The sequence below is a fragment of the Podarcis bocagei genome (genome assembly GCF_964188305.1).
Source record: "Podarcis bocagei genome assembly, chromosome: 1".
Taxonomy (NCBI): Eukaryota; Metazoa; Chordata; class Lepidosauria; order Squamata; family Lacertidae; genus Podarcis; species Podarcis bocagei.
In genome coordinates, this window is record NC_138125.1 from 85,137,140 (window position 1) to 85,195,315 (window position 58,176).

General features: G+C 46.8%; 2 protein-coding genes and 2 long non-coding RNA genes across 7 annotated transcripts; 2 read left to right on the top strand and 2 right to left on the bottom strand.

Moving 5' to 3' along the window:
* Nucleotides 1–2,325: 2,325 nt before the first annotated feature.
* Nucleotides 2,326–8,641, top strand: TIMM10 (translocase of inner mitochondrial membrane 10). Of its 4 annotated transcripts, none has more exons than XM_081171307.1 (3): nt 2,326–2,469; nt 3,153–3,253; nt 8,304–8,641. In XM_081171307.1, exons 2-3 carry the CDS (start codon nt 3,183–3,185, stop codon nt 8,503–8,505), a joined length of 273 nt encoding a protein of 90 aa, XP_081027433.1. In that variant the 5' UTR covers nt 2,326–2,469; nt 3,153–3,182; the 3' UTR covers nt 8,506–8,641. The 4 variants fall into 4 exon arrangements, with proteins under 4 accessions (XP_081027433.1, XP_081027435.1, XP_081027434.1 ...); XM_081171309.1 differs by having other exon boundaries at nt 2,330–2,469; nt 3,156–3,253; XM_081171308.1 differs by having other exon boundaries at nt 2,469–2,603; nt 3,156–3,253.
* A 5,004-nt stretch (nt 8,642–13,645) lies between these two features.
* On the bottom strand, nt 13,646–17,884 carry LOC308597771. The gene is made up of 3 exons (XR_014013130.1): nt 17,349–17,884; nt 16,666–16,785; nt 13,646–14,558 (listed from the first exon to the last, which is right to left on the bottom strand). It is a non-coding gene; the product is annotated as an uncharacterized lncRNA (long non-coding RNA).
* A 261-nt stretch (nt 17,885–18,145) lies between these two features.
* SLC43A1 (solute carrier family 43 member 1) lies at nt 18,146–44,769 on the top strand. Its single transcript, XM_081213850.1, has 16 exons — nt 18,146–18,304; nt 22,403–22,530; nt 24,149–24,326; nt 26,510–26,693; nt 27,904–27,959; nt 28,386–28,462; nt 35,251–35,343; nt 36,143–36,276; nt 37,065–37,234; nt 38,870–39,016; nt 39,264–39,299; nt 40,605–40,743; nt 40,868–41,009; nt 41,132–41,205; nt 42,327–42,450; nt 43,360–44,769. The coding sequence occupies exons 3-16, from the start codon at nt 24,173–24,175 to the stop codon at nt 43,552–43,554; spliced, it is 1,725 nt and encodes a 574-aa protein (XP_081069976.1). The 5' UTR covers nt 18,146–18,304; nt 22,403–22,530; nt 24,149–24,172; the 3' UTR covers nt 43,555–44,769.
* LOC308597765 lies at nt 28,476–35,244 on the bottom strand. The gene is made up of 3 exons (XR_014013129.1): nt 33,403–35,244; nt 32,227–32,401; nt 28,476–29,063 (listed from the first exon to the last, which is right to left on the bottom strand). It is a non-coding gene; the product is annotated as an uncharacterized lncRNA (long non-coding RNA).
* Nucleotides 44,770–58,176: the final 13,407 nt, after the last annotated feature.

Consider the following 58,176-nt stretch of genomic DNA (forward strand, 5'->3'; position numbering starts at 1 on the left):
ACAGCTTCTGTCTGTGCCCACCTCATTTCCCATTGCAGAAATAAATCAGCCACAAGTCAAGTCAAATTTCATCCAGCAATGACCGACAGCAAACTCGGAATATGGAGAAGCACCTAGCCTCAGAAAGTAATTGTGCAGACAGTCTGTCCTCTCTAGGCTGTCTCGTTACAGGTTCAGAAAAGCACAGCAAGGGCTCTTCATAAAAGGATGAATCTGCAGAGAGCTCCAGCTCAGTTAAGCAGCAGGGCATAAGCTACATCAGAGCCAGGAGTCCAGGGTAAAGTTTTAAAGTCTCAAAATTAATAGCATTTCCTCAGACATTATGACTCATATTTTCAGATTTCAAAGCCCTGGATTCGTTTTTCATGCAGACAAGTCATTAGGTTTGCACTAGGCCTGAGGTGGCAGTGTCCAACCAGAACTTTGAGGTATAGGTGGTACATTAGAGTTGGAATATAGATTTTCCTGATTTTCTTCAAAGTCATATGTTCTGTTTCTGCTTTAATATGGCTGCTGATCTTTTTCTTCCTTCTAACACTATCAGGACAGAATACTGTACATAAAAGGCTGATAAACAAATAACCTTTTATGACTGTACTGGCTTGCTCCTTTTTGGCCCAGTATCACCAAGTATCTGAGCATTTTCTTGTCGTGCCTTCAGTGACTTAATACCTGCCACACTCCTTCTGTTCTTTTTCAGGGGATTGTCACACAGATGCCCCCAGGGATTTTTGTTAGGCAATCATGAATTTTGGGCATGCTTCCAGAAATCTGTAGGAGAGTAAGAACGTCTACTTGCACTTGATAAAAGAAATGGAAAGGTTTAGGATTGTTATGTTTCCAAAGGTGTCAGCTTATGAATATACCGTATTTTCCGCCCCATAGGACACACTTTTCCCCCTCCAAAAATGAAAGGGAAATGTGTGTGCATCCTATGGGGCGAATGCAGGCTTTCACTGAAGCCTGGAGAGCGAGAGGCATTGGTGCGCACTGACCCCTTTCGCTCTCCAGGCTTCAGGAAGCTATCCACAAGCCTTGCAAGCCTGGCGGGAGTTCCTGCGGGCTCACAAGGCTTGCGGGCAGCAGCCTGCAGCCCCGGCGAGTGTCCGCAAGCCTTGCGCGCCCGGCAGGAGGGCTCCCCATGCTTCGGGCGAGTGTCTGCAAGCCTCGCGCACCCCGCTTGGGGCGGCAGCCTGCAGCCCGAAGCACGCGGAGCCCTCTGGAGGGTGCCCCGTGCTTCGGGCAGGTGTGCGCAAGGCTTGGGGCAGCAGCCGCGGCGGGGGGGGGGATAATTTTTTTTTATTCATTCCCCCCCCCCAAAAAAACGAGGTGCGTCCTATGGGCCGGTGCGCCCTATAGGACGAAAAATACGGTAGCTTTTTCTTTAAGCCTGCATATAAGATCAGTGAAACTATGTGACTGATTCCTTGATTGTTCAGGTCAGATATTATAAGCTTGCTTCTGGAGCTGACCAAACAAAAAACAAACAAAAGCATGTCTAACTGTTACATGTTATATAACCTATTATAAATGTTTGCCTTCTGAGAAGTCTTGTTCAATGTAGTAGGCAGCACACAGCACAAGCCTGTGCATATTTACTCAGAAGCAAGACTACTAAATCTAAAGGGCCATAATCAAATAAATGTTCATACAATCACAGCCTTTAAAGCTCCTGGAATATGAAAAGATAGAAATAAACATGCAATTCCTTTTTAGAAAGTAATCTGTTGAAAATCCATTTGTACTCACAACTGCCCAAGAGTCTATTATTATTTTCCAGCTAGGTAAACAACAGCAAGTTCGGTGGGTCTACTCTAAGTAAAACTGAGTACCACCCATGGAGTATTTAAATATGCAAATCAAACTGTTTCCCCTCTCCTTTTGATCAGTTATCAAACAAATGTTTGAAAGGCAGCATATTTAATTCAGCTTATAATTCGTTGCTGTAATGAATTATGAAATTGTGTGTGTGTGTGTGTGTGTGTGTGTGTGTGTTGCACCTTTCAGCTTTTGCTGGATTTCATAAAAATAAACACATAAGTGGAGGGAAAAGCCCTCCTGTGAACTGCTGCGTCTTTGTGTTGCTTTGCAATCCTCCATGCATTTTTATTTACAACCCCTCTCCCCTTCGGCCTGCGTTTCCAGACAAAGGCAGACAAGAAACGCACTAAATAATACACAAGGTAAATAATGCAGGCATGAGGCAAGAAGCCCCTCCGCGGTGGGCGATGACGTAGCCGCTTCTCATCCCTTGACAGCGCAACTGAGGAAATCCCGCCTCCTTCCCAACGTCCATCACCCCCTCCTGAACTCTATGGCAACACGGGCCATGGTCCCTCGCTGGGGAAAAGGAAAAACAGGCCGCCTAGAAAGGCATTATACATGCCAGGAAGTCTCTATGGTTTCCCTGAAAGGCGCGCTGCGGAAGCGCCTGTTCCTCGTGCTTCCGGTTGATATTTGCGGCTGGAGGTGAGCGTTGCTCGTGGTGAGGTAGATATGCTGTCCAACTGGCGGGAGTTGATGGGCAGAGCAGCCCAGGCGGGGGGACGAGGAGAGAGGACGGGAGCTGCCGCCTGGGGGCTCTTCGCTCCCTCCGTGCGCGTGTACGAGAGGAGGGGGGTTCACACGGGCTGTGAGGAATGAGGGCGGTGCGAGGGTCAGGTTGGGAAGCAGTGAGCCGGCGGGATGGACGTTGCCCGTTTTAATTTTGAAAAGCAAACAGAGCAGCAGCTGTGCTGTCTTTTTGGGTCCATATTTCCACATTTCCTCACCCCAAGCAGTGGTCTTCTGCATTCAGGTCAGACATCCCCTAATGCAGGGAACCTCTGGCCCTCCAGATGTTGCTGCACAGTAGCTTCCATCATCTCTGGCTATGGACTGACTATCTGAAGGGCTCCCTGTCCCTGCTCTAGTGGGTCAGCAGAGGGTCAGTGTCTGCTCTTGTCACAGCACTGATCTGTTAGGTGGGGCGTAAACCAGCTCACACTTATCTGATCTGCCCTTTTACTGCCAGGACTGCAGATGGACCTGACCACCGAAAAACTGAGCAGCAATCTAAAATACAGACTAAGTGACAACCTTGTTGATAGTGTTTGAGTGTGTGTGTGTGTGTGTACTAGAGTCCTTGGGTTCTGATCATTTGTGTTCTCCAGCAGTGTCAAGGACAAATACTTGAATGTGTGATGGATCCTGTGAGGGCTCAGCAGCTGGCGGCTGAGTTGGAAGTGGAGATGATGGCTGATATGTACAACAGGTACCAACTAACCACAAGTGTGAAGGCACTCCTCAGTGGTGCTCATTTAAAAGAGCTATGAAAACAATAGAGCTATGAAAACAATACGGGCACTGTATGCTGTGACTTGTGTTTTGCTTCTCTAAGTACCCTAGACTTTCCAAGATTATTCTCCCACAAAAATGTACTATTTTAGGACCTATACCTTACTAGACATTGTACAGAACATATTATTAATGTATACCACCCTTCATCCAAAGATCACAGGGTGGTTCACAAAATAGAAACAGGATAACATCATAGAATTGCCTTTTTAAAAAATCTGATCAAGGTTTCACGTGGTTGAATTGGGAAGCTTACAGGTAGGACATACAGGCAAAGCATCCTTCCCTGTTTTCTGTCTAGCAGCTGGTGCTCGCGGGGGTACTGTAGTTGAACATAGAAGTTTTATTTAACCATAGTCATTGACAGATCTAGGTGTCATAACCTGGTGTCCATCATTGCATCTTATGTCTGAGAATTCCTTATTGGGTAAAATATTTACTTTTGTCTATCCTGAACCTACTGTATGTTAGTTTCATTGGGTAACACTGAATTTCAGTATAATTCGAGATGGCAAAAGATTCCTCTGTTCAGTCAAAATTTGATAAGTCTCTACCATGTTCCGCTTAGCTAAATTTAAAAACCCCAAATGCTCTAGACGCTGCTTGCTAAATGATCTAGCTGGCCCTGCGCAGGGGAAATTATATCACAAATTATGCTTTTATTGTGTTTTTATTATTATGCTCCATAAAATGTGTTCTTAATGTTGTATACTACCCTGGGATCTTTTGATAAAGGGTGGTATTTAAATTGAATTAATAGTAATAATAATAATAATAGATAGACAGACAGACATGGCGGGGATTTCAACAATTGGTTTAAAATATGCTTTGCCACCTTTTTGTTTTTAAGCACCAACAATCTGGTTTAAATGGAACCGATTCCTTTTATACAGGTCCAGCTTATCCAAAGACATTCCCCAGTGCCTGTCAAATCCAAGGCCCTCCTCCAGATGCCACCATTTCATGCATGCATTGAGACCACACAGCTGTTCCTGTCTAGCTGGCCCTGTGCACGTCAGAGAAAGCTACCTTGAAGTTCTTGACTGTAAGCCTCCTAGCTAGCAACCTAAATTTCTCTTTTAGGATCACACAAGTATTTTTCTCTGTGTCACTAGTGCCAACATGCACCACGGCCATTGACTCCTCCCCAGCAGTGTCTGCCAGTTCACTCTACAATCTGCATAACAGTCACATACCCAGTTATCTATATCTCTAATGATTGAATCACCCACGACCAGGATGCCCCAGTCTCCGCCTGAAGGTGTATCCTTGGCATGAGAGGATAACAGCTCATACCCCAATGACTGGGTCATTCTAAGAGTTCATTTTCCTCTTGCTCAGAGTGGTGCACTCCTTCCCCTAGAGCAAGCATATGCAAAGTCCGTTTTGGGGGCCTAATCCGGCCTGCTGGTCAATTTAATCCGTCCCTTGTGGCAGTATATGTCATGGGGTAAAATTGTAAAAAAGCTCAACAGCTTTGGTCGGCCCTCATGCATGTTCACTTCATCAAATCTGGCCCTCTTTGAAAAAAGTTTGGGCACCCCTGCATAGAGAGTCATTCTGTATGTCAGCAGAGGAATTGTCACCTTGGGACACAGCATGTCCCCAGAGACCTTGTCCACCAACCTCTGTTGGCTTTATTTCAGGTCATCCACCTTGCCCTCAAGGGAACAAACTGAGGGCCTGGAGCTCATTTTACTAAGCACACATCCATTACTTTTATCCAAAAGGAAGATAGCTGTATGCGTGGCATTCTGTACAATTTATTGTTTGTTTACTTGGGAGCTTGGGACATGTTAGGTCACTAAGGGGCAGGCCAAAGTATTTTGCCCTGACCTCATCCTGCTGCTGAACTCACTCCTTGATGAGGCATCCACAGGGGCTCTCCTGTTGCTTGTGGACCAGGCTCCCTGGCTAGGTTTTTCCAGATTTATGTCCCTGGCTAGCTTTCCCCACTTGCTAATGCAGCTAGTTAGATCAGGAAGTTCTCATTTAAAAAACACCAAGTTGTAACACAACTGCTGGGCTTGTTCAAATTCCGGTGAGTAGGAATTTGGAAGGGGTGTGTGAATTTAGGTCATTTTAACACCCTGGGTATGGATATTTTTTTTTATCAGGGTGGGCAGTGATTAAGTGGGGATTAACTTGCTGTGAAAGTTTGCTTTTAAAACTGAAAATAGCTTTTAACTGGTATATATGGAGCTGAAGCCAATTCTTTGACTTTAGCTTGTATGCTGCACTTAATAACCTTAAAGCAGTCCTACACTGCACTTGTACTGTGGCTTTTTAAAGTGCAAATTGCTCCGTAGTTTTTAACTTGTAAGTTACACTTTAGCTTTGAAAACCTGAACTAGTTTTATTTAAACTGAACTGAAACTTTCAGCTGAATCTTGCCCTTGTGCATTAGCTTCTATACCAGGGGTAGGCAACCTAAGGCCCGGAGGCCGGATGCGGCCCAGTCGCCTTCTCAATCCGGCCTGCGGGCGGTCCGGGAATCAGCGTGTTTTTACATGAGTAGAATGTGTCCTTTTATTTAAAATGCATCTCTGGGTTATTTGTGGGGCAGAGGAATTCGTTCATTCCCCCCCCCCCCCCATATAGTCCAGCCCAGCACATGGTGTGAGAGATGGTGGACTGGCCCACGGCTGAAAAAACTTGCTGACCCCTGTTCTATACTGTCCTTTTCTACCGTCCTTTTTAAGTGAAGTCTATACTGTACTGAGCTTGATCTAAAAGCTAAGCCTGCTTTTTAAAATCTAGGCTTACTCTGTCACTAGTTTATTTTTGTTATTTATTTATGTATTATTTGTTTAAACAATTTGTATACTGCTTACCTACAATACTCTCTAAGCAGTTTAAAAAGAGGCAATCCAAAAATAAGTATAAATTAGAACTATACAATCAAACTACAATTAAAATGCCTGCTGGATTATTATTTTTTTAGTCCTCGGAGGTTCAGTCGGGAAGGGGCCTGTCTGACCTCAAGTGGAAGAAGTTCTATAAGACTGGGCCCACAATACTAATGGCAATACTGGTGGATACAAGCCTTGCATCTGAGCCTTAGGGAACCATTAACAGTGACTTCCCCAAAGTGACTTCCTCACTGATTGGACAGGAATCTAAGCCATTAGATGGTCCTTAAGGTATTCTGGACCAAAATGGTTAAGGGTTACTCTGTTGCCTGGGGAATCATAAACCTGAGGTTGGTTTTGTGTTGTTGTTTAATACCACCTCTCTAAAATTGAAATTTTATCTAGGTTTCTGCTATACTGCGGCCCTGCTTGAGTAGAGATGAAAGCTAGGTTTCTACAGACTTACTACCGCTAGAATTTATAGCTCCTGAGTTCTAAGTTTTACAGGATTAAGCTCTTAGCACACAGTGGTCTTACTGTGTTGTTTAAACCAATGATTTATATAAAAGGATCGTACTTACCCTCTAGTTGCTCAGCTGTTTAATTCGCTTGTTGCCTTGACACTGGAGCAGAGACACTTTGTTGCAGGGAATCTTTTTCAGACACCAAATAAGGCAAAGGAGTCAAGCAGACACTGACTACCACAGTCTTCAGCTGGAGGAAAAACATTTATTGAGATTTTTCTAGCCTGGAAGGCATGCAGTCTGGTCCTATGCACATTTATTTGAATGTTCGCTGGGGGCTTACACACAAGTAAGTGTGGAGGGACTGTAGCCATGCAAACTGATTGCATGCATGTTTATTTGGATGTAGCAGCTTAGATGTTCCTGAAGCTGGTTGGCTACTCAAAAACACTCCTTGTCTGCCTTAATGTACGTCTTAATCATTTCACTGTGAAGTGGACTGTGTGTCCCTGACAAAATTATTGCCTAGGGCTCAGTCGGTTAGTTTTTAAATGGGATATGACAATATCGTGTGTTTTTGTACAATTGGTTAGAATTGTAAACAGATATATTAAGTTTGGGAAATAACTTGCAGCACATTCCTAACCATGTCTATTCAGAAACTAAACCCTATTGAATTTAATGGGTCTTACTCTCAGGTAAACAGGGTTAGAATTATAGCTTTAGAATCTTACACCTGACCTGCTGAAGAAATAGTCTAATTGACAGAAGTTCCCTGCAGTATGTGAAGGATGTCATTTGGGAGAGACAGTTGAAGGATGATGAGGGTTGTAAGAGAGACAGAGGAGGAGGAGGAGGAAGTTAGAGTGGTGATCAAGGATTTATATGGGAAAGTTGCCTGAGTGGAATTGTTTACAGGTAAGATTATGCAGACAGAAGATTTGAACCTGCTGCAGTAGAGAAATAGAGGTGTTTTAACAAGTTTCTTTAATCCCAAAGTTCATGATGCTGATTGACATTCGGTAGTGGTTATTCTGTGAACCACCCTGAAACCTTGTGATGAAGGGCAGTATATGAATTTAGTAGATAATACATAAAATAATAATAGAGTTTTGCATTTGAATGCTTTATGTGTGTGTGTTTGGTTTTTTTTTTACTAATAAGGTACTGTCCTTTATTCCTATATCCTGGGGCAAAATTGGCAGCAGGTGAGTGAAGTGGTGCTGCTCATTTTTGCAAGAGTGTCAGGCAGATTAGGAAGTCTGGAACTGAGATAAACCGGGTTACTCTGTTCTGTGGAGTTACGTACAATTCCTAAGGGACACCAGGCTTTGCACGAGTTCAGAGCAGCAGAGGCAAGGCCATTGGTAGCCCCAAAAGTGGCATCTCCTGCTTGAAGTGGCAGGTTGCAGAACTTTGGCACTGACGAAAACACAGATAGATATCTTTAGGATGACTGTGTTGGTGATCATTAGAATTTGGGTGGTGGTAGGGGAGAAACATCATGGCTTTTTAGGCTTTGATAGAGAGCTTTTAGGCAAGAACTGTGATGTGCTTGTTTTAGCTGAATATAAATAAAACTGGCTCGGAACAGCCAAAAGATGGCCACTTCCTTCCGCTCAGGCTCTGTTTTTTCCTTGCTGTGCCCCAGAATGACCAATGCCTGCCATCGCAAATGCGTCCCTCCACACTACAAGGAGGCTGAGCTGTCCAAGGGAGAGTCTGTGTGCCTGGATCGCTGCGTCTCCAAGTATTTGGACATCCATGAGCGCATGGGCAAGAAGCTGACGGAGCTCTCAATGCAGGATGAGGAGCTGATGAAGAGGATGCAGCAGGGGGCCGGGCCAGCGTAACACAAACAAATACACACACACGCTTTTGATAATGGACAACATGTGCTTACCACCCCCTTTCCCCTACTTTGTGCCTGGACTCTGTGTTGATCCCTCCTTTTGCCAATAAAATGTTGAACATTATATTATCTGTTAACGACCAGGTATGCTGGAGTTTTCGTCCTTCCTTGCTAGGCCTGATGGAAGATGGGGGCACTCTGCAATTCTCTTGCCAAGGGAGATCCTCTTCACCTGTGGGGTCCTATAGAGCTTTCTTGTGCCAGCCCATAAATTTGAAGGCTGCAGAGAGACTGAATGCCTTTTGGCACATCCCGTTCTTCTGGGTGGATTCACTTTCCTAAAAGCCAGTTTCACAGGTGGTTTTGGTGACTTCTTGCTTCTCTCTTGCAATGGCAGAACAGTGGTAGAAGCAGAGTTTATAATCTTTCTTATTTAGGTAATGCTTCAATTACAAGACGTGCTATTTAGACTAAAAGAGTTGAAATGTAGTCCAGTGTTTCCCGACCATGGCCCCTTTCTGACCTGGTTTCCTTCCTGTGGCCTCCCCATGGCCGGGGGGTGGGGCAGCAGCCCCCAACTAAGTCAAAATCAATAAAAATCTGAGGTTCTGCCCCCCTAACAAAAATCCTGGCTATGCTCATGCCCCCCTCCCCGGTCGTACTGGTAGAAAGGGCCTATTTAAATGTTTTGTTTGTAAATAGAACATGTTTTATTTATCATTTTTATAATTTAAACAAAATACAATCACATAAAATGATAGGAACATAATGAAATGTTGTTGAAGCAGAAAAACAGAATCATAGCGCTGGAAGGGACCCCAAGGGTTCTCTTTTTATTGCAACCCCCTGCAATGCCGGAAACTCAGCTAAAGCATCCATGGCAGATGGCCAGCCAACCTCTGCTTAGAAACCTCCAAGGAAGGAGAGTCCACCACCTCCTGAGGAAGATCCACCTTCCAGGTATTATTAAAAGTTAACAACGCTTATTTGACCCAAGTTATTTGACACAGAGGGGGAAACCTACAGATACAGTCCAAAAGGTGCACACGGGTGGACAGAGTGGAGTGTTTTGGAAAGTGGCAGAAGGACATCACGAAGTTTGTCTGGCAGGGCAAAAAGCCCCGAATAAAATTTAAGATACTAACAGATGCGAAGGAAAGAGGGGGATTTGCCCTGCCGGACTTAAGATTGTATTATGAAGCTGCATCCTTCTGCTGGATGAAGGATTGGTTTCTGTTAGAAAACACTGATGTCCTAGATCTGGAAGGGCATAGTAATGCTTTCGGGTGGCATGCATACTTGTGGTACGACAAGGTAAAGTCTCATAAACTGTTTAAAAACCATATTGTCAGGAAAGCTCTATTTATTGTCTGGACTAAATACAAGGACTTACTTGAAAATAAGACCCCGAGGTGGCTATCACCGACGGAGGCTAAAGCCATTAAACTACGTAACATGGGGAGTGGCTGGGCAAAATACTGTGAGTTAATAGAAAGAGATGGTGATACTTGGAGGTTGCAGAGCTTTGAAAAATTGAAGGGAAAGGTGCGAGACTGGTTCCATTATGCCCAAATTCTAGAGGTGTTTAAAAAGGATAAAAAAATTGGTTTCCAGGTGGAAAAATCAAAACTAGAGACAGAACTACTTGAACCTAAGACAAAAGTGCTCTCAAGAATGTATAACTTGTTGCTTAAATGGAATACTCAAGATGAGACAGTTAAATCAGCTATGATAAAATGGGCTCAGGACATTGGGTACAACATTATGTTTGAAGACTGGGAAAGGTTATGGACCACCGGTATGAAATTCACGGCATGTAGTGCCTTAAAAGAAAACATTATGAAAATGGTATACAGGTGGTACATGACCCCAGTCAAACTTGCAAAGATATACCATCTGTCTGACAATAAATGTTGGAAATGTAAGGAGGCTGAAGGAACATTCTTTCACCTCTGGTGGACATGCCCGAGGGTGAAGGCTTTTTGGGAAATGATTTATAATGAGTTGAAAAAGGTGTTTAAGTACACCTTTCACAAGAAACCAGAGGCCTTCCTCCTGGGCATTGTGGGCCAGAGAGTGTCAAAGAAAGATAGAACTTTCTTTTTATATGCAACTACAGCAGCAAGAATCCTTATAGCTAAACATTGGAAGGCACAGGAGCTACCCACGCTGGAAGAGTGGCATTCGCAGCTGATGGACTACATGGAACTGGCCGAAATGACCGGCAGAATCCGAGATCTGGGAGAAGAGGCAGTGGAAGAGGATTGGAAAAAATTTAAGGACTATCTACAAAAACATTATAAGCTATATGAATGTTGAGAATTTGCTAAGTTTTTGGGAAAAACATGCTTCAGCATTGAGATCTATAAATGATGGAAATTAAGTTATGATTTTGAAAAGTATAAATTACAGATGATATAACTAAATGAAAGCACAAAAACACATGAAATAAGGTATCAATTTGCTGTTTATTTTTATTGTAAAGAAAGCAGGGGATGGAAGATCTGGGGAAGTCCAGTTGACTACGAAAATAGATCTGGAAAAATGAATTTTCTTTTATAATTTCTTCTTTTTTCTGTAAAATCGCTTTTGTTATGTTGTTGACGATGTTCTTTGACCTTGGAAAAAAAGCAATAAAAAAAATTTATTCAAAAAAGAAAAAGAAAAAAAAAGGTGCACACGGAGTTCTGTATATATGGGAGAGTTTTAAAATGCAAGTGGTCCTCACCGACCTGATGCAAAAAGATCTTGTCATCAGGAGGAGCCCTGGCTGCCTAGATAAAACTATAGCCCTCCCCCCACTTACCTGGGAGTAAGGCCCACTGAACTCAATGCAGCTTTCTTCTGAGTAGACACTTAGTTATTTACTAGATGCAAGTCAGCAGCACCAGACAACCCCGATCAGCTAGGCCCTGTGGTGGATTTCAGTCCGCGCCTTGCAGAGCCGGGCCAACAGTGCCAACGGACCCTGCATCCCTCGGCAACATCCGAAGGCCCTGATCCACTAGGCGCTGGGATGGATTGGACTCTGTGCCTTGCAGAGTTAGGCCCAGCACGTGGCAGCAACAAGCAGCTCTGGCTCGCCCAGCCCTACCCATTGCTACCCCACCACTGCACTTAACTGACCTCTAGGGCTTGCTGATCAGAAGGTCGGCGGTTCGAATCCCCGCGACGGGGTGAGCTCCCATTGCTTGGTCCCTGCTCCTGTCAACCTAGCAGTTTGAAAGCACGTCAAAGTGCAAGTAGATAAATAGGTACCGCTCCGGCGGGAAGGTAAACGGTGTTTCCGTGCGCTGCTCTGGTTCGCCAGAAGCGGCTTAGTCATTCTGGCCACATGACCCGGAAGCTGTACACTGACTCCCTCGGCCAATAAAGCGAGATGAGCGCTGCAACCCCAGAGTCGTCCGCGACTGGACCCAACGGTCAGGGGTCCCTTTACCTTTACCTGTGCCCCCCTAGCCGCGTGCTACGCCCCCCCCCCCATTTATGCACTTTTCACCATATGGCTCCCGGTTGGGAAACACACATAGTCTATGCAAGATCATCTGCCCGTAACAGTGGGAGAGCAAGGGTGCCACATAATATTGTTAGCACAGAAAATCACTTCTGATTATTCAAGCAAGTCAGGAAAGCTACAGGGGAAGTCCAAAAATAAAAATCTGAAGTCACCTGCTGAGCTAACTGCAGAAGTAATTCCTAGCCCTGTATGAATGAGATGGTTCAGTGTCCTGAGTCTTCTTCAAAAGAAGTTTTCAGTAGAGTGTGATACACACATTACCTGGCAGGCTATGCATGTTAGCACAGTTAATTTTAACTATGAAAAATTTGAAATGAAATGAGCATTAGTGGTCACACTGCTGTTGGCAAGGCACCAAAAAAATAAAATAAAAACGAAGCTGTCTGCAATTGCAGAAGGCAACCGCTAGAGGGAACTAAAGCCTGTAAGATTGTGATTTTGTTCATATTTATTTCATTTTCTGTGCCTGCAGCAGTAAGGCACAGGGTTTCGCAGAGGTTCAAGGGTGATGCTGGTGAAGGGATAAGCGTGGGCGGCATCTGTGTCTCTGTCAAGAGCAGAATGTATGTCAATCTTAATAGATTGACACTCGGAGTAGAAGGCCATGCGGAAACTCTGACACACTGGAAAACTGGATATGTGAGAAAAGAATAATAAATGGGTAAACTTCCAGCAGCCCTCACCATATTTGCTAAAACTTAGTTCTTCCGATGTGCTTGTTAAGCCACCTCCACTCTGGTGCTTTTCGCTGGGAGCCCTCGAGCCATTTCTCTGTATGATTTTAACTGGAGATCCGACCTCCCTTCCCTTTGATCCTCTGCAAAGGAGGAGGCACGCTGCTGTTTTTCATTAAACTCTCGCCCCTCCCTCTTCTAGCCTGATTGTAACCAAATGGCCCGTGAAGAAGTGTTTTGTTTCTGGATTTAAACATTTGCTGTGCTTTTCGTTGTGGCCAGCAGGGGGCATTGCAAAACACGTGCCTTTTCTTTCTTTTGATTTTTTTTTTTACCGACAGTGTGTGAGTAACAACTTTCAGGCACTCTTACTGTTATTTTTTTATGAGTATACCTCATAATTGGGCCCCTTTGATTTCTTACAGCCTCATTCTGCATTTTCTAATTAAATACCAGCTGTGTTTAGCCAAAGGGTGACTTATTCAATTAGAGCTGCTTAAAGCAATTAGAAGTTATTTAAAACCACATGCTGGAAGTTATTTGGCAAGCCTTCCTTGTGGTTTGATGCCTGCACAGGGCCAGGCCGTTGCTTTGGCAGAGCTCTCGAGTCCACCCCGTGGTGGCTGGAAAGGGCAAGGGGGAGCTAGAGGCGCAGTGGCAGGAGCAATTAAGGGAGCTAGTAAAAAATCAAGACCTCTCACATCCTGCTAGAAAAGTTCACCGCCTCAGCGGGACTCAGGGGTATTGGATCTTAATCTGTTGCTTATTCTTCCTCGTGATTTTCTGCAGCGGTGAACTTCAAACGTTATACTTCCAGGTGCTGCTTCCTACATGGATGTGAATGCTGAGGAGTTCCTGCTTGTTTTCCCTGGAGAGCCAGTGTGGTGTAGACTAGACCGTGTTGGACTAGGACCTGGGATACCAAGGTTCAAATTTCCACTTGACCAGGAAGCTCCTCCCGCACTTGGGCTGGTCATGGTCTCTGGGAGAGTTAAATGAGGAGGGGGAGACTCACGTATGCCACCATGATATCTTTGGCGGAAGGTAGGATGCACATGCAATCAATTACAAATATTCTGAGCCATGGTCTAGGGCAGACTTGGGGGGGGGTGTACTTTGGTTCTTATTAGAACACTAATACAGAAGCTAAAAAGTGGCTAAAAGCTGCAGTCCTGCTTACCAGGGCTTGGGAACCTGTGGCCTTCCAGATATTGAATTCCCAACTCATCCCTGACTTGGTCACAAGAGCTGCCCTAGACCACAGCTCAGCATTTACCTGGGAACAAACAGCATTTCCCTATGAACTCAGTGGGGCTTGCTGCCATGTAGTCTTTCAGAAGACGCTGCTCTAAAGGGGGGTGCAGAGAATACACTTAGAAAGAAGGAACAGGGAGGCTTTTAACACATTGAGCTGAGCCCCGGGATGGGATTTGTGCACCAGAATTGAGCTTGCTGTTCTTTTCTCCAAAACCCCACTTCTGCACTCCCCCTTATACACTCTTCATTAACCAGCTGAATTTGGGGCCAGAGAACCAGACTTTTGCATCCAGTGGAAGTCCAATTGCTTATTTATTCCAGAGGTTGTCTGGGAAATCTTGATCTATTATTACTTTCACACTTTTGTTTAAATAATGTAAGTCACACTTCAATTTAAAAAATAATAATTCTCGGCATCTTACAAATAAAACAGTAAAATACATAGTAATCTACCTTTTGCCCCCTGCCCATGTTCAGATCATACAGGTACTTGCGTGGGATGGAGAACATCAAACCGTAAGGCCCTCCAGGCTACTCCCCCCATTAGCCTTGCTTTGCATCCCAGCCAGAATGTGCCTTTGAACTCTGATAATGCCTCTTGCTTGGCTGGAGGGAGGATAGAAAGTAGAAACAAGCCTACTGTTAAAAGGATAACATTCATATTCATGACTCTGCCCACCATTGACGTGCGGCCCTCAGAAGGTTGTGCAGAAGAGAAGGCGGCCCTTGAGCTGGGAAAAGTTCCCTTCCCTTTGTCCTAGACTCTGGGCCTCACCATCCTCTCTCGCACCCACCCACCCGCTGTGTGAACTGGGAATGTGGTGTAGCACAAACAACCCTCTTGGCAAGTTTCAGAAGCTTATCTGTGGTTACATATCTTCTCATTGGAGGAACCCTCCCAAGTTTTCTAAAGAACATTGTCCTGTGGACTATTCTTGGAATCTGCTGTCATGTATATTTTGGCAGAAGTGTACCAAAAAGGAAGGGACTTTGCGGAGTTCGTTTGGAAGCCTCCACCTGCAGCCACCAATGCTTGCAATTTGCTTTTAATTGGCCCAACTGGTTTTACTTCCTATATGGTTTCCTCAAACAAGTTGTTTTCCTGGCATTTCTCCACTCCAAGGATATGCCTTGCAGCCCAAATGTACAGGTCTATTGGGGTGACGGCAGCCCAGCTGATCCCGTTGCTGGAACCAGCATGTAAGTCTGCCATGGGACAGTCCCCATCGCCTTCTGGCATGTCACCCTGCCCAATGCCAGACTTGTCTCTGACTGGGCCCATTTATGCAGGTCTATCTTTCCACTGTAGGGGTTTCAGTAGCTCACAAGGTAGAGCTTTTTGTGTCAGCTATACTTTCCACATGTACGATGCTGCAGGAAAGCAAAGCTGCGTTTGTTCCTCTGACATGAACACTGCCCCATAAGCTCCAGGCTGACTTGCATGATACACATCCAATTAGGCCTGGAGCCACTTCCCTTGGGCTCCTTTGCCTTCCTTGGCATTCATATGGTACATAAGCCACTCACTGCTGGTTATAACCTTTAAAACCCTCGTCTGCATATGGGGGCATGTAGTTCCGTTGCCCAGCTCACCTCCCTCATTAACCAGTTACCTTGATTTCTCCAGACCTGCCCTTTCCAGAATCCTTCTTTCCAGCTCCGTTTGCCCTTCCAATTAAATTGGACAGGACTAACTCATCATTGCTTGCTTCAAGGTTATTTTGAGCAGCTATTTTATGCATTCTGTCCTCATTACCTACCGGTGCTGCATCCGGCAGCAGTTTTCTCCTTGGGCCGAAGGCATTTAACATCTTCACTGCATACCCAAGAACCCTTGGAGGGGGGTTGGACAAAGGATCTTATATGTGTTCAGGATGTTGAAATGGCCTGGAATAGGCTGTGTTTCTTAATTACAGGAGGAGCTTTGAGCTATTTCTCTTCTGGCATGATTCCACATCACATTGTCATAAATAAAATGGAAAGAAGAATGGATTGGAAAGCTGCCTCCTGTAAGGTGGGGGGATGTGTCGGGTTGCGGAAAAAGTGCACTCAAAATGTAGCCAGGAATGAATCGCAGCGAATGAAGGAGCAAGGGGTTTTCCAAAGCAACAGTTGTGGGTCTTCCTGCTCCATTTGCTGTTTTAATAATGCGCACAGAGGAGTGTGGAGGATGCTCATCTACCATATTTTTTTGCTCTATAAGACTCACTTTTTCCCTCCTAAAAAGTAAGGGGAAATGTGTGTGCATCTTAAGGAGTGAATGCAGGCTGTGCAGCTATCACAGAAGCCAGAACAGCAAGAGGGATTGCTGCTTTCACTGCACAGCGATCCCTCTTGCTGTTCTGGCTTCTGAGATTCAGAATATTTTTTTTCTTGTTTTCCTCCTCCAAAGACTAGGTGCGTCTTGTGGTCTGGTGCGTCTTATAGAGTGAAAAATACTGTAGTTTGCTAGGAATACAAATCCACAACTCCAGGTTCAGCAGTCCAGGGGTTGCCAATGTGATGTCCTCGATACAAGGCTGGAAAACAATTCCCACTGCAATGCTAACTGGGGTCAATGAGAATCAAACAACATCTGGAAGGTACTGCATTGGCTATGTCTGGATTAGACAATGACATGGATAAACTAGAACATGGGGCTGAAAACAAAAAAAGTAAGTCCTCCAGCTAGCAATGTAAGAAGAGCCCTCCTGGAGCAAAACAAAAGACCTACCTGGTTCGGCATCCTGTTTCCTGCCATGGCCAGCTGGACAATACAAATCTTATGGTGCGCCCACATTTGGAATACTGAGTACAGTTCTGGTTGCCTCTCCTCAAAAAGGATACTGTAGAGCTGGAAGTTTCAGAAAAAGGCAGCCAAAACAATCAAGGGGAGGGAATGACTCCTCAACGAGGAGAGGACATTTGGGGCTTTGTAGTTTAGAGAAAAGATGACATGATGGAAGTGCATAAATCTATGCATGGTGCAGAGCAAGCCGATAGGGAAAAGTTTTTATCTTTTCCTGCATTAACACTAGAACTCATGGGCATCCAATGAAGATGAACGTTGGAAGGTTTAGGACAGACAAAAGAAAGTTTTTCTATACACAGCACATAGTTAAACTATGGTAAACTGTTTATTTCAAACCAAAGCTCAGCTCCTGCACTTCAGTCCAATAGGGTTGAATGTGTGCAGAGAAGAGAAAGGGGATGCACAAGGGTGTTCTGAGTTGGATTTTTAAAAAATAAAATAAAAAAACCAATGACTCAGTTACACAGAGGAACGGTTAACTTAGAAACATGCTGTCTTGCAACATTCCCTGCACCCTATGCATTTAATCCAGCTGCATCGGTATACAGATAGACAAGGGTTGAATTTCTAAGCAAGCTTGTTCTGAAAAGCTTTTCAGTATTTACCTCTTTTATTTTTACTTTGAAAATACTTATTTCATATTTCCACACAGCACCAAGGGATGCATATCTGCACCTGCAATATGAAAAGTAATAGGCGTTAGTGCAAATTCTACTCCGCTGCTGCCCATAATAAAGAGCGGCAGGAGCAAAAGCGTGGTAGGTCAGTTTTATTTCCCCCATAGGGGAGAGAAGCGGACACACACACACACGCTCACATAGCCACCCAGCGGTCCCAGCCCCATTGTGTGTGTGTGTGTGTGTGTGTGTGTGTGTGTACATACATATACATGCACATACATGGAGTCCCGACTCCGTAGCCTGGGGTAGTGGTGAATTCGAATCCTGCGCTTCTGCCCCTGGCTACAAAGCCAGTCCTCTAGCGCCAACAATATCCCAGCTGCTTCTTGCTCCAAAGCGAGAGAGGCGGGCGAGAAGCGCTTAGAACAAGAGGCTCTGTGTGTGCGCGCAGGCTGGGGCGACGATGCCCACGTGGAAAGTGTTGCGCTCCTTCTTTTCCTGGCCTGGGGCTCTTTTGCTCCACTTTCCCCGAGTCCCATGTTCTTTCCCCCCTCCTGACTGATTGACACGGAAACACAGAAACACACACACACACTCCGATGGCCTTATAAAGTAACACGCGCCTCCGTCTCCCTCCCCCCGCCCTCCCCCGAAGGCCAACACTTCTTGCGCGGGTCGCCCGCTGCGCGCCCTCTCCGACCCTCCAGGCGCGCAACACGCTTGTTTCTCCGGGGCGGGCGGGACAAGCCACCCCGCGGCCGCCGCTGGCAAGAGCCGCCAGCGCGGCGTGGCGCGTAATCTTCGCCGAGGTGGAGGGCAGGGCCAGGAGGAGATCCCCCCCTTCCAGCTCTCCACCCCTCCCGAGCGCAGCGCCGGCAACACCTCGCCAAGGAAGAGCAGGCGCGACTCCATTGCCGCCCGCCGGAGATCCGGCGCCCAGTGTGAGTGCCTCGACGGGCGAGAAAGGGGCGCGGGGTGGCGGAAAAGGGGCGCGGGGCGGCGAGTGGCCCGGGCGGGGCTCGCCCTGAAAGCCTCCTTTGTGGACTGCGCTCCGGTCTCCAAGCCGCTCGCCTGCCAGGCAGGGCTCTCCTTTCCACGTGGCAGCCGCTTCCTCTAGCCTGGGCTGGGAAAAACAAATAACTTCGGCCATGTGTTGATTTTGCCAGCCATAGATATTTTGGGTGTGCGGGAGGAGGGGGAAGCAGGGCCGGCCCGGGCCTGGCCGAAAGCTGGAAGAAAGAGGGGAGGGGGGGGAGAAGCGAAGGGATCGCTTCAAGGGGGGATCGAGTCGCTGGAAAGTGCTGGGAGGGGGTCGTACTGAAACCAATGATCTCCCCCCTCACCTTCCTGATAGCTTCCAAAATGGGGTGGCTCCTTCTACATGGAGATAAGGATATTCTGATCGCTCCCCCTCCACCTCCCCCATTTCCAAGTCGACGGGCGTCCTGGAAGGGAATAAAGAGGCAGAATCTCCGGAGGGCACAGGGTACTCCTAGGGTATCTTCGGGCCCCCAATAGAATATTTGAAGGGTCTGGGACCCCCCAAATTTATGAGCATTGGCATTCAAATGGTGTTTGAGCACCGCATCTTGGGATCGATTATGCGAGGCGGGGTTTACAGACCCCCCAATTTTTTATTCAAGTTGGCCCCCCCATACCGGAGGACTTTGCGGGGTTCATAAATGGGGGTAGGCGAGGTCACCGAGGAAATGGGACAGTCCCTGCAGTGCTTGAAACATATGTGGGTTTGCTTAGGATCATCTCCTTCCTACCTGTTGCGATGCCCCACTTTGCCCCTTTCCTTGTGGGTGGAGGGGCGACGGGGAGCATGGTTTGGCTTCAGTGGGGCAGTGGCGGCGTGGGGGGGGGGCGGGCGGGCGGGTCGGCCAGGGCGCTGTGGGGAACTTAAGAACCCCCTTCCCCCAATCCGAGCACTGCCCTTTAGCAACAACTGAATGCCCTCTACTTAAATCCTAACAGATGTTCTCCCCTCTGCTCTTCTTCACACCTCCGGAGACTCCACAGTTTCCTGGAGCAACTTTTTCCTCCTTTTTTGCCGTTAGGGCGCTCAGTCTGATGTTCTTCCCCGGAAATCGCATCTTCCTGGAAACTGCTGCCTTTTGTTCTCCCCCAAACTTCAGCCCCTGGCACATGGGAACTTGCAGCTTTTCTTGTGCTGCTTGTTCCCCCCGCCGCCCCCCCCTAATGCAGATAGGACAGGCTCTCAGCTACAGAGAGGGACCCATTCCCAAGGGGGCTCCGCTAGACTGCTTGGTGTATATTGGGCAGAAAGCCCAGTTGTGTTCCCCCCACAATAGTCATAATAACTGACAATCTGCTGGTGTGCAGTGCTGCCCAAATGCACTAGCCTGCCTCTTCTCAGACTCTCAGATCCCTGTGATGTCTGGAGAAGATGAAAACATTTCCATCCCAGGGCCAATTCTGGGTTGATGATGCCCAGCTAGAACCTGCCCCTCTCAAAAAACCCCGATACGTTCCACAGATTTCCCACCAGAATCTTCAACCCTTCCGTAGGGGAGAATGGGGTCCATTGGACATCTTGCCCTCCTCTTCCTAATGGTCTTTCTTAAGGCCAAGTCACATTATTCCTTCTGTCTTGGTGGTGGAGAGTTTCTCATGCCCCCTCCCACCTTACCACTATCAGAGCCAAGAAATAGTTGTTTGAAGGTTTGTGCAGACATCTGAAGCAGCCACTTTGGGGCATGGCAAACCCATTCGCCGTGTACATGCTGTCATCCAGCTAGTGTGAGCGAGAGAGTGATACATGCATTGTGTTGATGCATCCTTGTTTTTAATGCACGTGGATGTCTGACAGATTGGTGCCTGCCAGGCCAACATTTTAAATTGCAAGTTCCTTGGTGCAGTGACTTGTCTTTCCTCTCCCCTTTTGCTTATGTTGAAGTGTCGTGCACACAGATGATACTTTCAAATATGTGTGTGTGTGTATGCCTAAATATAGACTTCTAGAGAAGGTCGCTTCCAGGGTTTGAAATGAATGATGCAACTTTGTTTCGATGTTCTTACGTCTCACTATTTGTTTTTATTGTAACCTTGCGATGGTCAAATAACTTGTGGAACTTCTTTCCCCCTTCTGAAGTTTTTTCAGCTAGAGTGGCTTTGTGCAAAGGAGGACAGCAGCAGAACTTTGGCGGGACACACAGTGTTCAGAAAAGCTGAATCTATTGAAATCCCCTCTTCTGTTAGACATCTAGGAGCTTTGCCTTCCTTTGCAATTTGATCACCTTACCTTAAGGGGTGTGTGGAGCACAGGAAAGCAGGGAAACTTAGATGGGCAGCAGGAGATACAGGCACAGTAAACCTTGGGGAACTGTGAAGAGTCCAATAGCCTATTTCTCTCTCCAATGTTTATTTCAGCTCCCATCTTAGTTAATAAACACTGGTGCCCAGATGTCTTCCAGGTTTTCCTTTGCCTCCATAAGAAGAGAAGCTTGCTTTCTTGTAAAACGAAATTTCAGAATCTCTAGGGTGGATTCAGCTGAGTTGTTGCACTTGCAGGAACAACCGCAAGAACAAGTCACACTAGGGCAATGGGGCTGGCTCCCTCTGCAATGGGGCTCTGGGTGGTCTGGAGAAGAGGGGAAGATCATTCTGCCTGGCAAGCAGAAAGGCTTGTGCTAACAGAACAATTGCCTCCCCACAACTTTGAATTGAACAATAACATGCAACCCTATAGCAGATCAGCATATTTCACAGCGATTTTTCTCTAACGCTGCTGGAAGAGACACGGGAAAAATATTTATTTATGTATTCTTTAGTTCTATAATTCATACCCTTTCCTTCTATAACAGGATGTACTCAGAGGAAATAAGAGAATAAAGACATTGAAACGTACTTCCAGTCAAATGGCTCAGCCTTCTCACCTGTCTTTGTAAGCCAATTGTCTGAGGAAAAATTATGGGGCAGGAATAGAAATATTCCACCCTTGGAATTCATTTCTCTTTAGGGCAGGAGTGGGGAATCTTTTCCTGACCAAGGGCCTGGAGTGGTTGGGGCCAGATCGCACAGGAGGTGATGCCAGACACGTACATAATCACATATCCTTAATGCACAAATGCACACATACATTGCTCCTCTGTTCCCTCTCTTTGGCTGACGTGTGCAGGTCAGCTGAGGAGCCGGGGGTGATGTTTTCCTCTCCTAATATGCACACACACAGCCACTTGTAAGCAGACAGTCACACACATACAACACACTTCATACACACACAGACCCCTTCTTTTTCCTGCTCAGCTCCCCTCTTCCTCAGCTGATCTGTGAGGAGTTTGTGTGCATGTGTTTGTGGAGTTATTTTTATTATGAAACTAATGCGCACAGTGACAGACACCAACTTGGATGGCTTTAAAAGTAAGTTAAGTAGGTTCATGAATGACAACCCTACCCATGCCTACCATTCATGGTTCTATGTTCTCTTGCCACTGTCTGGGGCCTATGCCTCTGAGCACCTGCCAGTTGCTAGGAAGGGCACTGTATGAAGAGAATGCTTAACAAAATGGCCCTTGGGCTTGACTCAGTAGGGCTTTTCTGACGTCCTTAGCAACATCATGGTGCTGGGATGGGGATGAATCCTAAAGTTTAGAGTTTACCTACACTCACCTGGAATGTTCAGAATGTCTCAAAAAGACCACCTGTCCTCACCTCCTTGTCTCCTCTCATTTCTGTTGAATGGGACACCTTTTCAAAAAAAAAAAAATCCCACCATGTTCCCTGTGTTCGACAGCATATTGCCGTAACGGCAGCTTCCTTCAAGCACTTCAAGAAGCAGCTGCTTTCTGGCATTGTTTCCCAAAGGCAACATCTGTGTTTACGGCTCCTCTTTCTTTTGCTTCCATGCGAAATCTTGTGGTGGCCACATTTCCTTGGTCTTCTTTCTTCTTTTGGATCTATCAACACCCCGCCTCCGTCCCCCTGATGTTGCTTGTTTACAAATGCTGCTGGGTTGAGTGTCTTTTCTGAATTCCATTGCCAAGCTGTTTGCTTCCCTTTCTACCTTGCCACAGGAAGCGTTAAGTCTTCTGGGAGCTCCGCTGTATCTGTCGAGCTTCAGAAGCCTCAGCCCCAAATGCTCAGAAGCAAAAGGCTGCCTTCAGGACTCGGGAGCCCAGCATAACACTTGGAGCCCTTACAAGTAAGGATAAGGTTCTGCAGTTGGGCAATTTGGCTGGGGCACTTGTAGTTAAGTCTCATGAGGGAGTCATGTTTTCAAGCTTTCATTTGCAGCTCCTAACATTTGAGCTTTCTTCTCGCTCATAGAACATTTTGCCTGCATTTTACAGCAGCGCTTTATGGCAGGACAACGTTAGTATCTCCCCATTGTTTTAGATGGGGACTAAGATATAGCAAGTTGCTTATGGCTGCTTTGGGAGTTCATGGCAGAGGGGAGGTCTTAGTCACACTCACATCATACATCTAAAGTACATGGCTTTCCCCCAAAGAATCCTGGGATCTGTAGCTTACTCCTCATAGAGCCCAGCATCCTTAACGAATGACAGTAGTTGGGATCCTTTGGGAAAAGCCATGCATTTTAAATATATGGTGTTGTCATCCTGAAATAGAGGCCTCCTTGGTTCACAGCTAAAATATCACACAGATGTTCAAACTATGCCCAGTTCACATGTGTAGCTGGATTGCTGCCTATCCCTGATGTAAATATAATTAATTTAATATCTGCATGGAACCCATGAGCATCTATACACATGCTGCTGTTTGCAGACATCCAACTGAACATGTGGAAGTCCTCTCCTTATGGGTTTTAATTCTGTGTAGAACAACTACACAAGCCACCATGCTATTTTGTTTGCCCTGTCCCTCGTGTTCTGGATGGCTATATGTAAATCTTTTCCATTTCACATTTCTTCCTTTCTAAAAAGGGAGGGGGATTTCTCTCTTTCCCCAGGGAATTCTGGGAATTGTTGCTCTCGGAGGGGGTTTCCTAAGAACTCTCAGCACCCTTAATAAACCGCATTCCCCAGGAATTTAAGGGGGAAGCCATGACTGTGGTATGATACTGCTTTAAATGTAGAGCATATATAGGCTCTTAGAGCAGTCAGTGCTCTGCAGCAGAGAGTGGCTGGCAGATCTACTATGTGCCCTAGCAGGGAGGGTGGGCTTGCAACTTTCTTTGCAGTTCTTGCCCCTCTGAATGGCTGCTGTTGCCAGGCTGTCCTTCCCTCACATGAAGAGCCACAATGCAGCTGGTGATGCAGCTGACTCATCTGTGGGAGAGCTGGGAGAGCAGCCATTGGTCCTCTGGCTGATGGCTGGGCCAGGAAATGCACTTGTGACTTGGTGGGAATTGCATGCTCTCCCTCTCCTGTGCCTTACCCCTTCCTTATCTTAACCCTGCTAGCTGTCCCCATCCACTTTAATAATATTAATAATATTAATAATATTAATAATAATGCAGAATGGCTACCCCCACTGTGTAGTATTAACATGCAGACAGGATGTTGCATCAGGATTACTGCTAATATAGTGTGGAGAATAGAATATTTTGTTTTCCTCATGTTTGGATTTTCCAGTCCCTTCCTTTCTCCCTTTCTGAATCAGGACACAGCAGCTGTTGTTCTGCTTTGCGCCTGTTTACTTTCCTGCGTCAAGATACATCCCTGGTCATAGTTGTCAGTGGGGTGGCAAACTGCACACTACTCCCCCATCTCTGCTTTGCTTCAGCGATGGCTGTTTTCCATGCCTCTGATAAGACTGCCGGGTGCGAGGAGTGACATCCACCTTCCTTTTCTTTTCAGCCTGGTCTCCAAGTCCGAGGGAAGATGGCGCCAAGCCTGCAGCAGGCGTACCAGCGGCGCTGGTGGATGGCCTGCACTGCAGTGGTGGAAAACCTCTTCTTCTCTGCCGTTCTGCTGGGCTGGGGCTCCTTGCTCATCATGCTCAAGCACGAAGGGTTCTACTCCCATATATGCCTAGGTGAGACAGGGGAAATCCCAGGGCGCTGCTTGCACATTTATGGTGAGGGAGAGAGTGGGGTAAGGCAGATGAAGAACGTGGTAGGGGCTGGGCAGGGCGAATTTCAGAAAAGATCCTGAGCAGAACCCTTGACCGATGGTTTCCAAAAAGCTCTGCAGAACCCCTTCCCCACACTCTGCTCTTTTGAGATCCCTAATCAATACAAGGCTGTTTCTAACCAGGTCAGACTTCTTCTGGCCGTGGGTCTTGGTTGGAGCAGAGTTTCTATGAACTAGCCTGATAGAGAATGTTGTACTGTGTGCAGTAGAAACGCTGGTGTGGATAAGAGACCAAACAAAAGGACACATCCGCTTCAGCCTTGGTAGGGCTGGCATTCAACTGCCTCTGGTTCTACCCTGACCTTTTGACACTGCACATAATTTTCTTTTATTACTATTTTTTGTAAATTGTAATTTTTTTGTAAACTAGTTTTCAATTACTAAAATCCAATATAAATCACATTTTATCAATACCAAATTGCAATTCAAATTCAAATATCATTATAATTATTAAATTAAAAAGCCAATTGTACATTTTGTGTGACCCGCTGAGCGTGCTAGATTTCAAGGTAAAATAATTTTATTTCATCCTGCTTCCGATAAATCTTATTTAATCCAATTACATTCAGTCTTGATCTTAATCCCTTATCAACAGCTACAGAGTTTTTGACTTCCATTTGTATTAACACACCTAATGAATTTTGTTTCTGCAAAAGGAGTTCTGTATCCTTGCACACAATTTTCTTGATTGTAATCTGTTTCTGATACTGTATTTTTATATCATAAGCCACCCCGGGACCTCTTGGAAAAAGGTGGGTAAGAAATCAAATATGTACTGCCACTACCACTACTACAGGGATACCTAATTCATGTGTCTTCTCCACCCCACCCCACTCCCCGCATCAAGCATGTGGGGTTTGTGTGACTGACTGAAAGTCAAAGCAAAGTTGCATGTTAGACTTATCACATGGAGGCTGTTTGAGAGCTTCTAGACAATGCCATACTACTGATGCCATCATAGCACACAAAGTAGGACACCACATACATCCACATCATACTTTTTAATCCATATTTATTTAACCTATAACCTGTTCCTCTCAAAGGCGCCCAGGATGTCAGACACGGGAATGGTAATTTTTAAAAAATATATTATTATTATTATTATTATTATTATTATTATTATTATTATTATTATTATTATTATTATGAACAATGAAAAACTGTTAAGAAACATTCTAAAAACAGTGAAAATCTTTCACAACCTGTGATCTCTGGGTTGCTGGGGACAGTATCTCCCTGCCATCAAATACCAGGGTAAACAAGAATGTTCTTAAATTCCTCCTGAAAGTCAGACACACGCCTCACTAGGGAGGGTTCTCTGCCAATGGCGAACCACCTCTGTAAAGGCCTTGTCATGGGTCCCCCCAAACTTGGCAGCCCTCTGGAGTTTCCCCACACTGAGGTCAAGTGGGTAGGGCTGGTGGGAGACATTTCACACCTTGTGGAAGCACAATATGGCAACTGCGGCTACCCATTAGGGCAGTAGTAGGCAGAAGCAATCACACAGAGGCTGTTTCAAACATTCTCCACATGATAAACATAGCCTATGGGCCTGTCTTGAAGTGAGAGTGCCTGGTTCCCTCCTACAGGCCTCAGGACAAGACACTTGTTCCCCTCCCAGGATGCTAATTTGCAAGCCACAGATGGCCATCTTATCTTACTATGGGGCAAAACTTTAGAAACACCTGCTCCCATTATAAATCGAAGTGATACCCCCCCTTCTCCAAGCCCTTGCCCCAGGGAACCACTTTCCCCTCACACTGATGCTTCCTGTGATTGCATATCTCAGGTAGATTCCTTCCCTTGACCACAGTGTAAACGAGGCAACCATTCTATAGCTTTACAGGTCCAAGACTGCACTGATGCTGGATCCCCAACCTTATTCCACCTCAGGCTCTGTTGCTCAACCTGCTGTGGAGCAACACAGATTCTGCATTTCCTCCAGCACATCAGGGAGGGGGAAAGGTGAGAAATGGGACCTCAGGGGTAGAGAGCAGCCTGCTTGCCCTAGGACACCGTGGGTGTGAAAGCGAGAGATAAGTCAGAGATAAGTCTCTGACCCAAGCTGCCCCTTTCTCTTCCTAGGTGCGAATGACACCAATGGCTCAGCTGCGACTACCTCCTCTCACCCTTGGCCCAGCTGCGTGGAGCAGGAGGAGATGCTCAACCTGGGCTTCACCATCGGCTCCTTTTTACTGAGCGCGGCCACTTTGCCTCTGGGGATCCTCATGGACCGGCTTGGCCCCAGGCCACTGCGCCTGGTCGGCAGGTATGGATCAGAGACGAGAAGAAGGAATGGGGAACCTTTCTTCAACTGAAGGGCCTTTGTCCACCAACAGCATACAAATCAATATGGCTAACCTGATCCAAAACACCCACCCACCTCACTCACACACGAAAACAAAGATCACCGCAAACAATCACACCCTAGGCCAACCCCAACCTCTCTCACCACCAAAGGAACACAAGTGAACAACACAAGCACGCTGACACCAAACTCTACATACATTAAGCATAATAGAAACACCGCTACCCGACCCCACCCCTATCCATCTCCCCTCCCTCCACCCCTTTCTTTTTTTTCTTCTCCCCCTAATGCCTCAACAAATGAAACGGATTTGTAAAAATGTTACATGGGGGGAAAAAATACGAGGCATTACGCTTACACTGTAAAACAAGAAAACCCTTAATAAAATATTTTTTTTAAAAAAACCAAACTGAAGGGCCTTTCTGGACAATGATCTGAGGGCCACTTTCCAGGTGTGGGTGGGGCCAGTGACAAAAGTGGGCGGAGACAGTAATGTACATTTTACCTTTGTATGGTAGGCGAGTTTCTAGACATGCCCCTTTCTCTTCTCTATCTGGTCAAGCAAGAGGCATTAGCAGAGTTCAAGGACACATTCCAGCCAGGAAAAAGCACTTGGTGGTGAAGCAAGCCCAGGGAGGGCTGTGGCCTAGGGAAAATTTTGAAGACCAGATAGAGAGACCTAGAAGGCCAGATTTGGCCCCTGGGCCTGAAGTTCCCCACCCCTGGTCTAGGGACAGTGACAAATTTGCCCTGAGAGTGCTGGCAAGTGGGTTCTTGTTTCAAAGGGGTCTGGAATAGTAATAGTAATAGTAATTTATTTATACCCAGCCACTCTGGGAGGCTCCCAATAGAATAATAATAATAATAGCGATCCAACATTACAAACTTCCCTAAACAGGGCTGCCTTCAGATATCTTCTAAAAGTCAGATAGTTGTTTATTTCCTTGACATCTGATGGGAGGGCATTCCACAGGACGGATGCCGCCACCGAGAAGGCCCTCTGCCTGGTTCCCTGGAATGGCAAGGCGGGGTCCACTGGATAGGCTGCGGAGAAACTGAGAATGGGTTGTAGTTTGGGGGGATGACTTCCTGACATGGTTGTGGGGCATCTCATTGAAGGCATGACTTAGCTTTGCATTGTTCTCATACGTCTGTCTTAATTTCTCTACAGTGCCAGCTTTGCTGTTTCCTGTGCTCTCATGGCCCTGGCAGCCTACAAACCACCAGGTAAGACTGGCCATGTGACACTTTACTTTCAGTAGCAGTGTGGAGAATTCCCCCACCCTCCCTCCCTCCCACCAGCAAGGAGGATGGTTCTGCAGCATCACCCCTCTTGACCAACTCCCATAGTCCACCCTCCCCCTCCTGTTGTGCCTCCACAGTAGGCAGCATGTGGGCGTGAGCAATGGGGCTTGCAAAGGAGAGTTGCTGCAGAAGCCATGGCTGGATCCCTCTTTCTGGCTGCAGAAACCTAAAGACGTTGGGATGGTTTTTTAGGTTGCAGTCTGCTGCACCCCCTTCCCTTAGCAAACTCACTTGGTGCTCTCAAGCCCTATGGACTATGTCACTCCACTATTTTTAATGCCCCCATTCTTTGCAGCACCCCACTATCTCCTTTGTGCTCACCCCACATTTCTGTTCTCTTCCCACTAGTTCTTTCCCCGCTGATTTTCCTTGGCCTTTCCCTGAATGGCTTTGGTGGGATCTGCCTGACCTTCACCTCCTTAACTGTAAGTATGGGGGAAACCGACATATTGGCCCTTTCACTGCATAAGGAGATGGGTGGCGATAGTAGGAGATAACCGGAACAATATTCTTCAGCCATATTCATTCCAAGGACGTTGGAGAGCTTCCCACGTGGTCTGAATTCAAGATGAGTTTTAAGTCGGGGGTGGGGGACCTGTAGTCCCCTGGGTGTTGCTGGGCTCCATCAGCCCCACCCAGCAGGACCAATGGACAGGAATGATGGGAGCTGTAGTTGAGCGATCTCTGAAAGGTCACAGATTCCTCACCCCTCCTTTAGGGTCTGTCTTGTACTGGTCGCCTCTCTCCCATTTTCACAGTAGCTGAGAGGGGTGGGTAACAGTGCCAGAACTGTACAGCACCCCCCTCCTTCCCTGTCCTCCTTCAATAATACCGCCCCAAAAGCCAGATCTCATAAAACCTGCAGCGAAAAATAAATTGCGCAGAATGACGTTGCAAATACATACAGTTTACAGTTTAAATATGTTTTTATTGAAAGATTTTCCATAGCCAACAAAAGTACATTCAGTGTCACTGTTTTTAAATGGTAGAATCCTTCATACAGGTCAGTTGCAGTCAGTTTGAGCCCTTTTTTTGTAGACAATGTGGGTTGAGGGAGAAAGAGAGGTGGGGAGAGAGAGGAGAGGAGAGGAGAGGAGAGGAGAGGAGAGGAGAGGAGAGAGAGAGAGAGAGAGAGAGAGAGAGAGAGAGAGAGAGAGAGAGAGAGAAATAAGGGGAAGGTGAGGGACACATTAAACTTCCATTCTTTACATAGTATATGAGTGGAGCTTTTTTGTCACCATCTTGGGGATAGGCAGTATGCAAACACATATGCACATTTATTGATCTGTATGATTTGGTTTAGGCTGGGATTTAGCTTCATCTATTGAAGAACACTTTTTTTGCTTTTTTTTAAAAAAAGCACCGTCCTCATTGAACTCAGACAAACCCCTTCCTCAACTTGATGCCCTCCAAATATTGCTGGGCAACAATTCCCATCATCCCTGATCACTGGCCATGCTGGCTGGGGCTGATGGTAATTGCAGTCCAACAACATCCAGAGGGTGGCAGGTTGGGGAAACTGCAGATGATAATGGCGTAATTCCCCTGCCAGGGAGATCAGTGAGGGCAGGGCTTCTGTCTCTTTAACCCTGGTGGAGAAGTGCAGCTTTAGGCACCTGTGGCTTTCCAAGCAGGGTGTGGCATGCAAAAGTTGAACCTGCCAAAGGCTCCCTCTTTTGTACGGCTATTAAGCATACAGAAGCCCTGTCCTTGTTTATAATTGGTTGTCCCAGGCGGTAGCTGCTACTTGTTTCCCAAGGAACAGGGTAACCAGCAGCAAGAAACGGGGACGCACACAATGATTGGCTCAGAGGCAAGGCGTGGCAGGGGCAGGGCACTGCACAGGACTGGCAGGGTGCCTATCTATACTTTGCAACAAGTATTGCTGCAGTCCTGTGTCAAGGCTGAGTATGTGGCTGCAGGAGTACTTAAGAGAGGGCAGAACCGGCCTCCTTGTCATTTGCATTTCTCACTGAGCTGCTTTGCATCGCTTAGGAGTTATGTTTTTCTTCTTTGATAGCACGCAAGACCATTTTGATTTCTTTCATAATTTCCAATAACTTGAGGTAAGAACCTGGGTAACTGAAGTGCTGGGCGCCTCTCTCATTTCAAACACAGCTGTATACTTGCTCATATCTGAGCTAAGGCATCATCTTTTATTCTGAGCTAAATATACTGCGTTCTGTGTATAAACACCTACTGGGAACCTCAGCCCCGCTCCTGCAGTTGAGGCTGCGAGGAACCCAGAAGGTGTGATTTTTACATGGGGACATCCTATATCCACTCTCAACCATCAGTTTACATCTGTGTCCACAGTCTGCTCTGTGAACACCACAGACCCCACACTTCATGACACTGCCATGGTGCCAAAAACTAGACCAGATGCACGAATCCTCATGATATCTAAGAGGAGATACCAGAGATCTGCTGCTGCTGTTCTTTGTCGAGTTTCTGAGATCTGCATGTAAAAGCCATGATCATCCATGAAATCATAGAATGGAAATTTGGAGGTTAGCCTCTTTTGCTTAGAACTTTAAATTTTATATTAGTATTTATTTGTCAAATTTGTATACTGCCCTGTATCCAAAGATCTGAATGACAGATGAGACTCCTAAGAGCATAAGAAGAGTCTTCTGGATCAGGCCAATGGCCCATCTTGTCCAGCATCCTGTTCTCAAATCTTGTTGCCTGGATTTGAGCCCAAGAATCTTCTCCCCTCCTGTGGTTTCCAGCAACTGGTATTCTGAAACTTTTCTACCTCCAAATGGAGGCAGAGCAGAGCCGTCAGGGCTAATAGCCATTGAAAGTCATAGAATCATAGAATCATAGAGTTGGAAGAGACCACAAGGGCCATTGAGTCCAACCCCTGCCAAGCAGGAAACACCATCAGAGCACTCCTGACATATGGTTGTCAAGCCTCTGCTTAAAGACCTCCAAAGTAGGAGACTCCACCACACTCCTTGGCAGCAAATTCCACTGTCGAACAGCTCTTACTGTCAGGAAGTTCTTCCTAATGTTTAGGTGGAATCTTCTTTCTTGTAGTTTGGATCCATTGCTCCGTGTCCGCTTCTCTGGAGCAGCAGAAAACAACCTTTCTCCCTCCTCTATGTGACATCCTTTTATATATTTGAACATGGCTATCATATCACCCCTTAACCTCCTCTTCTCCAGGCTAAACATGCCCAGCTCCCTTAGCCGTTCCTCATAAGGCATCGTTTCCAGGCCTTTGACCATTTTGGTTACCCTCCTCTGGACACGTTCCAGTTTGTCAGTGTCCTTCTTGAATTGTGGTGCCCAGAACTGGACACAGTACTCCAGGTGTGGTCTGACCAGAGCAGAATACAGTGGCACTATTACTTCCCTTGATCTAGATGCTATACTCCTATTGATGCAGCCCAGAATTGCATTGGCTTTTTTAGCTGCCGCGTCACACTGTTGGCTCATGTCAAGTTTGTGGTCAACCAAGACTCCTAGATCCTTTTCACATGTACTGTTCTCAAGCCAGGTGTCACCCATCTTGTATTTGTGCCTCTCATTTTTTTTGCCCAAGTGCAATACTTTACATTTCTCCCTGTTAAAATTCATTTTGTTTGTTTTTGCCCAGTTCTCTAATCTGTCAAGGTCGTTTTGAAGTGTGATCCTGTCCTCTGGGGTGTTAGCCACCCCTCCCAGTTTGGTGTCATCTGCAAATTTGATCAGGATGCCCTTGAGTCCATCATCCAAGTCGTTGATAAAGATGTTAAATAAGACCGGGCCCAAGACAGAACCCTGTGGCACCCCACTAGTCACTCTTCTCCAGGATGAAGAGGAACCATTGATGAGCACCCTTTGGGTTCGGTCAGTCAGCCAGTTCGGTCAGTCAGCCAGTCAGCCAAGTCCTCTTGCCTTTGTATAGTAAGCTATGTTCCAGCTATGCACAAGTCAGGGGTTGCTCTGCACACACACAAACACATCTCCCCAACCCCCATTCAGGCCACTGAGATGCATGCGCATTGTTCAAGGACATGTTCCAGCCAAGCAAAAGAACTCAAGGGCGTGAAGAGAAGGACCAATGACAAGTTTGGCCTGGGAAGAGTCCCAGGGGTCAGATACAGAAGTTTCATCCGGCCCCTGGGCCTGAGGGAGACTCATGTGTCTGAGCATTTTCCCATGGAATTAAATCTTTGTACACAGAAGACAAATGACTCACATCGTCTTCACCCTCCTCTTTGTGTGGAGGACCATTAAGTCATGCCAGCGTCCACCTGCATTTTGAGGTTGTACTGTCCAGAAACAGTCTTTTTTCTTCCTTCGCTGTATTTAAAAACAAGTGGGGAAAGCAAAGCTTGGCTGCTGTATGGGTGGGTTTGTGCAGGGAAGGACACCTACGCAGGATAAAAGCACGAAGAAATAAGTAGTCTCCCTTTGAGACCATAATTAAATGCCCAGGTGTTTGTTTTCTACTAAATCTCTCCGTCCCGCTAGCTCTCTCACATGCCTTGTTTCTCTGCGCTGTGGTATAATTTGCGTGATTTATGATGGAAGTATTGGCAACAAGTTAATTTGAGAAAAATCCGCCCTCGTAAAGCTCAGCAATTAAAGTGATGCAAATCTGTGCGGTGGAACTCAGCCCTGCAGGTTGAGACATCTCTCTGCTCTGCATGCGTGTCTTCTTTCCAAGCGCAGAGAGTGTTCGTGTAAAATGTGAAGCCCCTTTTACTGGTTGCAAGAACATGCGCGTGTGCATGTGCAAGTCCACAACTTGTCTATTTTGGCATAGGGCGTGTGTATTTCATTGTGTAATCCGTCTCCTGTTCAGGTATTGGGAGGGACATGCGTGCCTTCTCATTCCTGTTGTGTAAGATTCCAGGGAGTGCAAAGTTTTGAGGACAGAGCTCTGTGGTGACATGACCTGGGAGAGGTGACCAAAGACACCCTGTGCCTTTTAGAGCCATGTCAAAGAGGGCATGTTGTAGGCATCTCATCATCTGGGACTGAGAATTTACTGGAATTCCTTCTTATTATACTCTTTTTTAAAGGCACATTAACCCTTTCCTCCTGTGCTACAGTCACCCTAGCACAAGGTTTCCCAAACTTGAGTCTCCAGCTGTTTTGGGACTACAACTCCCATCATCCCTAGCTAGGAGGGCCAGTAGTTGGGGGATGATGGGAGTTTTAGTCCAAAAACAGCTAGAGACCCAAGTCTGGGAAACCCTGTCTAGAAAAACCCATGTTGCAAGGTCCATGTCATGGGTGGTGATCATGGTAGGAAGAGTGGCAATCGTCTCCCACAGTTTGTTTGTCCCTGTTGTGCCAAACCAATCTGTGCTGGCAGAAAGAAAGGGAATATGATATTGAGGACGGGTGGGGGGGGGAGATATCTTACCTGGTGCTTACCTCATTCCCTTTGTGGTGGTGTTTGTGTACATGCTCTGATTATTTCCAGTTCTTCCCAGAACACATAAGGAATGGTGCTTGCCTCACTATTAGATCACAGTGCCTTTTTGTGCCTTCTTGTACCCACAGGGTACATATACATAAGCCAGGAAAGGGTGGTATCTGGCCAATCAGAAGGCTGGGTCGAGTGCCCCACCCGCTTCCCCCTTGCCTTTGGCAAGGGCATATGTTGAAGAGCTGGAGTGTGGCAGAGTCTCCCTGTGCGCCACTGTTTACCCAAGCAAAGTGCTTGGTTGGCAGCACGCCACAACCCCGGGGCTGTTGCAAAGGAAAAACAGGTGGATAACTAGAAGGTTCTCCCTCCAAGTATAAGCATATTTTCTTGGGAGTGGAGTACAAATAGCTCAGTGGATGTAAATGTTTGGCACTCGGAAGGTCCCAGGTCCAGCCTCTGACATCTCCAGTTGAAATGGTTCTAGTCATAGGGCTGGGAATTTTATCCCTGCCTGAGATATTGAATGGTCTTTGGTGGGTCAACGGCCTGGTAGAATAAAGCGACACCATATGTTCAGTTATCTCTCTCTGATGCTGGTGTAGCTTACATCTTACTAAGGACTCTGAGGGCCACAGCTGTTCTATACCCAACCTTGCGTTTTTAAGATGCTGCAATCAATCTAGAAATTGGAGTTTCCCTTCCGGAACAGTAAACTAAATGGAAGCCAGGTTATTATTTCTCTTGCTCCCCACTGACTTATACACATTCCTACCTGGAGGTTTCTTAACTCTTCACAACACCTGAACTCCCTTCCTGGTAAGCAGGTGGCTTTTTTTGGTGTCTCTGAGATACCCAATAGTTTTACCAGCCTCTGCTCCAGTACCTTAAACAGCAGCTTGATTTGCAGAGATTAGAGGACAATAGTGTTTATCTGTTCTGCTCTTGGAAATTAGCCACATCTTTCTCTGCTTTGTTTTACTGTGGATTAGTAAATCTGGGCTAATGACTATCACTTCCTAGTTCTTCACTTGCAACAAACCACATGTATCAGATCTTCTGCATACCATTCATTTTCTTTCATGAATTCACCATCCATTTTATTTGTGTGCCGCTTTTCCACACACACACACAAATCATGCTCAAAGTGGCTTACAACAAAGAAACGCATGCATTTCAAACAAACATGATAAAAACAATATCATAGTAACATAGCAAAACAACATAGCAACAATTTCAAAACAAAAGCAGTTTCATAATAACATGGCAAATAGCAAATATAATAACATACCAAAAAACCACATTCCAAAACTGTAAATATAGCATTCCTTGAAGAACATGCAGCATCCAATAGCAAAATTGACAAGGGAGCTTCACATTTCCCCCTTCGTCCTAGAACACCCCTCCCAAGATGAATTGAAAGAGCGAACAAAACCCCATTTTTTACATTATGTGGACTGTACTTGGTTAAAGCTGCAACACTTACCTGGGATTAAGCCCCCTTGAACTCTGTGAGAAATACTTCTAAGTAGGAATATGTAAGTTGGGCTATAACACATGTTGGATAATTAAGCTGTGATACATTTATGTAGAATGTGCCTCATCTGTAGTAAATGAAATCTCAGAATGAGAGATGCAATGAGAATTTGGAAAATAAACAAGATTCCAGCCATTTGGTCCCTGGAGTGTGATAATCCTCCAGCACAGCCTTTGGAGCTTCCATGGTGTTCTGTGAAGTTCTTGAATAAGGCAGAAGGATTCTAGCAGCCCTACAGAAGAAGCCCTTGAATTGGAGTGGAAGCAGGACATTTCTGCTAATTGTTTTCTCCTTTTGTTTCTCCTTAGCTGCCCAACATGTTTGGACACCTGCGGTCCACCTTCCTGGCCCTCATGATTGGCTCGTATGCTTCCTCTGCTGTTACATTTCCTGGGTTCAAGGTATGTAGCAAACCTGAATCACCCCAGCTGCCTAGGGTGGAGTGTCCCACTATTACTTAGGGCTTGAGGCAGCTCCCAGATCTATGCCTGTGCACTTCTCTCCTGGCTGACAGAGCCTTACAGTTGATTCAGAGATAATATTTCCTCCATTAGACCTGTTAGGGGTATTGAAGGGAGGCATAAGGCGAGGCAGGGTAGAATCCAGGAGGCATTGGTTGAGTTCATACATAACACTAAACCCTGGCTTGCTTTTGCAATGGTTTGTTCAACAATCCACAGGGTGTCTCTCACATGAGCAAACAAACCATGGCTTTCTTCTCTGATACTTGGTTCCCCCCCCCCAGCTGCTCTTGCCCTGTGCCTCTGTAGCTTGGCAAGTGTCTAGGGTGGGGGTGGCCAAACAAACCATGGTTAAACAAAGGCTGTTGGGTTCAGACAGAACGCCACACTTAGTTAAAGCAAGCCATGGTTTCTAAACCAACAACAAACCATGGTTAGTGCTAGACTGGGTTTGATGCTCAAAGAAAGGACACTTTGGCTAAAACCAATCGTGGCTTAGTGTAGGGCAGCCAACGTGGTCCCTCTAGATATTGCAGGCTGCAGCTCCAATTTTCTGTGACTATCAGCCATGCTGGTTGGGGCTGATGGGAACTCTGTGTTCTCCAGGTGTTCTGGACTACCTGTTGGCTTCCCCCTTGATTCTACTTTGGGAGACTGCCCAAGCCCACCTGAGGCTTCCTCTGCCGCCCTCTCTCTTCTCCCACCCCTTCATTTCTGTCTCCTGTCCCGTTGCTGTTAGCTGATCTACGACAGCGGAGTTTCCTTCATCACCATTATGCGCGTCTGGTCAGGCCTGGCTTGCCTCATCTTCCTCAACTGCGTGATCAACTGGCCCCGTGAATCCTTCCCGGCTCCCGAAGAAGTCAACTACATGTAAGCAGCAGCCGGTTCAGCCTTAACGGAGGAAGGTTGCTCCTGTTCCCGTCACCTGGGGCAGGTTGTCCCATGGACAGAGAGAGCTGCTTTCTGTGAGGGAGTGGGGAGGTGGCTATCCCAAGAGCAGCAGCACTTTGGGTACGCTGAGTGGCCTTCTCTGTTTGGGCAAACTGGGCAGCTGGGTCTGGCAACCCTTTCTGATTTCCTAGGAAATGAGCACTGTGGGAAATTTAAAGGGTGGCTAAAACCAGCTGTCTGGTGCTGCTTGGAGTGCCAAGCCAGGAAAAAAACAACCAAAACAGGCAGGACAGCAGCAGCAGCAGTGGGCCTTGCCAGTCATGGCACATGGCCAAAGACGCCAGGTGCTGCTGCTGACCCCTGACCCCGAGGCACTTCTACCACATATGCCTGTTTCCACTCTAAGCAGTCCACAATATCTGAGACTCAGTTTTATCGCCCCCCTTCAGCCCAACGCAGCTCAAATTTGGACTTGGGCCCATTGGGCTCTCTCACTACTCCAGAGGTGGGCAGGCATTAGGCTTGTGGGATCCACTTCATTTTCCACTAGAGCTGTGGGCAGTGCATCCCATTTTGCCGCTTGAGGTGAAACCGGAAATGCCGCCTTTGCCTCTGCTGCTGGTGTAGAACTGGTACTGGCATTGGCAACAATTTCCCGTGAGACAAGATGGCGTCTATCATAGCACAACGCTGAATTTCTCCCATAGGCTTTGCCCAATGTGGGGGGACAGCAAGCATGTAACGCTCCCTCCATGTCCTTGAGATAGGAAGAAGATCAAACTGAGCAGCTTAGCGCTCGACCACAAGGTGACGGGCGACCGGTTCTATGTGCACATGATGGCCGTGGGGCAGCGGCTGAGCCAGAGAGCGCCACATCTCGATGGCCTCTATCCATCTGTGGAGGACCTGCACCGAAAGCCCGTGAAATCCTCTGATCGTGAGTGCCCCCTCATGACATCACCACAGCTCCCCAAGAAGGAAGGAAATCCCGGCTCCCCCGGCTTGTCAAACAAAGCCTGCGGTTTGGTTCGGCGCCCGTCTAGTGTTCCATAGCTTGCACACAAACACACACAGATCTCTTGCAGGTCAAGGGGCTTCCTCGAGGCTTCCTGAGGGATGGGAAGTGTTATAGATTTATTCCTGCAAGGCCTTGGGCCTCTTGCGTCAGGCTCTGTTCCTGGCAGTGGCTGCAAGAGCTGGGAACAGGCCCTGGCATCTGGTTCCATCTATCGGCAGGAGCAAGCCATTGCCGTTTCCTTTTGACATCTGTCTTGCTCTTGTGAGGAAAAACAACTTCTAGGGAGTGGCTGGGCTTTCTCTGCCTGCATAATGTGAAGGAATTAAACTTGAGGAGGAGGTTACTCTAGTTCATAGCGGAAAACAGGGCTGAAGGCCATTCCTGAGTCCATCCTTTTTTTAAAATAAAAAAACCCTTTCCTGTATTCAGGCATGATACACTAAGTACACACTGTCCCCTTAAAGAGTCTCACCTCCCATCCCATAAGCCAGATGAATCACCTGCTGCAGGCTGGAGTTAAGAGTCCTGCCGGGGAGATGTATATAGCCTTGTAAATAATCCAATGGAAGTTGCCAGCAACTGTGTTGAGCCTGAATTCAAAAGGTAAAGGTTTTACCAAAAAAGCCACCCCCTTCTTGTTCTCTAACAAGGCATAATATACAAACCTGAGTCTCAGAAGTGCTTCCATCTCTACTAAAGCTCACCTTTTTCCAGAGCTGAAATGATAGTGAAGCTAGTGCTCTTCCATGAGAGCTGGAGACTAATCTTTCCCATCATCTTTTTTGGTGTTTGCCACCTGCAGGGCTGTTCAGATGAAACATCCTATGCCTTCAACGATGATGGACAGGGAGCAGGAATGCCCTGTTAGCCCAGCCAGTGTGCTCCATGTTGGTGCATGAGGATGGGCAGCAAGTGGAAAATCCCACACCCCCATATACTTCAAGCAGGTGGCTCTGTGGTCTAAACCACCGAGCCTCCTGGGCTTGCCGATCGAAAGGTCGGAGGTTCGAATCCCCACAATGGGGTGGACTCCCATAGTTCTGTCTCAGCTCCTGCCAACCTAGCAGTTCAAAAGCATACCAGTGCAAGTAGATAAATAGGTTGGAAGGCAGGAAGGTAAAAGGCCTTTCCGTGTGCTCTGGTTTCCGTCACGGTGTTCCGTTGCACCGGAAGTGGTTTAGTCATGCTGGCCTCATGACCCAGAAAACTGTCTGTGGACAAACACTGGCTCCCTCAACCTGAAGCAAGATGAGCGCCACACCACATAGTCGCCTTTGACTGGACTTAACCGTCCAGGGGTTATTTACCTTTTTAACTTTACCTTAAGTGAACACAAAATTTTGCTCTGCTTTGTCCATCTGCACAGCCTTATTAGGTCCGTCTGGCTGCTGTGCCACATCAACCCTCTAAATTAGGAAGGGGAACCTACAAATGATTGGCCCCACAGGCCCCAGCCCAGCATAGCCAGTGGCAGGGCTTGTTGGTGTTGCAGTCCAGGGAAACTTGAAGTTTTCTCCATTCCTGATCTGTATTCCGTGCTCTGTTTGGCTCCAGGTGCCACCCCCTTCCGCCGCAGCGTCTGCTCCCCCATCTTTCTGTGGAGTCTCTTCACCATGGGCATGACCCAGCTGCGTGTCATCTTCTACATGGCTGCCATGAACAAGATGCTGGAGTTCCAAGTGACAGGTGGCCAGGACCCTGGTGAGGACTGATAGGGGAAAGATTTCCCAGCTGCCAAAGGACACCTGGAAGCAAAGGAGAAAAAGATGGGAGCTGGGGGAGAATAAACAACATAGGAGACTGGGAGAAGTATTGCTTGCAGGGTGACCTACATAATAATTGTGTAGAGTTTCCAGGGGAGTGAATCTGGGTCTGTTGGGACACGGTCCTGGTCCAATTACTGTGATGCAGTCTTGTTCTTTCCTTCCTCTTTTCTTGGGCATTCCAGTTCCAGAAGAGTTGGTGGATGAAGCTGAGGAAACAGGTAGGAACCCTCATGTGAGATGAGCCTAGTGCAGACCTCTCCATGTATGTATGCGGTAAACAAGCCCTCTGTTCATCGCTCTGCCTGCCCAGGCTTTGAGTTGGTTGGGAACTTCCATTTCCTAGGAAACAAAGCCTAGACAAGGGATCCCAAGTATCCTTTTAAAATCTCAAAGCCGCCTCCCTGCAACCATAAAATGGTTCTCAGCCTGCTTTGGAAAATTTAATAAGTCCAAGTAGCAATTTTTCACAGTGGCAAGTTATGAGTGCTGATGGAGCAGAACTGGCCCATCTTGACTGATAACCAGAGCTGCCTCTGCAGCTGCTGTTATTAATAAATGAATTACCTTTTACACATGTCTCAAAGCAACTTACAAACAAACCATAAGAACAGCTAAAAATAATTTTGAAAATGGTACGAAACAACAACTGGAGCAATACAAAATGAACACCTAAGGCAAGAAACCTTTTCTTCTAGCCGGAAAAGCTTGTCAGAGCAAAAATGTCTTCAGTTGTTTCTGGAAAGTACAGATAGTGCTGTATCTCCACAGGGATGCTGTTCCACAAAACAAGGGATAGCCACACTGAAAGCCCTGCTCTGAGTTACTTTACTATGGGGCAAGCTTCTGATATTTTGGCACTAAGGAGATATTCTCTGGCTGAAGGCACTGCCCTTCTGGGTATATAAGGGATAAGACAGTTTCTCAAGTAACCTGGTGCTCAGCTGTATACAAAATGGAGAGACTGGAAATGGGGAAAAGTAAGTTTTATACTGGGTTTCTGGTCCTTTGTCCAACATAGCAGGTGATGTTAGGAGCTGTAGGAGCTGTTGAGTGGTAGTTTATTGGTTTACAATTTTGTTTTGTTCTTTTTATCTTTTGATTGTTAGCTGCTTAGGGTGGGCTCTTTGCCCCAAAAAGTGGCCTAGAAACAGTTTTAAATAAAAAAAGCTTACCTGGGGAAAGTGAGGGCCAGACTGGATTAGCTGAGAGAAATAGAATGGGAAGCAGGGACAAAGAGGAAAGGATGAAATGTGGAGTGGTGAATTCATGCTGTGTGGACAGCCTAGACCAGAGCATTTCCCCATGGCAATTGGTAAATACTTCCCACACCATCTGCACAGGGTGCAAAGGATTATTATTTCTCCTGTGTTTGTTCCACCCTGCCTCCAGCGAGTTTGGAGTGGTGCAGAGTGGTTCAGAGTAGGGCCTCTCAGATGGCAATCTAACCACTGCTGGTTAGCTTCAGGTGAAGAAGTCTTTCGGACTGTTCTCTCATTCCTACCCCCTTTCTTTTTGCTGGGCAGTTGGCTTCTACTCCTCCATCTTTGGTGTCATGCAGTTACTGTGCCTTCTCACCTGTCCCTTCATTGGCTACGTGATGGACTGGCGCATGAAGGACTGTGTGGATGCACCAGGGAATGTCAACAGCGCTGGATCGGCAAGGTGAGAGTCACAATTCTCCTAATTTCAAAAGCAGAATCGGTACGAAGACCAAACCTGAATGCTCTCGGTGTGAGGATGTTGATGCAGTCACAGGGGGCTGACCATTCTCTTTTTTTCTCCTTAGGACCGAGACAAAAGGAAAGCCAACCAAAGTTCGCTACTGTAAAATCCAGAAGCTCACCAATGCTATTCGTGCCTTTGTCATCACCAACCTACTGCTGGTGGGATTTGGTACCACTTGCCTGATCAACAATCTCCCTCTCCAGGTAACTTCTGCCCCACTTCTCATTTCACCCATGATGCCCCTTGGCATATGGCCTCCCCCTGACCCTGCCCTTCATCGAATCAGCCCAGTGTGGCCTCCTTCATTTTGTTTCTTTCTCCACAGTATGTGACCTTCATCTTTCACACCATGGTGCGTGGTTTTTTCCATTCTGCCTGTGGAGGTCTCTATGCCGCTGTGTGAGTTATGCCACTGTGTGGAGCGCCCTTTGCCCTCCCAGCTTCAGAGTGGGACCAAGATTATGGTCAGCACCAGCTTCCCCCCAACCTGGTGCCTTGCCCTCCTGATGTAGTTGAACTCCCATCAGCCCCAGCTGGCATGGTCAGGAGAGAGGAGAACTTGCATTGTGCTTCTTACGCTACACCAGGGATATGGAAATCTCAGGCCAAAGAAGGCCTCTTATCAAACTCTTTCAAATGTGGATACACCCTGATTTGGGTCTAGTTTTCGTTCCCCCTCCCAAAGCTATGTGGCTAGAGCACAAGGCATGGGGAGAGTTCCACAGGAGGTGGAGGAAGCAGGAGAGACAGCCAAGTGTGCTCCTTTCCCCTTCCTAGTAGCAGTTTCCGTTTTGGAGCTGCAAAGCAAGACCATACAGGTGGGAGAGAGGGAGGGCCCTGTGTGTGTTTGCATTCTGGTAGGGTTGTCTGCCACTCCAAAATCTCATGCTGTGACACCTGCGTGAAGAGCAGCTCTGCTCTCTGGCTCTACTCATTGGCTGACAGGCAAAGAGAGCTGGAAGGGAGGAGGAGGAGGAGATGCCCTATCGGCTGGCTTTCCCCTTTTCTTTATCTCTAGTTATCTTTTTTCTAAAGGCAGCATATCTTCCCTAACAGTTAACAGTTTGAGGAGGGGGAAAGGAGCAGCAATAAAGAGGCAGTTTATATTTGCGTTTCTGTTGCCGAACCTTAAAGCGGTTCCTGCTTTTCAGTAAAAGCTGTTGTTCATGTCACTACTAACTTTGTCCATTCACACATTCTTTTCCTCTTCCTGTTCATAGATAGACATCTTTATGTGTTTCACATGTCCTGGCTCGGCCTCTGCCAATCTGGTGCCATCCAGATGTTTTGTACCGCAATACTTTTGGGGGGATTTAAAACCCAAAGCAATCTGGAGGGAACCTCCAGATTGGCAAAGGCTGCTTTAAAATATGGATAGATTTTTATATCTTTTGAGCAGCTGATCCACTTCCCAGTTATCTGGGAGGTGTGTGCAATGGGTCTTGGGAGTGGGGGAGGGTTGTTACCAGCTTCTGCGGCATTTTGAGACTCACCCTCTGTATGCAATTTCTGGTTGCCAGGTATCCGTCCAATCACTTTGGCACATTGACCGGTCTACAGTCCTTGATCAGTGCTGTATTTGCTCTCCTCCAACAGCCACTCTTCATGGCTATGGTGGGACCACTACACGGTGATCCCTTTTGGGTGAGTTATGGCTTCTTGGGATGAAGACTGAGGTTGCTTTTTAAGAGGGATCGCAGTGAACTTTTCACTTGCAGTGTGGATCCGGTCAGGGCCAGATTTAGGTTTGATGAGGCCCTAAGCTACCGAAGGTATTGGGGCCCTTTATATGTCCAGCTGTCCTTTCTCAACAACAAATTGTCACTGTTTTTTGTGTTGAATATATGCTATATGGTAATTTATGGAGCTAATAGGTGTCTAAAGCCATTTGCACATAACAAATAGGAGCCTACACAACACAAAACACTGTTGCTGTATGTAGTTTTTTTTATCTTATATATTGGAAATGTACATTCAGTCTCCACCCCCATTGTTCAGCCCGGACACTGAGGTCCAGGTCCGAGGGCTTTCTGGCGGTTCCCTCACTGTGAGAAGTGAAGTTACAGGGAACCAGGCAGAGGGCCTTCTCGGTGGTGGTGCCCACCCTGTGGAATGCCCTCCCATCAGATGTCAAGGAAATAAACAACAAGTTTTTAATGTTTGATCGCATTATTATTATTATTATTATTATTATTATTATTATTATTATTATTATTATTTTGTTGTGAGCTGCCCAGAGTGGGAAGGGTATAAATAATAAATTATTATTATTATTATTATTATTATTATTATTATTATTATTATTATTATTATTATTACATGTGGAAGCAGCAGGATGCATCCTTCTAATTCATTAAAGGGAGGATATTAAAAGTTTCTGTTCACTTGACTTCCTTTTCTGAGTTGGGACTTTACAGTGAAGACAGTATCCCACTTTAAGGGCAGGCCAGGAGGTGGAGGCAGCATTTTCTCTGCCCCTCATCAGCATTTAGCATAAGTGTACATCACTGGGTCTGCACTCCCGTTCCTGATTCTCCTTTCCCTTCTCCCCAGGTGAACCTTCCCCTCCTCATCTTCTCTTTTGTGGGCTTCCTGCTTCCCAGCTACCTCTACTTCTACCGCCGCAGGCTCCTCCAGGAACAGGCAGCCAAAGAAGGGATTCCAGATCAGGCGAACGGTGCCCAGATGAAACTCCAGGACAATGCAGCCACCAATGGCTTGTTGAGCAAGGATGCCACCACTGTATAAGCCAGGGACAAGGGAAGGTGGGGAGCTGGTGGGTGACAGAGAACAGAATGTGGAATCCGAGTGCTGAGCAGATGGAGTGAGACGCTATTAGAGAGGGGAGGGGGAAATACTGTGACAATTTTATATTTGGGAACTATGAAAATAACCGAGGTGCTTTTAAATCTCAACAAATGCCTATCTATATTTATGTCTATATTTTATATATATCTATATACAGAAAGAGAACTCTATTTTTTTTTGCAGAGTATTTTAAACGGCCCTAAAACTTTTTAAATAGATGCTAGGGCAGTGAGCATTAGAGGACTAGAATAGTTTCGAGAAAGGTCTCTCTCTTGCTGACAGGTGCCAGGTCATGGTGTCTATGTCTAGTTCACACCACTTAGCCAGCACTTTCCAATCATAGTCTCAACGTTCTGAGGCTGTGCTGCCAAATTACCCTTTTCGGTTCCCTCCTCTCTGCCATGGTGGTTATTGCAGATGCAATCAAGGGATGAATGAAGCCAGCCTTCCCCAGCTTGGCGCCCCCCCCCCGATGTTTTGGATTTCAATCCTAATTGACCTCATTTGTGGATCTGGAGGGCGTTAAACTGAGGAAGGCTGAGTTAACGCACACAGATATCTGTCCAATTTTAATGCTCTTTTCTCTCTCAACTGACTCTCATGAGTCAAAGATGTTTCCTCAGCTTCCTTGTATTCTGGCAGCTGCTGTTGGGGATTCAATATTGGGGCATCATTTTACAGCTGACACTGCAAGTCCCTCTCTCCAATCTCCTAATCCCACACCAAGCTTTATGAAAACAAGCTTATCTTGTCCTGAGACTAAACTCCACTGGCCTCTTGAATGCTATGTGTCTCTCTACAGGTTTGGACCTTCTCTTCACAGCAGTTATGACAAGATGTGCAAATTACAGAACTGGTTCTGGATTACTCTGGGGAGGATGTTAATGTAACAGGATTTGTAATAGAGGAGAACAAGAATGTAATTTTTAATGACTTTCAGCTGAATTATATCCTAGCAAGAGCAACTGTAGCAGTGCTTTCTAGAGGCTGGATTTCAGGTATTATACCAGGTATATTGCCAGACCCCAACAAAAAGACTTATTTATTTATATTTAAATTTCTAGTGTTGCCTTTCTACCAAAAATTGTCCTCAACGTGGCTTACAGCAAGACAATCAATCAACAATAAAACGAAACCGGTTTTGGTTCAATTTTATTACTAGCAGTAGTTAAGCTTCTTACAAATCACTCAAAGCAAGATACAGTAAAATACGCCATACAATATGTGAAACACAAAGTAATTTAAAGCACAACACGAGGTAATCAAATCATAAAAGCAATACCTCCATCCCTTAACATAAGTCTGAACCACCACAGACCGCCGCCAGAGGAAAATAGAGAGCGAGAAAGTGTGCATGCTCCAAACTGTTGGAAAGGAAAAAAATAAATAATGCTAAAATTCCTAGGAGGAGAAAAGCTGCTTTGGCAGACAAGCCTCTCCTGGAACTGCATTCTGCTGAGGGCACTAAACAGGGGTGGGAGGTGGACTTTGTGGTGGAACCCAAGAGATAAAAAGCAAGACTAAAACACATAAAAACTACAAAAACCTGGTAGTTCTTACTAGGCCCCTAAAATAACAACTGGTTTTCTGGGACTGGCAGGTCTCGCTTGTGGATGAGTTCCATAATGCCACAGCTAGCACTGAAAACACAGCTGATGTTTTCCTGGCCAAGGAAAATGATGCTGGTATCTGGAAAAATTATTTTGCAGCAGCTCTCAATCCACTGGTGGTGATTGGGGAGGGGTCAGGTTAAGGACAGAAGTGCACATAGGAGAAGGTGCTATTGAGGTACCCCAGACTCAGGCCATTCACAGCTCTAAACAGAGATAGGGAACCAGATGCTCTTGGGACAACAGCTCCCATCAGCCCTGTCTATTAGCCATGCTAGCTTGAGCTGGCAACATCTGGAGAGCCACATGTTCCTCACATCAAACCCAGCATGTTGAACTTTACCTAGACAGAACGTGGTAGCAAGTGCAAGTTTTTGTGTATGGAAAGGATTAAGTTATATGTACCCTGTGGCTTATGCCAGCTAAAAGCAAAGCTGTCATCTTTTGAACCACTTTCTGAACGGTTTCCAGGGACAGCCTTACATTTAGCACATTGCTGTTGTCACTTAGGGAAGTTGCCAGAATGTGCACAACAGTGGCCAAGCCTTTAGTCTCCAGAAAGGAACACAACTAGTGAATCGGCCAACGTGGAAATAAACCAAAAGCCAAAAGCCAGACCCCACACTCCTGGCAATGGCTCTCTGCTCTCTGTGTTAAGGTAACACTAAATCCAGGATCATTCCCAAGCTGCGAATCTTGATGGGAGAAGGAACAGGTAATTCCCCCGACATCTGGATCAGCAGATCTTCCCATCATCAGCAACTTCATTTTGCCTGCATTGAATTTCAGTTTATTCACTCTCGCCCAGTCTATTACTGATTCGGGCAGTCATTCATCAAGCGCCCTCACACCTGATGCAGAGGGAAAAGAGAAACATAATGGGACATCAGAAGCATACTGATGATACCGTGCCTGAGTCCCGTGAATCGCTTATCCTAGCAGTTTTGTGTAGATGCTAAAAGGAGACAAGATGGGAGCTTGGGGGAAAATTCTCACAGGGAAGAGCACTTTCTGGAACATGGCTGTGAGGGAGGATAGAACTCTTTAAAAGTCACTCCTGCTGCTCCCAACATGTGCAAGTATTTCAGGAGGACACTATAGTCCCAGAGATCCTGCAGAATCAAGAAGGTCCTACTGGCACCCTTTACGGCAGGGGTGGGGAACGTGGACCTCCACACATTGTTTGGACTCTCAAAATCAAGTCGAGAGATTAAAAGGTGGCAAAAGGCTATGGAAAACAACCTGATGAACTGAGTCAGGGGTGGCCAGAAATGGGTGGAGGGTCCATGTTTTAGCATTGTGAAGCCCTCAACATGCCAAAAATGTTCAGATTCAATTAGGTAAAGGTACCCCTGACCATTAGGTCCAGTCGCGGACGACTCTGGGGTTGCAACGGTCATCTCGCTTTACTGGCCGAGGGAGCTGACGTTTGTCCAAAGACAGTTTTTCCGGGTCATGTGGCCAGCATGACTAAGCCGCTTCTGGCGAAACCAGAGCAGCGCACTGAAACACCATTTACTTTCCCGCCGGAGCGGTACCTATTTACCTACTCGCACTTTGATGTGCTTTTGAACTGCTAGGTGGGCAGGAGCTGGGACTGAACAACGGGAGCTCACCCTGTCGCGGGGATTCGAACTGCCGACCTTCCGAGCGGTAAGCCCAAGGCTTTGTGGTTTAGACCACAGCACCACCTGTGTCCAATTATGGAGGTCCAATTTAGAGGTTCTAAATGGAAGGTCCATGTTGGTAAATAATGTTAATTTCAGAAACAGGTTATGGTTTGTAAGGGCTCCTGCGGATTCCATAGTATGATCTGAATCCATTTTACACCTGAAAAACGGTGTCTAGAAATGGAAACTACCATAGTAGTCATTATAAAATAGAAGAAAGAAGACACTGTGACGCCGTGAAGAGCTTTTAAACACACACACACGGACACAAAAATGTGCTAACGTTGAGGATAGGGCATATTCACGCAGGAACACTTTTCAACAATCTGTCTTTGCAGCCTTTTAGCTGTTGTGATTTGGGAGATAAAATGGGCCTTGTACCAGCTTCTAATGAAGTAGGCATTACTCTTCAACTGCCAGAATAAATCAACCACTAAGGCATCACAGCACTTGTCATTGTCGTCTTTGTCTTATTCAACTAGAGAAGGCTTCTGTTTGACACACACCATCAGCTAGAAAAGCTGGTGCATGATAAGCAGTGCCTGACAGTGCAATCCTAGGCTTGCCTGACTCCGAGGCCTCTCATATGGAGTTCAATGGGACATTTTCCCAAGCTAAGTGTGCATAGGATAGCAGTCTCCGGTGCATTAACGATTCCAGCAAGCTAGTGGTCTAGGCACTGCACTGCTGGCAATGAGCGTTCGTAGGAGGAGTGACAAAACAAGAGGGAGCAGGGGAGCAAAATGGCAAAATTTGCAGCTCTGGGAGTGTTAATGTCTGATTGGACTACAATATTCAAGCATTTCTTTTTGTTATTTTTGCATCCTTGAGCTTTGGAGCAGACTTGCTGTAGAGCAGCAGGAGCAGGGGTGGTGCAAGGATTTTTGTTGCTTTAGGAAAAGGAGAAGCACCCCCCCCCCCCAATTCCATGTATAGAAACTGACCGGACTGGCAATTTTAATCTTACTTCAGCACTAGCAACGGGACAGCATTCTCCTCTCCACCTGAGGGCAGCAGACTCATTAAAAAGGTGTATGGCAGGCTGAGTGGAGCCCAGCTCTGATGTCCCAACGGAGGAATGACGAAGGAACTCAGGAGAAATGGCTGCGGTGCAGGGGGGCTTCTGTCTCACCACCTGGGACAATTGTCCCACTCTGCCCAACGGTAGGGTCGGCCCTGAGCAGAAGCAGTGAGAATGAGTGGGAATGCAGTATTTTTGGAGCTCTTTGAGGCAGCTATTCAAGGGGAAACACAGCCTTTTCTCCAGATGGTGCCCCCAATGCTACTGCGACTGCAGCATGAGAAGGAGAGGCCGTGGCTCAGTGTCAGAGACCATGCTCTGCATGTATAAAGCCCCAGATTCAGTCCCTGGCACATCCAGTTAAAGGTTTTCAAATAGCAAGTCTGAAAAGAGCTCTGTGGGTGACCCTGGAGAGCTGCTGCCAGTCAGCATAGACAGATCTGGGTTATGTGAATAATTGGTCTGACTCTGTATAAGGCAGCACCTTCCGCTTAATTAATTACTATCCCATCTTTCGGATCCAAAGATCCCCCAAGGCAGCTCTCTCACACACAAAACCCCAGTATAGCTGTAGTTAACGAGGAGTCTACAGGTGTCACAAGCGCCGAGTGGATATTCCCTGTGACACATACATTGACTGGCAAAGCAAGTTCCTCTAACCTGTCCCTACCCTTTTTGGGTCCTTCTGTTTAAATATAGAAAATCCACCTTGTTACTGTCCTCCCTCTCTTCTTCACCATCCAACTGTTTTGCAAACCCCTTTTCTTTGTTGGATCTTGCTCGTTTGTCTTCTTCTTCTTCTTCAGTTATTTAAACAGGGGGTGATGATAGCCTGGCTATCCGTGGCCCCCTCCATTACGTGGAGATATCAGGTCTTATCATTTCTTGGGACTGAGGCTTGTGGGATTATCATATAGATTAAAAATACAGTTGGGGGATGCTTCATCTGAGCAGGCTGCTAAACAAAAATAGGCCGTTGGGGAATGAAATCTGCTTCATTAAAAGTTTGGAAATGCAAAAATGTACTTGCCACTCCCCCGCCCTTGCACTTGACAGAGGCTCTGCGCCTTTCTTTTTTTTAACAGCTGAATGACAGGCAGATTATTCAACAGTTGAAGATGCAGTGAAGGAACTCAACAAGTGTAGCTTTCCATATCTCTCATGCAGCCGTTAATGCAGCATCAGTACTTCTGACCTTTTGTTTAACCACAACAAAAACACACACAACTGAATGTGTCTATGAAAGGGCAAGCAGCTAAGATTAAACACTTGATATTTTGCTGCCTAAGGAGCAGCAGAAATCTCACCCACCCCCCACCGCCCTCGAGTCAAGGTATATAATATATTATCCAATGTTTGTTTTGGCAACTCAGAAAATCTCCCAAGCACCTTTCTCCTTTCCTGGCAATAAAAATACAACCCCCGTCGTTCAGCCCGGACACTGAGATCCAGCGCCGAGGGCCTTCTGGCGGTTCCCTCATTGCGAGAAGTGAGGCTACAGGGAACCAAACAGAGGGCCTTCTCGGTAGTGGTGCTTGCCCTGTGGAACACCCTCCCAGCAGATGTCAAGGCAATAAACAACTATTTTACTTTTAAAAGACAACTGAAGGCAGCCCTCTTTAGGGAGGTTTTTAATGTCTAATGCTGTATTTTTTTAATATTCAGTTGGAAGCCGCCCAGGCTGGCTGGGGAAACTCAGCCAGATGGGCGGGGTATAAATAAATTATTATTATTATTATTACCATTTAAATAACTAACAATCTGCTGCCCTTTCATGACACCTCGAATGAGGAGCCTGGTGGCATTTCATGCTTGCAGGGACGCCATCTTGCCCTCAGGATCGTGGGTGCTCACTGCTGCAAAGCAGAAATGAGATGTCACATGCACATCACGCGCACTATGACATCACATGACATCATGCACACTATGTGTAGGCATGTGCATCATGTGATGTAGCATGTCCACATTGCAACGGCCAGTGGTGGCAGCTGACTGGCTGCAGAGGATGGAGCTGAACTGCTTTTCTCTCGGAGGCAGCCCCGCTGCTGCCTGCTGGCTTTTTTCCTTGACTTTGTGGGTGCCTGGCCCCCACAATTATATTATTGTGGGTGCCCGAACACCCACGGCCCCCTGAAGTTGGCTCCTATGATTGGGAAGCGAATAGAGAAGACAGGGATGAGAAGGTGAGACAGGAATGTGAGACAGGAATGCTCAGGCTCCATGTAAAACAAAACAGCAGGAAGCTGTTTTACACTGAGTAAGACCATTGGTCCTTCTAGGCTAGTATGGCTTAAACTGATTGGCAGCAAATGTCTTGGGTTCTAGGCAGGGGGCTAGCCCGACCTGGAAGGATTGGCAGAGATTGACTCTGGTGCCTCCTGCATGCAAAGCAGATGCTATGCTATTGAGTTATGGCCCTTCCCCAACAGACCACTTCACTGATTTACTTCTGCAATTTGTACTCAGCACCTTCATTGCGACAGCTAACACACTCCATTCATCTGCTCTTGGTGAATGAGATAAAGAGGAAACAGATTAGCAGCCTCTCTAGCATGTGTAGGCTCTTGAAAAAAGAGAAGATAAATATTTCCCCTCCAAGGTGCTTGAAACAGACAAGCTAGGTTTTGTTTTTCTTCTTTAAACTATAAACCCCCATGATGAATGAAAACCTTGGTTTCAGGAACATTTGACAGCATCTTTCAAAAGCTGTCTCTCTCTCTCCCCCACAGTCACACACCCTTGTTTTCTATGAGAAGCAACGCCTGGAAAATGTCAAGCGGCTTTGCTCTGGTTTCCATTATTCATAATAAAAGAGGGAATAGCTCAATTGAACCGAAAGGCAAAGTGTCAGAAGAAAAATTATCTCAACAGAGGGCACAATGAATTTGGGAAACTTCTGGTCACAAAAGACAAGAGACTTAGAACAGGAGGATTTAGAAGAGAGTAGGGATAAGACTTTCATTGGGACAGAAAGCTTTATCAGGGCTTACAACAATAAACATTCAGTGTTAATTACACAACTGGGGCATCTATATTCCAAAAAGGAAAGCACTTTTTCCCATTGAAAGGGTCTAAAACAAAGTGATATTCTGTAGGTATGGCTTTCCTCACTGTTCCAAACAGGAAAGGCTGTGTCTGTGGAAATTATAGCTTCTTCAGAAGTCCTACCCATTTTGGAATGTGGTTACATCATCATCATCATCATCCTTATTCCCCATCCATCTGGATAGAGCCGCCGCAGAAAATGCTTGTTCTTGTGTTGCCAGCCTCTGGACCCCTCATGGGGGCACACAAAGAAGGGCCTCAGGTGGTGATTGCAGGGTCCAGGTCAGTTCATATGGGAAGAGGTGGTCTTTGTTGTATTGTGGTCCTGAGCTGCTGGTTGGTTGACTAGTGCCTGTGATATCATGAAGCCACCTGCCCACCTCAACTGAAAAAAGCTGATTGTGTCTGGGTGTGCAGGTGTGTGTTTAAGTGCTGGAATGGAAAGACATGCAAGTACTCCTTTTAAGCAAAAGAGGCAGAAATGAATTTGGGGTAGGGCAGGGTGGACTGGAAGGTCTGTGTGGTAGATCAGCATTCAAAATGGAGACAAGTACAGTGGTACCTCGAGTTACAAATGCCTCAGGTTACAAACGCTTCAGGTTACAAACTCCGCTAACCTGGAAGAGTTACCTCGAGTTGAGAACTTTGCCCCAGGATGAGAACAGAAATTGTGTGCTGGTGGCGCAGCGACCCCATTAGCTAAAGCACGCCTCTAGTTAAGAAGAGTTTCAGGTTAAGAACGGACCTCCGGAACGAATTAAGTTCATAACTAGAGGTACCACTGTACTGTTATTGTTTGCATTGTGGAAGGTGGAGACCAGGGCTCAAAGTACAAGAGAGAGAGAGAGAAAGTCCTGATCCCTGCTTTCAGATGTGATCTGTGTACAGATTAGACAGGGCTATTGCATGAAGCCACTGCAGTAAGGGTTGGGGCAATGAGACTGACATTGTGGTACAAGCAACAGATGAAATTACACTTTCCTAAATACATGCTGCATTTGGCCAGGCAGACCTTTCCCCCCAGGTCTCTCAAGGTCTCCTTTCAGTTTGGTAAAGTGGTGCTAAGGGGGAAGTTGTGGGGCCTGGGGCATCCTCTCCTTTGAGCCAAAGCAGACTCCAGAGCTTACTGGAGACAGTTGGTGGAGATGTTTCAAACCAGTACATTGATAGAGATGACTGCAGGAACCTGTCCATTGTGAGGCTGGAATTAATCTCATTACAGACAGCTCTGCAAGGTGCACTACTTTCGTCTGAGTTGATTTTAGCATTCCTAGCCCAATCTGTGGCCACTATGCAGAGGGAATCAAGATTTTACCGCAAAACCATCTGGATCTCAACTGCATCAGATGACAATGCTTCACCTTGTTAAGGGAAAAAGGTGTTAAAGAAGCAGTTCAATAGTAAGTTAAGAATTAGCTTAACAGGCTTTGTTAAGGACTGGAAGGCACAGATGAAACCTCACTGAGCTCAAAAGGACTGCAACCATTGTCTCTCTGGTTTTTCTCACGTTGCAGCTGAGCAGCAGCCCTGACCTAGCAAGTGTCATCAAAGTGCAGGCAGGTTTTTTTGTGATCAGGGTTGAAGCTGCACTGTTCTCAAAAAACAAAAGAGGTTCTTGTTTGAAAGGAAGCGGCTCCTGCAGCTGTAGATCAGGCAGATACAGAAGACGGAAGCTATTGAGGTTTACTTTGACACAAAAAGAGAAAAAGAAGCGAGCTGCAGGTGAAGTGGAAGGCGAGCACAGCTTCTTCTTGCCCTATAACAGAGCCAGATTAAAGATGATAGGAGCCCCAAGGCTATTTGGGTTTCCAGACAGTGGGGAGCTGACTCAGATTCAAAGACCCCTAGTTTGGCTTGTGTGGCTTCCTCCATGTATTTTTAACATCTGCTTAAATTGCCACCTGGTAGACTTCCACACTCCAAAGTATGTTACAGTTAACCCAAGACCTGTAAAGCACGCTGGTATGTTTTGCCTAGTTATTTCTTTCAACTGTCAGCAAGACAGAACTGTTGCTCAGCACTTAGCACTGCTGCACGGAACATTCTGGCACACCAGTAGAGCATTGTGGGTAAAAAGTCCCTTCTTGTCATGTCTGCCAGATGGGCTATGCCAGAAGGATTTGGGGGACCCTTGGCATTTTAGTGGCAGCTGGGCAGCAGTTGCCCACCATTTTAACTTACTCAATCATACATTTTTCAGATCTATAAGCCAGGGCATTGCATTTTGGATACATTAAAAGGACAGGGGGCCACTACAAATGGGTGCCAAGCTTCACTCTCATTCAAAAGTGGCACCGCCCATCTCTAAAAGAGCCGTTCAGGTCAGTGAGAGGCAGTGCAGCTGGGGCTGGCTGCTGAGGGGCTCTTCTGAGCCCCTGGAGCCATTAGCTAGTGCCTAACTTAGTACTGGACCTGTAGGCTGGTCATGCAATGAGGTGTTACCATCAGCATGCTGACACCATGCTTTCCTTTGTCTCTTTCCCCATAGGCAGAAGTGAAATTCCAAGGGAATTGGGGTATTTTTTTGGGTGGTGGTGGGAGCATCCACCCCTCTTCTTCATCAGAGAGCAAGGCTGCTTGCTTTTCTCTCAAAATCTCCCCCTACTCACACAAAAACCTGACACAAAATAAATGCACAAACTCCAGCAGAAAATATTAGGAGGGTTTATTAAGAATACATCTAAAGAGAATAAAGGGAAAAGGCAAAGAAAGTGCTTAAAGAAAATAACTTAAACTTTAATGAAAGAAGCAAGCTTATTTTCTGGAGTCATACACTCACACAATACAAGGGTCACCTCAATAGTAAACCCATGCAGCAACATTGATGGTGAGGAATGAGGGACCACACCATAGTTATGTCCTTCTATGTTGATGGGGTTCAGGGCTTTATGACTTTGAGTGATAGAGGCTGCAGGGAGGGACAACCTATGAGATGGAGTTGCAGGTAAGCAAGAAAGTAGGGTTATGACCTTTTTTGTAGGGCTAGAAGATGACATGATCAAGGTGTCAATGGCAAAGAGATGCAGCTACCAAAATACCAACTATTGCTGGAGCGATTTAGCTTCTCTGCTTGACAGCAGGGTTTTTCAGCTTCAGAGGAAGAGGGAAAGATGTGGTCTGTCTGCCTCTATGAAATGGAGGTTGAAGGAATGGTATGTTTTTAAAGAGACAGATGTGGGTAGAGTAGGTTTCCATGACAACCCCCCCCCCCAGTTCAAATGTCATTTCAGCCACAAACTCACTTGGCAAAACTGGTCTTGTCTCAGTCTCATCTCCATTTTGTATCTGAGGAACCTATGCCCCAGTTGTGGCACTCCCTCCAAAAGCAGGTTGGGCTGGTGCCTTCTCTGTTGGCCTTGAGATGGGCAGGCAAACCATTTAATTTATATTCTACCCCCCTCAGGGTTGCCCCCCCCAATTTTATCCTTACAACTTTTTGAAGCTGAAAGGTGGTGACAGGCCTGATGTCACCTGGTGTGCTTCACGGTAGAGTGAGGATTTGAACCTAGATTTTCCCAGCCCTAGTCCAGCACTCGAACCACACCACCACAATGGCTTCCGATAGGACCATTTGTCCCACCACCACCTGCCTCTTCCCTACACCAGTTCTAATGCAAGTATCCCTTTGTAGTCTCATCCCCATTGACTATGGTGATGGTGTATCTGTGCATGTCTAGATATCTATCTATATCTATCTATATCTATCTATATCTATAAAATATTCCAGTATGTTTGGGGGAATCTACTCATCCACCTGCTACGCTCTTCTTTCCCTTGCCACTTCTATTGAGAACTTGGAATGCAATGTGCTGCAGGCCCATTTTCATAGGCGCCGACTCCATGGGGCTTGAGGGGCCCGAGCCCCCTCAAAAATTCGTTTGGGGGGGCTCAGCCCCCCCAATAATCTCGGGCGGCGGTGGGCGCGTCCGCGGCTTTTATAGGGCGCCCGGCGCGCACCAGCTCGATAACGGGCACCGGCGCGGCGGGGGGCGCCGGGCCGGGGGAGGGGGGCGGCCGGCCTGTCTCCTTGGCAACCCCATTGAGCAGCGCCGGCTCCCCCGGGAGGGCCATCCCCCCGCGCCGCCGATCGCCAACACCGCCGACGCTGTGGCTGCCCGAGCCCGAGCCTGAGCTTGAGCCCGACCCGGAGCCCGAGCCCGAGCCCGAGCCCGACCCCGACCCGGAGCCCGAGCCCGAGCCTGAGCCCGAGCCTGAGCCCGAGCCCAAGCCCGTCAGTCAGTCAGTCAGGAAGGAAGGAGAAATGGGGAGGGAGACGAGGGAGGAAAATTGCGCGCAGGGTGAAGAAAGGAGAAGGGCGAACGAGACGAGCTTCCAACCCAAAAAAGGGCTGGAAGACTGGGAGGATGCAGGATCGGGAAAGAAAGCGACGCCTTCCCCGCCCGCGACGTCGCCCGCTTGTCATTGGCAGCGCAGCGGGCGCCCAGAGGGGCTGGGCACCGGCGCAGGGCCGCTCCGCAGCCGCGGAGGACAGCTGCGCGGCTAGCAAGGTGTGCCGCGTAGAGCGCGGCCCTTGTGTGGCCCGGTGGCCAGGCAAGCTCGGGCGGGGACCCCCATGCGAATCTAAGACGGGAGAAGAGGGCAGAGCAAAGGGGGTCCCTTCCCCAACCTCCGGCTTTGAGACTTCCCTGCGCCCCAGAAAAGCGAAAGGATTTTCTCTCTTTTTTATATATATAAATATTTTATTAAGTTTTCAAATACAAAGTTAGAAACATACACTGAAGAAAAAAGTAAAAGAAGAAGAAAAAGAAAAAAAGAAAAAGAAGAAAAGAAAACCAACCATTCAACACATTTTTTATATAACTAACTGGACTTCCTCGCATCTCCCTTACCCTGCATTCTTTATAATAAAGATATCAGCAAATTATTACCTTGTTTCGTACCTTATTTTGTACTTTTCAAATACTATACCTCTAAATTTAACATACTTTTCATCAGTTACTTATATCTTAAATTAAACATAGTATTACCTTAGATCAGTGTTTCCCAAACGTTTTTGGGCAACGGCACACCTGTGTACTAAAAAAAAATCTCGCGGCACACCACCATTAAAGCCCCGCCCCGTGACGTCAGCGCGCAGCGTCACGCCGGGAGGGACGCACAAAAGTGAACGTTTTTTCCCTCGGCAGCTCCTCTCAGCTGCGCTCAATCCGCCTCCGCGCAGGCTGAGGGAGGGAGGGAGGGGCGCGTGTGACCCGTCTCTGCTGGGAGACCAAACCCAGCGAGACAGAGTCGCGCGGAGGCGCCCAGGCAGCGCTGCCGGCTGCGAGGAGGAGCGCCAGGCAGCAGCAGGAGGCGCGGCCTCTCCTCGCCGCCCCCGCCCCGCCTCTCGCCGCCCGACTCGCCCGCCTCCCTCCAGGCATCTCGCGGCACACCAGCCGGTGTCTCACGGCACACTCGTGTGCCGGGGAACACCGGTTGGGAAACACTGCCTTAGATTTTGACCTTTTCTTACTTAAAATATAATTTCCTGTTTCCCAAATCTAATTGCTGAAGCTATAGTTTCCGAATCGTGTAAATTTTTAACATTCATACAACTTATATTGTTTTTGTAAATAGTCCTTAAATTTTTTCCAGTCCTCTTCCGTTGTTTCTTCTCCCAAATCTCGGATTCTGCCAGTCATTTCAGCCAGTTCCATGTAGTCCATCAATTGCGTCTGCCACTCTTCCAGTGTGGGCAAATCTTGTGTCTTCCAATATTTTGCGATAAGTATTCTTGCTGCTGTAGTTGCATACATAAAGAAAGTTCTATCCTTCTTTAACACTTTCTGGCCAACAATGCCCAAGAGGAAGGCCTCTGGTTTCTTGGGAAAGGTATACTTAAATACCTTTTTTAACTCATTATAGATCATTTCCCAGAAGGTCTTCACTTTTGGACAAGTCCACCAGAGGTGAAAGAATGTCCCTTCAGCCTCCTTACATTTCCAACATTTATTATCAGACAGGTGATATATTTTTGCAAGCTTGACTGGGGTCATGTACCACCTATAAATCATTTTCATAATATTTTCCTTCAAGGCATTACATGCCGTGAATTTCATTCCGGTGGTCCATAACCTTTCCCAGTCCTCAAACATGATGTTATATCCTGAGCCCATTTTATCATGGCTGATTTGACTGTCTCATCCTGAGTGATTTTCTCTTCAACCTGCCCTCCATCCTCTTGCAGAAAACTCTTTGCCTGCCCTGCCCGTATCTCGTTTTTGCTTTTTAATTCCACACACGCACCCTTCGGACTTCGTGGCAATCGGGCGCGCGGGTGCGTTTCCTAAGAGAGTGAGGACCCCCGCCTCCTCCCCACCTGCTCCCTCGCCAGCCAGCCAGCCGCGCGCCCTAGCCGGAGAGCCCCGGCCGTCCCTGTCGCGCAATCGGCTGGATCTCCCTTCAGCAGGCCGTGCTCACAACTCGGCCCAGGGACCCCCAGCAGCGGATCTCCGGCTCAGCTGAAGAATCCGGCAACAAGCCCCCTCCTCCCCAATCGCTCCGCCGAAATACGCTCCAAAACCCCCCAGATAGGTCGCCGGCCGCCAAGTCTAGTGGCGCCCTGAGCGAGGGTCTCTCCCCAACACCGCCACCTCGAACTGCGTTCTCCCGGCTACCCGAGCGAACCAGCGGCAGGACCCCGGTATGGGCCCCCCCAATATTTTTTATAAGTCGGCGCCCCTGCCCATTTTACATTGGCTCCCAACACAATTAAAAGTGTTGGTGCTGACCTTTAAAGCCCTAAACAGCCTCGGCCCAGTATACCTGAAGGAGCGTCTCCACCCCCATTGTTGTGCCCAGATGCTGAGGTCCAGTGCCGAGGGCCTTCATGGTAGTGGCGCCCGCCCTGGGGAACACCCTCCCATCAAGGAAATAAACAACTATCTGACTTTTAGAAGACATCTGAAGGCAGCCCTGTTTAGGGAAGTTTTTAATGTTTGATGTTTTATTATGTTTCTAATATTCAGTTGGAGCAGCCCAGAGTGGCTGGGGAAATCCAGCCAGATGGGTGGGGTATAAATAAATAATAATAATTATTGTTGTTACTATTATTATTATTAAACTGATTAATGAACACAGGAGCATAGGGTGGCTGCCTCATGCTGAACAGTCTAGGCAGCAGCTCTCCATGGGTTTCTGGCAGGGGGCATACTCAGCCCCACCTGGATATTGGACCTCCATCTAAATACAAAGTAGATGCTCTACCACTGAACCA

What these genes read in the sequence shown, in the direction of transcription:
- TIMM10 (XM_081171307.1), top strand. Translation starts at nt 3,183, where the DNA reads ATGGATCCTGTGAGGGCTCAGCAGCTGGCGGCTGAGTTGGAAGTGGAG. An exon ending in ATGGCTGATATGTACAACAG is followed by an intron (nt 3,254 to 8,303) that starts GTACCAACTAAC and finishes GCTGTGCCCCAG; the next exon opens with AATGACCAATGCCTGCCATC.
- SLC43A1 (XM_081213850.1), top strand. Translation starts at nt 24,173, where the DNA reads ATGGCGCCAAGCCTGCAGCAGGCGTACCAGCGGCGCTGGTGGATGGCC. An exon ending in TGACCTTCACCTCCTTAACT is followed by an intron (nt 28,463 to 35,250) that starts GTAAGTATGGGG and finishes GTTTCTCCTTAG; the next exon opens with CTGCCCAACATGTTTGGACA. An exon ending in TACACGGTGATCCCTTTTGG is followed by an intron (nt 42,451 to 43,359) that starts GTGAGTTATGGC and finishes CCTTCTCCCCAG; the next exon opens with GTGAACCTTCCCCTCCTCAT.